The 55,616-nt window shown below is 39.0% G+C and overlaps 2 protein-coding genes across 4 annotated transcripts; both read left to right on the top strand.

The window, feature by feature from the left end:
* The first annotated feature begins 17,275 nt into the window (after positions 1–17,275).
* KLHL7 (kelch like family member 7) lies at positions 17,276–44,783 on the top strand. 3 transcript variants are annotated; one of them, XR_003259914.2, is made up of 12 exons: positions 17,276–17,690; positions 22,210–22,312; positions 23,224–23,317; positions 24,582–24,706; positions 26,610–26,785; positions 29,463–29,637; positions 31,163–31,305; positions 36,613–36,853; positions 39,753–39,954; positions 40,271–40,368; positions 42,043–42,715; positions 44,417–44,783. XR_003259914.2 is itself a non-coding variant. In XM_026105139.2 (11 exons), exons 1-11 carry the CDS (start codon positions 17,571–17,573, stop codon positions 42,324–42,326), a joined length of 1,761 nt encoding a protein of 586 aa, XP_025960924.1. In that variant the 5' UTR covers positions 17,276–17,570; the 3' UTR covers positions 42,327–44,783. The 3 variants fall into 3 exon arrangements, 1 of the variants encoding a protein (XP_025960924.1); XR_003259913.2 differs by having other exon boundaries at positions 43,294–44,783; XM_026105139.2 differs by having other exon boundaries at positions 42,043–44,783.
* A 252-nt stretch (positions 44,784–45,035) lies between these two features.
* On the top strand, positions 45,036–55,334 carry NUP42 (nucleoporin 42). Its single transcript, XM_026105140.2, has 7 exons — positions 45,036–45,224; positions 46,077–46,326; positions 47,628–47,722; positions 48,168–48,244; positions 51,226–51,312; positions 52,859–52,943; positions 53,074–55,334. The coding sequence occupies exons 1-7, from the start codon at positions 45,110–45,112 to the stop codon at positions 53,640–53,642; spliced, it is 1,278 nt and encodes a 425-aa protein (XP_025960925.1). The 5' UTR covers positions 45,036–45,109; the 3' UTR covers positions 53,643–55,334.
* The last annotated feature ends 282 nt before the right edge of the window (positions 55,335–55,616 follow it).

Below are 55,616 nucleotides of genomic sequence, written 5' to 3'. Positions count from 1 at the left end.
TGGGTCACACTCGTAAGCTTTGCCTTTTAATCACAAGACCTAGAAACGTATGCATGCACACATATAATGGAAGCTTGCCTTCTGATGTAATTCCATCAGCCCCAAAGCCAGGGCATAAGACCTAAGTCTACAAAGTGTGTGTTCTTCAGCTAGCCCATGTAAGAGGCCCGATGTCCTCTTTGGACACCCTGGCTCCAGGCCTGTCAGTAGATCCTTAGCACATATACAGTGGTTGGCTCCATGTGGAACTAGTGGAAGCTGCCTTCAAAAGCAGCATCAGGATGTCTAGACAGCAACAGTTTTTTCACCTGACCCTACCCTACTCTCAGCTGTAGCTCTTGTAGGATAAAAGAACCAGCAGTGATCTAAAGACCCCATATTTCATGCAGTTCCCCCTGGAAAAGCTAAGAGTTCAGCTATATTGCTAAGGTTCATAACCCTGAGGGAGGATGATGTTTATATTAGAGTGTGTAGGATAAGAAATTACAGGGTTAAGCTGCAACAAGGGAAACAGAAGGTAGGAGGTTCTGTTCTACCTGTACAAACAGTGAAGCACAGGAACAGATTACTGGAAGAGACTGTGGAATTACCATCAGTTCAGTTTTTAAGAACAGTTTAGGTATCCTTGACTCTGCTTTAAGACAGATACAGAGAGAATTGAGTGATATCTCTTCTTAAGTTAGCTTCTAGGCTGTGATCAGCCACACTTACTTTCTCCTCTCAAAGTAATGGGTTACAGACTGGATGTTTTAAGGTTTAAGTGAAACCCAAAGTGCTAAATTACAGTGTTATGAAATGCTTTTAGAATAACTATGAGAACACTGTTAATGGGTTTATATCCATTTATTCTAATAGATGTTTGTGGGGCTTTTCTGATATCTTTCTGTGATGGTTTCACTTATTCAAAACACTCAGACAGATGGGTGTCCTCACTCTATCATTATCCTCCCTTAGAATTACAGACCTTACTAATACAGTTGATTGCTTAGCTTTTCCAGGGGGAACTGCATGAAATATGGCATCTCTGGATCATTGCTGGTTCTTTCTCTATCAAGAGAATCAGCTGCTTTGTTTTGATGAAATATTTTGTTTTTCTGCAAGTAGAGATCCTCTCAACTTGGTCAAGGACAAAAGTCCAGCCAACTTTTTTTAAGAATATGAACAATGAAAAAAATCTTGCTAGTAAGACTTGCTTTCCTCTTGGTGTGGAGGGTCACAGATGTGGTCTAATCATTTGGCCATTTTCCCTAGAATTTATAATGTTGATCACAGAGACATGTTTCAGTCTCAATGACCACATTAAGGAGGAGAAGCAGACTCTTAAGTTAATCAGACCAGCTGCTTTCTTGCTATCTACTTTCCCAAAGCCTGACATTTTAAAAGAAAAAAACTTATTATCCATAGGGCTATTATCTAGAGAAAAAAGAACATTCAAATTATGGACTTATTATTTGATATAGTTGCACCCTGTTGATTTTTTAAGTCACTTACATTTCAGCTCAGCCGTTTTCTTCCTTCACATGGCTCAGCTTGTGCTCTATTCTATCTGATCACATCCCACCATAATACCACTTTGCCATAAGAACATAGGTGTAGCACTAACTGAATATGTCATACATAGCTACTATATATCACAGATTTAATATTTAATTTCAGTCAAAATTGTTGAGACTTCCAAGGGGGGAAAAGACTTCTGTTTTTTTTTTTTTCCCAAGCAAAACTTCATGATCTTAAACACCATTGTCTGAGAAATTCAGATTAGCATTTAACAATAATGTAGATACTTCATTTTTCAAATTCTTTTGTAGGCAAGTACATTCCAGCCTTGCACTCTTTGTGCATGGGAAAACTGCCAGGGACTGACTTGTCCCTTGCCTGGCTCTGGGGATTTGTATTCCATTTGACTGATTAAAATTATACCTATTAATATTATAGGGCTGTGGATTTACTCACCACTAAATAACTCTTGTAAGACACACTGCTCTCTCAAACAGCTGTGAATCCTAAAACTGACAAGAGGACCAGCAGGTCAGGTGCTGACAGGTGTGGAGAAATTCATTATTGGTAAAAATGAAGTAGGAGGGTTTTGTTTTTCCTTTGGAGAAACTACTTTTAAATGGGACTTGAAAAAAAGCGTAACAGAAAGCAGGTGATGGTTTTGACAAAAGGGGCCACACGAATGAAGGTATATAGCTGAACAAAACAAGCAGTTGCCAAACTGAGCATTGCACATGCACGTCTGCATGTCCATATCTGTATTTATGGACACCTTCACAGTGCAGAAACACTACTGCCATTAACCGCAGCTCTGTGGGCCCTGACTGCTGACTGGATCTTTTAATAGCCATCACGCTTTTCAGTGCATTGTATAAATGAAAGGCTCTCTATCAACACTAACCATGGAGAGAACTATCTTGTTTTGACAGCAACTAGGTCTACCATAACAAAGCTTTTCCCCCCACTTGGCACATGAGGTTTCCTCACAAGTATTCCCAGCAGTATTTTCCATTGTCATGATGACATCTACTGGAAGGGAGAGGGTTGAACACAGATTTCTCCGTCCATGTGTTAACACTTTTAACTTTGGCAGGGTTAGTGCAAACTCACATATTGAACACTACTGCTGTATCGAAATGTGTGGAAAGCAACACGATGATGCTATTATTCTAAATATTTTAATTCCAGCTTCCTCAAAAGACACATGATAAAAAAGGGATTAGAAGAAATGATTCAAACTTTAGCTACAATGCATAACTAAATCTATAGATTAATAGATCTTTTTAAATGGTTAGATGAAAAAATAAACAAACTTATTAAGTATATCTTTTCCATAAGTAAAATACAAATAAGCACTAACTTCAGAAATACACATGTTATTATGGCACTTTAAAGATATGTAACTGAAACATGGGTTTTGCTAAAACAAATGAGATATTAGAAACTGGTTATGCAAAACAGCATAATTTTTAAATGAAATATATGCAGTGCTTTACATGTTCAGTTTTTAATTTTTTCTACAATAAAATACTATATGTTTACTATATTTTTAAATGAAAAAATGGTATCTGTTCTTGCTAAATTTTCACTTGCTATTTGCAAATGCAAATACATCTTCATATTAGCTGAAAATAAGAATCAAGCGTTAATGTTTTCTGAAGCATCTTTTGCTGGAAATTAGTGTCTGCAATTTTTTCAAATAAAGCCAGAGTAGCCAACAACTCAAGATGCTTTCTCAAAATAAAATTTTGAAGGAAAGTGCATTTTCCTTTAAACCCATTCATCACTGCTAGTCTATGCTGCATCTTGGCAACCTCCTCCCAGCCTGAGGAGGTCCGCTGACTGCACGGGGGATGACATGTGCCAAGTCTATCTATTGTCCTCTTGTTCACTCTATTCAGTCCCTTTTCAATGGAGAGGAGCAAAGAATTATGTTGGGGCAAATGACATACAGTAGCAAGGGATATCTGCATGCTCAGTCCGTGTCTGGGATGGAGAGGGTGCATTTAGATTCTGGCTGTTGCAACTAAGTATGTTTACAGAATAGTTTCCTGGGAAAGAAGTACACACGCTGGGCCAGATTCTGCCACCAAGCAAGACAAAAACAGTCCTGGTCAAATAAACTTGCAGTCTAACACTGCACAAATCCTGGCTCACAGGAAAACCTAAAATAAGATTTTAATTTAACAAAAGAAGGTTGTTTGTCTCCTGGGGTCTCCCTTTCCTTCTGCTGTAGCAATAGAAATAATAACAGGTGGCTGCGGATAAGTGGATGGTCTGAAATTAGTGAATTCTTCAGAGAAATCACAATATACAAGGTCAGGAAATTTTTCCATATGGAGGAAACACACTGGAACAAGACAGAGATAAGGATAGAAGAGGTACGTAAAGGAATTGTTACAGTAGTCATCGGTGATGAGAAAAAAGGTGGTGGAAAACAAGAGGAGAAGAAATGAGATAGCTGAGGCAGGCTAGAGTGGGTATTAGCGGGGCTTCAAAGGCAATGCCCTGGATTTTAAACTTGGCAACAGGCAAAGAGGACACACAAGGATTCAAAGTGCAATGGAAGATAATGTACAACAAACTGGAAAGAAGCAAAGTATGTGGCTGGTAGTCCAATGAAGAAGAGCAACATGTATTATGTGTGTTGAGCAGTTGCTCAGTCTATAAATGCATAGGAAGTCTGGAATGGCTTTTTCAAACTTCCCGTGCGTGCTTGTCCTGGATTTCAAGTTATCTACAAATCAGAGAAGCACTGGCAAAATAATGTGGCAGCAGATGGCTGCTAAAAGCAGCTATCCACTGCCCAAAGTATTAGGGCTGGCAGCCTAGAAATGTGTTGTCAGTGCTTGGCAGCTTAGAAAGGTGCTGAAAGGTACTAGTCACACAGCTGAAAGAGCACCTCTCCCCCAGTAAATAGTCTACCTCCATTTAAGAAAAAAAAGATGCTTTAAAAGGATTTTACAGAAGACTTCTTTGAACAACTCCACTTAACCAATAATTAAATCATGCTTTTAAGAAACACTAATGCCTTTTCTTTGCAGGACAGCCCCAAACTAGCTGGAGTATTAGTTGCAAGAACTACTAGTACATGCAGGGCAAGTATTTAGAACCTCCTTTCATAAAATACTACCCTTAGGAGGAGTCTGTGCCTCAAAAAGGAGGAGGAGATGGTAAAAGGTAAAGTCACAGATATGGAGTAAGAAGAAGATACAGAGAGAAGCACATGCTCCAATTCTTTGAAATGGGGAAAAGGTGCCTATTAACATTGCTATACTTGAAAATATCTCTGACTTCTGTCTGAGCACATCTCTTCCCACATCTCAAGCCTCTAACTATCACTCTTTTTTTGCAATGAAATATTACATTGCTTCTGCTTTTAGACAGGGCCCTATCTGCACTTTCCAAATAATTGATTATGATTCCCTTAGTTCTTCATACATAACTTCGTATTCTATATTTCTATTTTCTCTAGTGACAGTAGTGGCAATAAATAGCCAGCTTAAAACCTGCTATCTTTTACTTGCATATGAAAGCCTTTTAGATAAAGCATATCTTTAAAACAGTGAAGAGATGTACACTGTCTACACATATAATTGTTAGGCTTACCATCCTCTTGATCAAGGAAGGCTGGATTTATTTAAATTTTGTTTGCAATCTTTCTCCTTCTGTTTCTGTCAGCTCGCCTTCACAGGGAGGTTCTGACAGGTGATCCTCCTGTGTCTTCTCAAAGGGCTTATAACTGTTTCGACTTCTTTTGATCTTCAAGGTCACAGACTGAAGTTTGCTTCTCCTTGGAGACTGCATGCAGTGTCCCTGAATCTGCTAGTTTCACCCATTATCTTTTTAAATGGGCGCTTGGCTGTTCTTATGTGGGAACCAATTACATGTTCTTTGTTTGCACTTCCCACAGCTTCAGACTAAGCTAGACGAAGATGGGACACTCTGCGAATTCAGCCTGTACATAAAATATTTTCCCTCAGTGATGCAGACATATATCTTTCATCGAATTGTTGCATCTCAGTGCTAAGAATTTCATTACCTCTCTTCATTTTTGTCAGTTACCCATTGTAAGTATTCCAAACCACTGTCATTCATACTGCTGAGAATCAAGATCAGACTAAACTTTATTGTGACTGCACAAAAAACATCATCAATAGACCCTGATTGCTTATGTTGTATTGTTCGCATGCCAGCTTTAGAAAGTCAGCCTTAGTAATCCATAAATACTTCATTGTATAACTTAAATGAAGATTAGAACTGTGAAAATTCTTATACTATCAATTTCTTACATATACAAATGTCAGTACAGAAACTCCTATTGACTAAATTAAAAGAAGAAATACTTTTTTTTCCCTGAAAGATCCTGTTTACTTATCTACCATTTCAACACAGTGAATGCAAACTCCTTAGACAGACACAACTTAAATGGGAAGAACTGGAGTTCATCTCCCATGTAGCAGCCCTGATTAGTGAATAGGATCCGGACAATCTGACCTAATGCAGACATAGCCTATCAGAAAAAAAATCTTGTGCCAAAAGTTAAACAACTTGCTCCACTGTACTTCAGACATGGCAGCACTGTTCTGGAAGCTGGTGCAGAAGCCACTGGAGATAAGCAGCCCCTTCTCCATTCCCATTTACAGCCTCCTTTCTTCTCAGGAGAATAGAAGATATAACTCCTTGCAATCAACGGTGACTGTTCTTAAGCTTGAACTTCTGCAGTGCTGTTTTCTGCTTAACTTAGATCTGTGTAACTTAAGGTCTAAGTCAGTGGAACCAATTTTTAGGTACTTTGAGAGATCAAGCCAGAGTGGACCGCATCTTGCAAGACAGGTTATTTTGAGCAGCCCTTTGAACACTATAGTGGGGCTTCTTGCCAGCCATCTAGGGCCTGTACCTGTCTGGCACACTCCACAGTCCCTGTATTCTGGGATATTGTCCTTCTTGGGCCTGTCTCCTGTGATTCCCATGTGAGATGCAAAACTTTATTTCACCATTTACAATCTCATACATTTCCATGATGTAGTTAGTTCATCCAGGCAGACTCTAATCTGCTTCATAAGACGAATAGCTGCGAGAATCATTTACATGGCACTGAAGTAGCACAGCTACTTGAAAATACACACTAATGCTACATGGGACAGAGAAAAATACATCCATCTAAAGAAAACCTCAGGAAAAAATTAGGTGGACAAAACATAATTGTTCCACTAAAATTCATCCAAAACCCACCAGGAGTTGGACTCGCTGCATTACTAAGTGGTTACATCTCTGTCGACGTCAGTGGATTTGCAGCTGCTCACAATAACATGAATTTGGCCTTGGATCTAAGAGTCCTGTTGTTTGTAGGAGGGGGATACAGAAGGGTTGTTTGGTTTAGATAAAAGTGGGTCAGCAATCGTGTCATAGCCCCACTCACTGCCTAGTGGAAACTGGTAACTCCCCTACTATATCTGAGTTGTATGCATATTATTGTGGAGATATCTACATGTTACCACTACTGAGGAAGTGAGATATTGTAGGTCAGTGCGTAACAGGCACACTCTGGCCTTTACATATTCACAAAGATCTTGATTAATTTGTTGGAATTACACATTACTTTCTAAAGTGATAATAATATGTGCACTTGAAAGAGCAATGATACTGTTCCCAGCATCCTTGCCACGCTAAGGCTAGCTATCAGGTGTTAGCTACTATGAGTAAATACATAATGTTGCCATGAAACTGAAAAGCCTAGATTTTGTATCAGGTTTCTGGATCAGGTGGAAGAGTGCACAGCACATAGCATGAGGAAAGGCTGCTCCTGGCAACATGTACTCACTCAGCGTTGCCTGGGCTTGGAGCCAGACAGTCTATAACCCTATCCTATAAATCTATACCCTATAAGTCTATCTTATAACCTTCTATCTAGTGTATCTCATAACCCTCTCTCTGCCACCCCCTCTGCTAGCCCTGCCAGGGATCAGCTGCTCATGTGCCAAAGATCCAGAGTCGAACTCTGATACTGCCCAGCCGCACAACCTTGGCTCAGACTTCTGAGGAGACCGCTGGGTTGTGACATAAAGCTGTGAGAAAGTCTGAAGGGAACAGAGCCAGGCAAGATAGAGAAAGGTAAAATTACAGAGGTAAGATTGTTGAATGGGGATAGTTAAGAGCTCTAAAAGGATCCATGAGGAAAAACGCTGACAAGGGAAGGCATAAAACCCTAAAGGCAGGGAATCAGGGAGCTACCACTGTCACTGGGGGACTCAGTGAAAGAGGACAACTCAACAACCCTGAGGGTCTGTTCCAGGAAGCAGCCAGGCCAACCCATCTCATCTTGACTGATGCCTGCCAGGCTGGCTTCGGGTGCCTTTCTGCAGGAGGTGCGCATACAAGCACTAGTAGCTTGTTAAATCCTAGCTATCTTTTATGTGCATTAGCCAATAAATAATTGCTTTATACTTACAGGCTGTGTTTGTCCTAACTATAGAGTCTCTGCACATGGCTAAATGCCCAAACACAGTGAACCTAAGAGGGTCAGTTACAATCTACTGCAGAGCAGCTTCCTTCTGAAACTGTTAATCGTTCTTTTTTTCAAATCCAGCCTCTTCCTACCCACAAAATAAATATTTGGTCAAATGAGCATGACAAATACATCAGCGTCATTCCAAGATGACTCCTCAAAACCAGTTACTCTCAGCACACTGCATTAGTAACGACAAGGATCATTACTCCTTCAGCAGTCATTTGGAGTCCAGGCTCCCCGGCTCTGAAGGTCTCCCACCTCTGTGGTGTAAAAAACCTCCAAAAAGCTCAGCCCAGTGGGTTGCTGTGGGGAGAGGAGTTAGAGGGGCTAGGTATTTTTTCATTTTCTTCAACTAAATGGAAAAATGACTCAACTTGTCTATATAGTCCCTTCCCTTTGCTAACTAACCAGTACTTTTTAAGTTCCCTTCTAAGCCACAGATAGCAGGTAAAGTTGGGCATATCACTCACTTTTGTGCAAGCTCCATACTGAGCTTGCACTCATACTGAGCACTACATACTTGCTATCCCAGGGATGAAGGGAGCAATAGGAACTTATTCTAGCAGGCAGGATGGACAGCAGCAACACCAGGAAAGCATTATAGCCCAATCGGCCCATTCTCCATCCTCATGGGGTTTCACACATCAGGTCATGCAAAACAATTTTGCTCCTCCAAAAGGAACTCTACCATTTGCTTACAACTTGTGGGCCATTCCATCACATACCTGCAACACACAGGCTCTGACATATATTCACCCTTACTCAAACTTTTTTGTTTCATATTACCTCTCAGAGTAGGACAGCTAAAAACTGCCAAGGGACTGAGAAACACGGCCAGCGTTAAGGGCATGTATGAATGAAAATATGTGAAAACCTATTCTACAATAGTTTTTTGCATGATACAAAAAGGGACATAGAAAAAAACATTCCACACATAAGTATGTGAATACTACTATCTTACCCACCAAAATCCATAGTGAATTCTCCATCTGCCTTCAGGTTCCCATTAGAGTTAATCCTGAAAAAGTATATTTTACATTCAAACAATACGTGTTTAACAAGAAGCAAAAGTTTTATTAGACTTAAATGATCACAGGCTTATGCTTTTTTTCTTACTTGACATAATCCAGAACAAACCATGACTGAAATGGCATTTTAATCTTCATGTGATGATAGTCTCAGTTTCAGCATCAACAATTCAGCATTAATTCTTGTTATAAAAAAAAACAGATTGCTTCTAAGGCCACTGGGCAATTATGCAAGTAACACAATACTGTTTATAATTAGATATTTTAGCTGGATATACATGACTTAGTTCCAAAGGAGGTGCCTCAACTGCACATCTCTTGAGGATGACTCATACATTGTTTCCTTGAAAGCATCCCATTCCAGGCAGCATTTGAAATGGAAAAATGTGATTGTTTTTAAGAAGTATATATAGAAGTATCATCACATTGTATAAGTGGAATTTAAAGCTTGTGAGTTCCTTTAAATGATGATAGAATCCAACATTAATATGAAGACAGTTCTGCTATTTCATAGTGTGCTGGTACAAAAGTTTTTGAACTGTGTCCACATAAGCATTTTCCCCTGATGTGGGCAATCCTTCCTTCTCCTTGATGTTGGTCTTTAAATGAGAAGCAACTCATTGGCTTATTCAAGTAGAGGGGATTCAGGGATATACCTTATTTACCTTGGAAAATGAGTAAAAAGTTGTGAATTGGAATTGTTCATACCAACTTTTAAAATCCAACATTTGTGAGCCCTTATTGGTAGCTGAAAGGGCATAAACTATGTGCAACTGCTATTGTTACACTCCTTTTCTGTACCTTAGTTTAACTTTGAGTAAAGTTCACAGAGACAAAGTTAATTCAGATAAACTCACTCCTTGGCTCCATTGCTCCTGTGGCCTTAAAATACTTAAATTTAAAGGCGCTAAGGTACAAATTCACATGGAAAGTATTTACATTCGAAGAGTTCAAATACAACTTTTTACTGGAGAATCAGGTAAAGTTTATGATTTTGCTGAAGATAAACCTATGAACTGTTGCAACCTTAGTTATGGAGGGATGGACATGCTTTCTTACACAAAAAAGCAGTTTTACCTATTGATTGGACTACTGCACAAACAGTTTTACTACTCCCTAATTCTGTTTCCAGTTCTGATGCTAACATACTGTGAACTTAAACAAGTCCAGACACTTATTTACATAATGTCTGAATTCTCCTGCTTATAAAGAGGATTTATTAACACTGAGAGCCATCCCCAATAGGAGCTATTTAGACACAGCTGATCCTTCTTCTAGGTTTCTTACAGGAAAAGACTCATTCCAAAGAGGGGAAGACAGCATTTGGAGGCTGTAGCTACTTGAAGCAAGGGCAGAATGTGCTGGAAAACAACAGGGCTCTCCTATTGTAAGTCAGTCATCATTTTAAGGTTATGGTATGTAAAACTCCCTGGAAAGAATGCATGTTAAAGTCGTTACCAAGTAGGCATCTACTAACCTTAAGCAATAAAATCCAGAAAGGTAATTTTTATTTTACAGTTCATTCCCCTGTGGACTTTCTTGTTTTATTATCCTATGGTTATGACATTGCTACAAAATCTCCCGCATTGGGGCAGCTTGCTTTTCTCTCTCTGGACAAGGAAGCTAGAGCTGGACTAGAGCTTTTGCTCTATCCTGAAGCCCAGCAGTACAGACTCCACTGGCCCAGCACCTGGCATGCTCCCACAGGTCATTTCCAAAGGACAGCAGACTGTGCTACCGGCACACGGCAAAGCCAGCCCCAAATCTCTATACTTCAGAGACCGCCTTGCTTTGTTTTGCTGCTCTGTGGATATGTTATTACAACTTTTACGATATAATTACTGAATTGGCTTGAAGACACTGACACAAATATTATTTTTTCCTTGAGGAAGGGGCAGAGAAGTGGATTGGATTAAAGTATTGCAGACAGCATAAATATTTATCATTCTTCAGACTAGAAAAGCCAGCTTAAAGAAAAAGTCTGGAATCAGTTCCAAACATTCACAAAAACTGAGCAGATATATTCTATCTACAGCAAATGTAAATGACGTAAGAACTTTGTGCAACACATCCTGTGGCAGAATTAACTTCATCCCACCCTCTGGCTGGGTTCAGCCAAACAGGGATCCAGAGAATCTTCTTCTTTCCTTCTTGTGTTGTTTATCTGTTCCCAAAAGGAGATTATTTTCAGAATATTTACATGCATTTGTCGCAGTTGCCTCTTTTGGCTGGCTCTGACAATAAATCATTCAAGAGTTAGCTAAAATGGGAGTGCAGACAGTGAAAAAGGACCACTGCCTGACAAAAGACACGTACCAACCTGGGCTGCGAGGACAAAGATGCACTCAGTCATTAACCCCCCATGTCCCAAAACTCACCAGTGAAGTACAGATGAGTTATATTTCAACAGCAGTATAATTAAGTAACATGAAATCCAACCAGGAAGAATGCAGGATGTACGTTTTCAAAACCAAGTACTGACTTGTATCAAATTTTGGGTATTCAAACTGCTGTCTAAAGTTGGGCACCCTAAAAACTGAGGAAAAAACTGCTCCTGGAGCAGCCCTGCTCTTCCTGCTCCTTGACACAAACTTGGTGCTTTGAGATAAGCATTACTGCTTGAATTAACACACAGTAAAAATTTATCAGAAAACAAAGCAGTTATATGGTCTGAAAAGGATCAATTCAGTTGAGATGTCACTTGCAAAATATTTTGTGGTCCAGGTTTTTCAAGAAAACCAAGGGACACCTGAATTTTTAATGCAAAACGGAAGCAAAAAATTAATTTCCTTACATCACAAACAAGCAAATAAAGTATAAATACATTTTAATCTCTCTTCCCTCTGACATTAAAGCTTTAATGCAACCTACGTATCTATCAGAACAGCAGATAATTTGGAATATTACTTGATGTTGCAAGCCACAGTTCAGAGAGTTTTAAGAGAATGACAGTTTCCCCTTCCATTAGCACTGAAGTCACAGGTCTAAATGATGACATGAGTAAAAAATAAAAAATTTTCATTCAGAAAAAGGAATGAGACTGTGCAAAAAGCACACCTGAAATCTAGAAACAAGCAACAAGAAAGCCTTAACTCAAGACAGTAAAACAACTATTCAAACCATGAAATCAGAAGGACTTCTAATAATCGGTATGGGAGGGAGTATCCTCACCCAACCCAAGGAAATCATTCAAACAGAAATCCCCTCACACTCTGGCACAGCTCAGAAGGAATCGCAAAGGGTGGGACAAAAGGTTCTTCTACAGAAAAGACAGCTGGCACCCAGTACAAACATGTTTCTAAGAAGACAGTTAAAAATTTACCAGTCAAAACCAGAATATTGATTTCAGGAAGTCTAATTTGTCCCTCTGCTCTTGAGAGTACAAGGGAGAATACACTACTTGATCTCCTTAATGGATGGAGTCAGATGTCCTGGCTAATGCGGTGATAAGCCCATTTTCTCCTTGAAGTTCATGGCTCCCTTGAGTATCACTGCTGCGATTTGTCCTGGCCCTCTTTCTGTTATAACAGAGTCAAACTTGTTGTATGTAGCTGTACAGGGAAAAAGGTCTGGGGAACATGAAGGGCAGCCTTGAGCTTTTTAAAAATCTGGGATGGGTTAAGATGAAAAGAAGTAAAAATATTACAGTTTGGAAAGTATTTTGCCACTTTGTTAGATAATATACACAAGACACATGCAGTCCATTTCAAAGAGTCAAACCTGCTGATAATCCCTTTCTCAATACTATCCCCAACTGAGCGTCTAGTTTCATCTTTGGTATCATACGTCCTTTAATCCAATGGTGTCTGATTTGAGTGCTTGTCATTGAACTTTTTGTTCTCTGCTGTGACACTTTGGTTCATATTTCTCTAATCCACATAGTATCAATTGATTACACATTTAAGGGGAGAAATGACTTGAAAAGCAGTGTTCCTTAAATATATGAACAGAGTCTCATCTGAGCAATCTTTCTTTCATACTGAACGTGCCAGCTCTTCTTCAGTCAATATACACTGAACAAAGCCTGTTACAATTCCCAAGAGTCACATTTTGTTGTTTCAGCCAGGTTGTCAGCTATATTCATGACAACAGCAACACCCATCACATCCATCAGTCATTCATGTCAGTGTAACTAGAGGGCACTCAACCTGCCACAAAAGCCATCCGAAGGCATTTGAATCTTTCATTATACTACTACCAAAAATAGAATCATAATACTTCTAAGCATCACAATAATATTAAATCTTTTCAACAAGATCACAGTGATTTTCAAAGGAGATGGCTTGATGCAGGAAAGAAGGATTTCTCTCTCTGCCTCCCAGTCTCACTAGGAGGAGAGAAGGGCTCCCTTGGGAGCCTTCATTTCATGGTGACAGCTGCACTGCAAGCTGGCCTGAGACATTCTTCATCTCCAGCACGACTCTCTGCTTCTCTCCCACTTTCCTCCTAGAATTCACAAAGTTCCTCAGCTTCCCTGTCTTCCCAAACATGTTCACTTTGCCTGCAAGAGGCAGAGGTACTGCTGGCTAGAGCAAGGGAAGGAAGGGAAGGAAGGGAGAGGCCTCGCGAGCAGTACTGCCTCATGTAAAGGAAGGGGTGGCATGGGAAAAGGGTGAATAGGTGCAGGTCCAAGAGCAGAAGACACAAATGTGGAATGACAGATACATCAATATTGTGGCACTTATTTCCAAAATGAGTCCATATCATTGTGATATAATTTGAAGTCACATACATTCAGATTGAGAACTTTTTCTTTTAGCCTTGTTTTGTGAATCGGAAAAAAAATAAAGCACAAGTGAACAGTTACTGTTTATAGACAGTATGTTACATGTTACTAATGCTAACATAACAAAAGGGGAATTAACCTGAACGTAATGCCAAAGGAACTGAAGAGCATTCATTCTGCCCATGGAAGCAAATACACTTCTGAGCAAAAAAAAAAAAATGCTATAAATATTCTGAGTTTAGGTTTCAATCCAGCAAGGAGCTTTACATGAGTAGTACTCTGGGTCCTTCTGAATCTGTACTGCAGAACTAGGCCTTGTTAATCTTCTAAATATCAGCTCAAAACATTATTACTTACCTTGGTGGAAACAGTTCCACCAGACTATGGATTAGAGATTATCAGATTAAGCAAACAATGTTCACTAAAACATTTTAGGCTATCCAGCTATGCTGCATAAATGAGTTTAGCGGTATGTGTTGATAGCTCAAAATGTAATCTGAGACATTTTTGAAACCACAGTGTGTACAATATTGTTTGTGCCAGATCAACTATTTCCCTGTCAAACTCACAAATAAAATGAGGAGTAATAAATGAGGAGGGATAAAATTGTCAATTTTAACCCTGGTTTGTGAATTGGAAGATAAGATAATATTAAACCATTAATGTTTGTGGAGTGCTTCAAGATTAACATTGTGTTTGGAAGAAACGCAGCACATTATGATGCTTTCGTTTGTATTATTTTATCAGTTTATGCTACAAATTGCTTATTTTGTTTAAATGATTTTAAATGAATTTCTCAGATTTCACAAGGAAATTTCACTTCTACTTTTTTCCAATCCTCAGCTCAAATTTCTGAATATTTTGTCCCTGATATTATATTATTTTCTGCCATCTCTCCAAGATTCTGATATCTTCCTTACACTGAAATCTAGGACCTCGATACATGGTTTTTTTTATCTCATTCTTTTTCTTCAGTTCTTCCTCTGCAGTTTTGCTTACACACAGCAGTGCACGTATCTACACACATGCACACAAACACACAGATGCTACCTGTTTTTCATCAAAAAAGGAATAGAGTTTTCATCACAAAAGGAATCGCATTTCAGCTAAAAGGACATTTAACCTTACAAGTATTTAAATCTAAACTAAATATAAAACTCTCTCTAAATGTAGCACTGACATATATGCAAAGTAAATTATAGCCAAGTCAAACCTTTTTCCTAGTTTGCTGCAAAGGAGAAAAGGCTGTGGTTATTTTCGTTTTAGACACTTTTGGAGTACTTAGAGATAGATAGTACATAGATAAATTGATAACCACTCTTATCTTACCCTGTTTGCACTACGCTGTCCCTGGGTTTGCCAGGGTTACTTCACCTAATGGTTAGAATGATTAGCATTAATACATAGAACTAGTCATTTTGTGATACACTAGATGTCCAAGGAGGTGCCTGTCACATCAACAGGCAGATAACATGATGTCCTTATCCAGATCAGGTTCAAACAAGGGGTCAACCATTCCCAAATATGGTGGGCGGTTTCAATGAGATTTCAGACTGAGGGTAATCCTGTGATCCAGGCAATCTTCATTCGCAGTAGTGAACAACATAACACAAGGCCAGGTTCTCTGGGGAAGTTTTTGCTACTTTTGGCAAAGTACTAGCTGAACAGCTTGTCAGGGAACAGCAAGCGCCAGCTGCTCCACAAGAGAGGGTGAGCCAGGAGCGGAGCCAGGAGCGGAGTGCGATAACAGGGCAGGCAGGGGCAGCGACCTCACCAACAAGGAGCCAGGGTGCAGAGGGGCAAGTCAGGGTCAGGATCAGGTCCAGAGGCAGTGATCAGGGTGCGACACAGTTGGGTGGTCACCTGGCAAGTCTGCAGGGACGAGGTAGGTCCAACGGCAAGCCAGGGAGCCCAGCCAGTGGGTGCGGGTCAGGGTCAGGAGGCTGGGTGCGGACATAGCTGCTACCCAGCTGCGACATAGCACAGGTAGAGGCCAGCGGTAAAGCCTCTCCTTAAAAGTAGTTCCCACAGGCCAGGAGAAACAGCCCTGGCTTTGCGGTGTCTTCATAACACCTCTTATCAGTGAAGGAGCTGACCTTGAACTCAGCGAGTTAAACTTCTTAACATGACGGACTAAGCTCCTGGAAGGGGAGTGCTCAGGGCTCTGACACAGCTATTTTCATGCATCCCAAACATAAAGCAGGCATCTTATGATTGCTTTTGACATGAAATTAAAACTCTAAAGGTAGAGTTTTTACATTATGAAATTCGAAATTGGCCAGATGCACAGTCCCAGTTTTCTCAGTTTCTCGCTATAACTACTAAGACCAGAGATAATAGGCTACTACCATTGCAAGAGAGGTGTAGCCTTTTCATTTCTCTTTTTACTATTATCTAATAAGATATAGAAAACGAAGTGATAGGTCTGTCAATGTGACTAGCCATATTTCAATGAAATAAAGGATAAATGTATTACAAGGACGTACTAATTCTTATTACTGCATGGCAGAACCACACAATATCACACAGTGCACAAAGTTCATCTTATTATTTACAAGGTAAGAGGTATCAAGACCAGAAGAACCAATTCCTTTAATTAACAAAAAAATAATAATTTTATTCCATGCACAAATGTCTTTCCCTTCAAGTCATGGTTTTTAGCTGTTTAAAAGAGTGGTATCTGTGGGATTAAACCTGGAAATACTGTACAAATGTGCAAAAAGATTAAGTTTTGCTTGTCATCACTCTGTCCACAAATCTGAGACAAAAGCAATAGACAGTTTGGCCAAAGTATTATTTTTGGAAGGCAAGACAGACATAATCACTAAGAGGGAAGCTATTACCTTTGCTTCACATACGTTTCCTTCCTCAGTCCAAATAAATCTGTGCTTCCTTCCTACCTTATCAAAGGGATACCAACCCAGAAGTCCTTAAGGCAAGAGTTGATAGGGGCCTCCATTTACTCATAAACACAGATGGTCAGCGACAACCCCTCCAATGCCTGAGCTGTCCCTTGAGCAATGCAGCTTCAAAATCCCTTAGATGAGGCAGGAATTGAGCCCAAATCACTGTCTTAAAATAAGCCAAACCCGAGCCTTCAGGTGGGAGGAGTGCACTCGACACCGGCAGAGGTTTGGGACTCCCACCCTGTCCTGCTTGCACTTCTGATGTCGCAGAGCCCTCGGCTCCTTCTGGGCAAAAAGAACACTGCTCATGGCATGAAGCGGCGCTTTCACAGGAAACACACCAAAAACTTTATTCATATTATCTGCACTGGAGGCTGGGGTTTTTTTTAGCTACCTAAGAATCAATTAGTCCGAGAGCCCTACAGTGTTTATAGACCCAAGTGCCGTAACAAAAAACAAGATCTGCCGGTCGGGAGCCCAGGCCTCAAGCACAGAGTCGCCCCCCCCCCGCCATGGCGGTGGCCGCCCCCCTCCCTCGCGGCGCGGGCCGTTGGCAGGGCCACTGCGCACGCGCGCCCCGGCACCGCTCGCCAGCGGACGAGCCCCGCCACGTGACGCGCCGAAGCCCCTCCGCTCTTTGTTTACCTCGCGCTGGGGCCGCGCGCCGGCCGATGGCGTCAGTGCGCGCCCCGCCCCGCCGCGCCCCGCCCCGCCCCGGGCGGGACGGCCGCTTCCGGCGCGGGCACCAGCGGACGCGGAGTGCGGCGGCGGCTGCTCGGCCTGTGGACGCTTGCGGCTCCCCGGGGGCGGCGGGAGCCGGCGGGGCGTGGTAGCTGGCCGGCCTGGGCCCGGCGCATGTGCCGCGGCGGGGGTGGCGCGGCCCTGGTGTCGGCGGCGGGAGCATGGCAGCCTCGGGGGCGGAGAAGAGCAGCAAGAAGAAAACGGAGAAGAAGCTCGCGGCGCGGGAGGAGGCGAAGCTGCTGGCGAGCTTCATGGGCGTCATGAACACCATGCGGAAGCAGGTACGGCCGGCCGGGGCCGCGGGGCCCCTCACCGCACCGCGAGCCCCCCGGGGGGAGACGGGTCTGCCCGGGGCCGGTCTCGGGCCCGAGGGCTTCCTGAGGGTAGGCGTCAGGCCCCGGCCGCTCCGCGGGACAGCCGTGCCGTGCCGGTGCTGGGCCGAGCACGGTAAATTCACGGGTGTAATAAGTTGGGGGTCCCGCCTCCAGTGTCTGTTGTCAGCACCGTCTTGTTAAAAGATCCTACATCCTCTGTGGAGGGGTTCTTCTTTTACTCCCCCCCCCCCCCATCTTCTGAGTCTGACTGTAACGAGTGATCCCACTTAACGCACTTGGGAGGAAGACACCATCAAAACAGATGTTTAGAGTCTGAATGCCTGCAGCAGGCTTAGGTCACCATAAAAGTAATTGCTGAAATACTTCCATGCAGTGGCATAACAAGCATAACAGGTTTAGATTTTACTTGCTGTGCTTTACTGCTGATGCTAAAGGCAGAAGGACACTGTGGACCTGCTTCCTTATCTAACATCTTGCCTCTATTAGGGCAGAAGTCAAGCTGCACTTTTTTGCTGAGCTTATCTGGTTAGGAATAGTATACACATAGCTATTTTCCAAGAAAAACCTGAGGGAAGTAAAAAGATAATGATGTTAAATTCTAACTCAGAAATGTTCTCTGATCAAACTGACTGTGTACCCTCCGCAAATATTATCAGTATAGTGAAATAGCAGCAGAAGGAGAGGGAGACCTGGAGCCATGTCTCAGTTTCACAGGTAGTATTTTGTTTCTTGCACTTCATGCTGAGTGCATCTGACTCTCTCACTAAGAAGCCAGCAGTTGTATAGGAGGGTGGGTAGGTGGAGCAGCCTCATTTTTAGAAATTCTGACCTTTTGGGCTGATCAGCTTCCTAGGTTAATAGTCCAATGATTATCAAAGGTGACTCTTCTGTTTACCAGTAGAGCAACAGTGGTAACCAAAACCATAATTATGCAAGTAGACTTCCATTGAACTGTCCAAACTGAAAGAAGTGCTGCAAGGTGGTTTTTCCTCTTTAAAAAGCTCAAATTTAAAGACGTTATACAAGAGCAGAATGGTCTTTGTAACTCCCTGGGCATAAAGAAATCTTTCTGCTCCTCGGAGAAACCGGTGCGATATGGAGCCGGAATCAAAACTGATGGTAGAACCAAATGTTCTAGAGCAGGTGGGGACTTCCTACATGACACTGTCATATGTTATGTCTTCTGCAGTTTATCTGCTCATCTCCCATTATTAATCTTGCCAAAGGCTTGGTCCAGGTTTTGTTAGTGTGCATGTTAGCAGTATGAGTCCTGGCCTAGCAAGTGGTATCAGAATGGCAATTCCACTTTTGTCCATCACATTGTCCTTGTTCTTCTCTCACTAATGTGCCATCGCTTTGTGTATGCAAGACATGCCCTCTAACTAAGCTCCTATGTATGGAAAACCAAATTGGTTTAAATTAAATGTTTGTGGTGATTTCTGATAACAGACTGCAAAGAGCTACACAGAGGCATAAGCCTATGATCCACTTCCTGTATGTGGGCTTCGTTTCTGTTTATTTGGGTAAACATACTCCAAGGTGTAGCTGAGTTCATAACTCAGCTATTCATAATCTAGCTCACGCTTCTGTCCTTGCTGACAAGGGGATGCTAGATCCAGTTATACTTTGAGCAGAGGAACGATGGCCCTCTTACAGATGCATGTATAGCCACTAGCACAAGGAAATTCCAGTTCTTGACTATGTCTCTGCTCCAATAACATGGCACCACATTATTGTTCTGTACTGTTGTTCTGACCTGGTCATTCGGTATAGCAGAGTGCCACCACCGATCTAGTTACCAGTGACACTAAACAGAGAGAGAGGATCAAACGTAACTGCTGCGAAATCTCTGTGTGCTTTTAGTTGTCTTGAAAGCTGGTACACCAGGGCAGCATCTGCTGCTTCAAATTTTGCCTGCCACTTGAGTTTCCTAGAAACTTCCAATCAAACCGCAGAGGGTAGCTGCAGCCCACCCACACTTAGTCTTCACCACTCCAGAAATTCTCACATGGTTCATGACACTCTTGATCCTCTCAGGAGTTGTTTATAGGAGAGGGCTAGCTATTGGTGGGAGGGAGAGGGGGAGATGATATAGGATAAAAATAGGAAGTCAGCTGGAGCCAGAGGAATATGTACTAGTTCAGCAGACTAGCTGTGCTGAAATTTAAGAGGATTTATAGACAGCTCTTTCTTCTTTTATGTTGATAAGTCAAGGACTGTTCTGTGGTTATAAAACCTAAGTGTGTTATGAGCTAAAACTTTTTCCTTTCATGGAAATATATAATGCTACATATGCACATTGGCTTTATCTGCCTTTGTTTAATCCATTGGGAAAATGGGCTGACAGTACAGGAAAATGGGTTGGAAGGTACAGCTAACTTTAAAGGGGCTGTGTAAACTGATCTAGAGGCAGCCTCCCTGCGTAGGGAATTTTAAAGTAAACTGTGGTTATACATGCACTTAATACTGGTGAGACATGTGAAATACTGCAGGCGAGTATACTTACTGTATAGAGAACTTCTTGCTCATCTCCATAATAAAATGGTACCTATCTTTGTGGATTTTGCTGAGCTATTTGACAGCACGTGCATAAGTACTTTTTGTGACCTTGTAGCTGGGTGGAGACCAGCCAGGAGTGGAGTAATTAAGGATAAAAATGGGACAGAGTTGCAAGGTGTCACTGGACCTGTTATTCAGAAGGTGAAGCACCCTAATGCAGACTTGCACTGGTGTGTGTCCTTTGGTTGATGCAACACAGGTCACTGGTTGGCTCACTGAAGCTACTGGCTGATAGAAGTGGGTCCTCCAAGAAAGAAGTACAGCAATTCTCAGAAAGAACAGTAGTTGAAATAGAGCAGTTACATCCAAAGTCTTCACAGGAGACAAAATGAAAAAGATGAGGATAAGGTCTGTTTTGGTTGACAAATATTTTTTTCCCCCACATTCAAAGAGATCTTAGAATGTCCTAGATACTTCATATACTGAGATGTGTGATTTCAAAAGGCAATAAACACATTTTAGAAACACAGCATGGAATACAGCAGCAGTTGCAAGTCTTAATGAAGTTCACCCACATAGTTTTGCAGTATCTTGTACTGCTAGTTTTCAACACTTGTATGGAACAAGATGTGCTAGGAATTTCATCTTTAAAAAATTCCCTTTAGCTTTTCTCACAGGGTCTTTGATTTTTTTTTTTTTTTTTTTTTGTTAATTCAATCTTAAATGATTTAAAGCCACGGATGTATAAAGAAGGTTGGTTTCCTTCCTCCTGCCACTCTGCACAATGTATATCTGTAACTCAAACAGTTTTTTTTTAAATATATGTTACTGTTGTGTATTTTGTCCAGCAAGTGCTTCTAATCAGTGTCCTTTCCTTTAAGGGCCTAAAAATTACTAAGTGAAAGTTTTTCTTTATTTAAAGGACTGTTGGCTATTGACTGTGTATCTGGAATGTCTACCTTGTGAGTTGTGCTTGGATAATATTGCCTACATGTGGAAAAAATTGTAACACTGTTCTGTTCAAGTGTTTTTCCTTCCCACAATAGAAATGCTCTTGTTCTGTGGTTAGTTTTGGGATTGGTTTTGGCAGGTGTTTCCAAAATAGTTCCACGAACTTAAGGTGATAGTAGAAAATGGAGTTCTGTGTTTAGGAAGCAGTGCTGCTCAGCTCTTCTTTCTCAATAAGAGGATTTCATAAGTAGCTGCAATATGGTGTGATTTTAGGTCAATCAGTGTGTTCTTAAAGGGATGCTGTTTTAAAATCTATTCAGACAATGTGTTTTTACCCCAATCCATTACTTTTGCCTAATGTCTCTCAACTTGTAAGCTCTGTCACTTTTCTTCCTCTTACTGCATGACTGCTCAAGTGTGAGAAACTGATTACATACAAATGGCAAACAAGTGACAAATGATTTTTTTTGTCTGAAAGCTAACTAGTTGCTAATTAGCTGTGAGCAGTCAAGCAGTCTATCTAGAAGTGATATTTTTAGGATACCTTTCTCTTTAAAATGTTCCATTGAATGCTTTGAATCTGTTCACCATTTTCATTCTGGTTGGATAATATGATAGTTGTGAGATATGCGGTTCCTGTGCATTTTACAAAAATCAGCAGCTGAGTAGGAACGAGAGCTCCTAATGTAAATGTAGCCCCTGTTAGACAATGCAGAGTCTAGGCTATAGGAGGTTGACAGAAATGCCACAATAAAAGCTTTAGTCAGAGGTCATAACTTATCAGTGACCAGTCTTAAGGTGCAAGTTCATAGGAAAACTGAGACTCACTAGTTCTCCAGGTTGCTGAGCTTACTTTTTTATTTTCTGATCTTTCTGTTACGTGATAAGCTCTTATGAGTTAATGTGGAGTAAGAAAGCAATGGATTTCTATAACCTGTTTTTGGAAAAATATTCTTTAAAGTGTTTCTGAAATGTTGATCTTTTTTTTTTTTTTTTTTTCCTCTCTCTAATTTAGAAAACTCTCTGTGATGTCATTCTTATGGTTCAGGAAAGAAAGATCCCAGCTCACCGTGTTGTGCTTGCTTCAGCCAGCCACTTCTTTAACTTGATGTTTACTAGTAAGTCTTTTCAAAATTGATTAACTCTTATAGGCTTTTATGTCCATGTCCTCTTAGACTTGCAGCTGACGAGCTGTTTATTCTATAAAAATAATTAGAGGGATATATATAAGTGAAGATTTCCTCCATTTGTATCTTTCTTGCATTCATCTCTGTTCACCCTTCCTTTCATTTTCTTTTTATCTCTCATGATTAAATCAGTGTGGTTACTACATATGCAGGCCCTTATCTTATTTGGGGCCCATACGCTGTATTAGTCAGTCTTCCTTCTCTAACCTGCTGTTTCGGAGTCTTTATTCTCGTGACGTAACTTATGCCTGCCTATTGCTTCCCACCATTAGGCACTTCCACATACAAAGCAGGTTTTCAGAAATGTAAATGCTCTTGATTTGTACTGTCTTTATAAATTCAGGTATGTAGGGTCTATGTAACAAATTATGGATGAGGCATGTGAAAGTAAAATTATTTTGCTAGAGTAAAATAGCTGTGTTTTCTGTTGGACAAAACGTAATTATCTGTGGGTGGCTTAACAGTGCTGTGACTGGGTGTGGAGAGGTCTGACCTGGCTGTATATTATCAGCTCGAATATGGAAATAGTTTTTGACAGTGCGATGTGAGCTTCCTGTCTTTGGTAATGCTAGCTTGGCAGTTTCTGCACTATAGCCAATAGCATCTCTGATGTTTTAAATATATTTTATAGCATAATTTTCATACTGCAAACTCCCCCACTAGTTATCCTGGTTGTCCCACTGCTTCCTGCCCTCCCTGACTCCTCTTAGTAATCCTGGGAAAACAGAAATTGGGTGTGTGCAGTTTTTAGGAGGTTTGGTCACTTTATTTTGTACTGTTTGCAAAATCTACAATAACTAGAGTGACTTACTGATGTAGTTTGTCTTTTACTCTGTTTTCAGCAAATATGCTTGAATCAAAGTCCTTTGAAGTGGAGCTAAAAGATGCAGAACCTGACATTATTGAACAGCTTGTGGAGTTTGCTTATACTGCAAGGTAGTTTGTTATTTAAAACTGCTTGACATTTTTGCTAGGAAGTTTGCCAATTGTAAATGATAAAATCTTAAAATAATGCTTTTGTAGTTCGCTGTTACAATACTTGACTTTAAAGAAAGTCTGATGTGACTAGACCTGTATCCTCCTCCTCTCTTTCCCTTTTATTTGAAAAGAGCTGCCCACACTGCTTAATTTAGTTAGTAGGGCTTCCTGTTGACTGAAGTGAGTGGTAGCTGTTTCAAGAAAGCAAATCCAAGCACTTTAGCCTTCTGACTACAGGGTTGGAGTTGAATGGTATTTCCCATTGCTCTGGAATTCAGGCCCTCATTGATATCAGCAGGGGTTTCTCTTTACGGCCATAGTAGTTAGCCCAGAGAAACAGTTCCAGGAGTTATACCTTCATCTCTGGACAAGCTAGGAGTTATACCTTCATCTCTGGACAGGCTAGGACTGTTCCCTGCGAACTGCATTTCCCTTCTATCAGAGGTTGCCCATGTGTTTAGTTGCCTGCAGTACTATTTAAAAACAGAGTGTTTATACAGAGCTTGTTCAGATGACTAGGGTTGTGGACAGGCCTTTGCAACAATCTCTCATGCCTGGTGGATGGCAGGCCCTTCATCTTTGTACTGATAGGATTAACTCTCCTTAGGAAGGCTTTCTCCTTTCTTTGACAGGAGTCTTGCTGTACGCTCCCCCTGCAGTGAGAGACAGCTTATGTCAGCACCCTGACTGCACTCTTGCCTCTGCTGGAGCCCAAATCCTGGTCTATGGACTCTGGACCTTCTATTGATGCGCTGCCAAATGCTTTTTTGCTTGTGCGCTTCAGGCAAATCAGCCAGATCGGTCTTGACGATGAGCTTAGATGGATCTTGCTGAGGCTAGTTTGGGAATAGGAGACTGTCAGAAAAGGTTCTGTGCCTTCTCTTTTGTGAAAATAGTTGATCATACAAGTCAAAGCAATAGTACTATACTCAGACTGTCTGCAAATGGCCTGTGTTTAAGGCTTAGTCTTTAGAATCTAGAACTGTTGATTCTCTGCCCTCCCTCAGTAAAATATCTAAAATTAAAGTGGTTTATAAATTAAAGCAACTTGGAAAGACCATGAAGGGAGACTACATCTTAAGTTTATGTGGAGAGAAGAATGCTTGAGGAAATAACAGGGAAATAAATTTGCCATTTATGTAAATTGGTTTAAGTGAGTTTTTTTGACTACAACAAAATAGGTAGTTTTAGTGATGCTAATTTTGCACCTTCTGTTTTGCAGAATTTCTGTTAACAGCAATAATGTGCAGTCTTTACTAGATGCAGCAAACCAGTATCAAATTGAACCTGTGAAAAAAATGTGTGTGGATTTTTTGAAAGAGCAAGTCGATGCTTCAAATTGTCTTGGTAAGAGAAATGCAGACTTCAAAAAAAAAAAAAAACCTTAAACTTGACTGTTCTTGAAAAATGGGTAGTCTCTTCTAAAAGACAGTAAGATTTTGATAAATGCAGACATATCAAAATCATTATACCATAAATGTGAATGGTTGTCACTTCCTACAAGCAAAACAGTCTGGCAGCTACCTTTACTAGTATCAGGGTCCACTGATTTGATTTTTTTTTGGGGGGGGGGGGGGGGGGAGAGGGGGGCTTATCCCAGCCTGGCAGCACTATCTTGGAGCTTCTTGCATGTTTGAGGTTCTTAGTTTAGTAAAGTGGAGCTTTCAGTTATTATCAGACTTGGAGATGGAATTTGGCACAGGTGTAATGTCTCCAAAACTAGCATGTCTTCTAAAAGTATGAACAGGATAAGTTTAGGTTACTTTTTGTTTTTAGTTGCACCTCCTTTGACTGGAATACTAGAAATCTACCCATATATGCTCTATAGCCTTAATGTGAACTCCGTGTTACAAAACAAGAGTAGACCTCGATGCTTATTGATGCTGTTCAAGATCTGGAGTACCTTGTCTTTAAACTCTGATTAAATAAATGCATGTAAAGAAGTTTTTGTTGACATTTACCATGTAATTCTTCTAGTGACAGCTTAATCAGATATGTTATAGATGTTTATAATATCAATAGGAATGTTTTGCAGAGTATCTGAATTATAGTGATTCAGCTGACACTTCATTGCAGTACAGCTGTGGCCCTGAGACACTGCTGGCAGGAAGACATTACCTCCTAAAGAAAGTGTCACTTATGCTTGCTTTGAGGCATATTCAAACCTCTTGTTAAATAGAAAATTAATTACACTCTAACACTTGCATACTCTGTAGGTAATTTATGCCAGAAAGGGGGATCAAGGTTAAATGAAGTTTTCCTCAAGATGTTGTTTACAAGTTGAAATCTGTTCTGGTTGCAGACTCATAGGCAAGCCCACAGTTTATTAAAAAAAAATATATATATATATATATATATATATATATTTGAAAGAATTCATGGCTTATTTTGAATATCTTGAAATTTTGTGAAGCTTTTCTGTTTTTCTTCTGCAAAGCAGGTTATATACTTGCATTTTTATCATTGTAGGTTGCGTTTTACTATTTAGGGCAGTTTGATCTAGTTGCAGACCCATGGGCTGCATTTTACTAGTGGTTTGCTTTCATCCCACCTGCCATCTCCTCCCTAGAAGGAGGAGGAGGACTGTAGTGAGCTGAGCAACAGTCACTGCTGAATAGCTCCATGCTGACTTTCTCCTGCTCATACCTAGTTACTAACGGAAAATTCAGAAACAATAGTTTTCAGTAGTGATTGTTATTTATACCCTTATACCAACTTGCAGCAGCATCAACTTGACTTTTTTGTGTTGGCCTGCAGCAGAGTTTGCTATCTACACAAAATCCTTGTTCACTATGGCTGTTGCAGGAACTGGGCTTGGCTGGTGACTACTGCTGCATGAGAAGCTTAGGGGAGGTCAATAAAACTTGGATCCAATCTTTCAAGCTGCTGTGGTTACTGTGTTGTTGTAGTATCGCTCAGACCTACTTAACGTACTGTTGTTGCCTGCTTCGTAATGGGGAAAGAAATAATGAGGAAATAGTACTGGACAAACAGTTAATATAGCAAGCCTTGACTCGAGTTTGTAGGGCTAGGATCAGAAGTTTGTGCTTGTCTTAGGTTGTCTTGACTTGCAGATGAGTTATAACAGCATGTCATAATAATAAAAACACACACAAAACATGGTTAGAAATATTAAATTGGGGTTATAAGCATCTCTGACATGGTATTTTTATTCTATTTGAATATATTAAAAGTAATTGCAGTTCAAGCTTTGCAAAGTGTTTTTTTCTAAATTTCTTTCCTTCATTAGGTATAAGTGTGTTAGCAGAATGCCTAGACTGTCCAGAACTGAAAGCCACTGCAGATGACTTTATCCATCAGCATTTTACTGAAGTTTACAAGACAGATGAGTTTCTTCAGCTTGATGTTAAGCGTGTGACACATCTTCTGAACCAAGATACATTGACTGTGAGGGCAGAAGACCAGGTGAGACTCCAGTTTCATAGTAAGAGGTCTGTCTCTTCTGTCAGTTAGGAACATTGAACTTCACCCCCACACACACCTTTTTAAAACAAAAGCTAGTTCAAAGTATCTCACTTCTGATGTTTCTACAGTGCACATGATGCACATAATACATATTAGTTGTAGAGTAAGAGGTGCATCCTAGCTTGGTTGAAACCCTACACTAAATATCTGCATTTCAGGCATGCGTATTATACGGGTTGTTTCAGCAAACCAGAAAGAAGTCATAAAGGGAATAAGCAAAACAGTTTCATTTATTCAGGTAGCTATAGGGCTTCTGATTCTGTAGTGCATGAGCTGAATTAAGTTTCATGTATAGCAGCTCCCCAACCAGGGTTCTTGCACTATCTGTGGAAGTGAGCTACTTCAAAGTGGTAAGCAAACTCTACCTTAACAGCTGTATGCCTTTTCCTGAGTATGGTCTTAGCCCATTTCAGAGCAAGGAGTTGCTGCTGCTGCTGGAAACATATGCATACACAAGCTAAGCGTGGGGAACTGTGGGACTGAGCAACAAGGTGGATAAAATAGTCAAGAAAGCTAGGTGTGTTGACAGTGATGGGTTGATGTAAGTCCTTATTTAGGGAGTGGCTACAAAAAAGTTTAGGTGTCTGAAAGGAGATGTCTCTTTCATTTAAGAGTTATAACCTGTGGTAGAAGTTACATTCCCAGCTGTCCCATTGGAAAGTCGGATTCAGCATGCCACAGATCTGAATGCCTGCTTGCCAGCTTGTTCTTCCTACCACGTGAAAACAGGTAGAATACAGGCGGTCCGCACTGCAGCGCAAAGAGGTGATTGTAAGATGGAGCTAGTTGCTGGATACTTCCTGAAGGTTCTCAGACAAATCTGTTGAAACCATACTGGAGTCTTGTCTTTCTAGCTCTGCTGTTCTTGTGCTTGAGTTTACCTTGGCTTGGGTGTGTCGTCATGAGTTGACTTACGCCTTTGAAGTGCAACAGAGGGATCTTGTAATCAAGTTCCTGTCAAGATGGTGTGTGTGTGCTTTGAAACAGGTGGCTGACTGAAGTTTAGCCAGATGCATAGGCTCCAAGATTAATGCATTTTCTTTGATGCATCTGTTGCAGTAAAAACCTTCCATGAAAATAAGGTTGCTGGAGGAGGGAGATAATATCAGGTGGCAAGAATATGATAGTTGTGACTAGCTGTTAAGTAAGAATGAGTTAAGTCATAGTGCAAAATTCTTGCCACGTGCTGGGAAGAGTTCAGACCACAGGATAAGATTCTCAAAACTAGAAAATTTTCATACTTTGTTAGCTTGCAGCCAAAACTATGCTTTCTAATTTAAGCTCTGTTGCTAAGGTAAATGACATGCTTCAATGCAGCAGCAGTGGTTTAAAAAATATTTGTGTAGGTAGAACAGCATGATTAAAAATCCTGTAGGTAAGTGGGAATGTAGAATTTGAAATTGCAGAAAATGGCTAGTGATACCCAAGAAACCTTATTTCTAAGCAGTACTGCTAGAAAGTTGACATATACTCCGTAATTTTTCTATTGGTGTAGAGCATATTTAAACTTAGTTTAAAAAAAAGTGATTTTAATTACTAGCTATCTTATTTTTCCTCTATGCTAATAATGTTCCTATTGATAAATGGATACAATGTTTCTGTCCCAGTCATTAATCTGCTGAATTTCCTTAGCTGATAGAATTTAGCCTTAAATCCTTTTTTTCTTTTTTTCTTTACTCTCCCTTACTTTGTGGCCATTTTGCAGGATTAAAGCTGAGGTCATTTAGCAGTCCTTCTCAATAACTTGCAATGTGGAAAAAAATTAAATGGCAGAATTAATCTCAGTTACTTGCAGCTGATCACTATGATGAATTTCAGCTACAAGGAGTAGGTACTGACTGTGTGATTACTTGTAAGACAGACAGTGCTGTCTCTGAAATGGTGGTATATTAGATAAGCTTTCTATGTGTGAATGCAGCACTGAGGTATCTTAGTAGATATGTAATACTGGACTTTCTCATCCATTTCCTCCTGACCCAGAGGAACATCAACAGAGGAGGCTTCTTCATTGCTTTCTTGTTCTGTTGCCTAACCCCCAGTAAAACCCACATCCTTTCCCTTAAATAGGAGATGGAGGGGAGACTCACTCAGTATGAATAAATTTATAATAATCTGCACATAAAAATTTTAAGATGCAACAGTAGCAATGCGTTTGGAACTCCATCACATGACCCGATAAGAGAAGCAGGTCATCAGCTTAGGAGACTATATAAAGCAGAAGCTGCTGCAACATTTCTGGTGAAGTATCACCTGTTTTTGACATTGAATCCAAAGCATGTTAGTCTTAACATGGTGTAGCAGTTACTCACATAAATATGAATTGCTGGATCAGCCTTTCTATTTGAAGAGGTAAAACAGCAATAGAAATTTTGATGAACAAGGTTTGTAGATGGGTTTTTACTCTGGTTGTGTAGTTGTTTTACTTAATGTCTGAGTATTGTCTTGGTTTTTTTGGAAGATGGCTGTGTTGACACTTCTAGTGAAATCCCCACATCCTGAAATATTAATATAGTTTAATTTCCAACAGGCAGAAGAAGAGTTTTGGAACATCAAGGTTTTGTTATCTGTCTTAGTGCGTGGTGATGTATCTTATCCTTTTCTTTCTCTCTTGCTTAAGGTTTACGACGCAGCAGTCAGATGGCTGAAGTATGATGAGCCGAATCGCCAGCCATACATGGTTGACATTCTTGCTAAAGTCCGATTTCCTCTCATATCAAAGAACTTCTTAAGTAAAACGGTTCAGGCTGAACCACTTATTCAGGATAACCCAGAATGCCTTAAAATGGTGATCAGTAAGTTGACTTCTAGTAGAAATCTTTGACGTTCTATATGATTTTAAAATACTGTGGAACTTAAATAATTTTTGAAAATTGCTTACTTCAAACTAATATGCCATGACAACGTTTTTACATTAAATTCATCTACGACTCTGTTGCCTCTAGGATGTTTCTTTTAGTTGGAGGCAGATTAGCAGCTTGTCATGTAAATGGCAGCCATTCTTATGTAATGTGATAAGGAGGAAAGAAAAGAAAGCTGCTGCTAGTAAATGATTTCAACTTCATGATAAGTAATGGAATAGAGTTTTTGTCATGAGTTGTTAGAATAATTGGAAGGGTTAGTGCATATTTGGGACAGGACAGTAACTTTAATATTGTTCAGATATGAATTAATAAGAAATGTTTTTTGTCAAAATTTTATATTATAAAGCTCCTCTATGTAACTAAAGAATGCTTAGTCTATGCGGCGCTATTTTCATCTCTAATATATACTGACAGTGGAGACTAGACAGCTGCATTCTGAAAGCGCTGAAAAAAAATCTCTTGGATGAGACTCATTTCTTTAAATGACAAAAGGGAACAAGCTTCCCTCCCCACCCCCCCCTTTTTTGACCATTCTTGAAATTTTACTGTATACAAAAGAAATGCCCGGATACTGATATTCTGGAAGAAAAAAAAACAAAATTTGTTCCAACAGCAGTCAACAGGTCAACTTTGTTTTAGGGTAGTTCTAAAAAGTGCATGCAACTGTTTTACTTCAGTCAATGAGTAAGATTCAAATTAATTTATATGTTGGTAAGTATCTGCTAACCTTCCCCATATCAGTCATACTTCTGGCATGACACAGGACTGGGTGCAGGGTTTAAGAAATAAATGTGTTTTGGGGTGTGTGTGTGTGTGTGTGTGTGTGTTGTGTTTGTGGGGTGGGGGGTTGTGACTTCTAATGTCACTAGTATTTTTGCATGCTTTGGAATGTTTCTTAGGAAAAATGATTACGTTTTCTTTCTTACAGTAATTGTAACTGTAGTATTTTGCATTGTCAAGATAAGAGCAAAAGTGAGGGGCTTTAATGAGATGCAATGTGCTAAAGATGCCTTCCAGATTAACCAGAAACTGCAAAAAGAAATGGTGACTCCTCATTGCATTCAAGTTCCTTTAAAATTTATATTTTCCTCTTTAGGCTTCCCAGTTCTGCCATTTTTCCTTTTTTCTTTGAGTGTCCTTACTTCTGCTAGTTTCAATCTGTCAACTTCAACTGTGTGGTAACATCTGCTAAATGGTGATAAATTAGTATGTAACGTTTAAGCAAGTCCATATTCATATCCTGTTTCCACACAGAGCAGGAATTTTGAAGTGGGGTGTAAATCTGGATGTATGCTCTCATTCTTGGGTGCATTTTAAAAAAAATGTTTCTAAGCTTTTTAAGCTGGGTAGTTGTAAAGTAGAAGCTTCATTCCCCTCTTTTCCCCATCCTTCCCTCTAAAACATTCCTTTCTCTGTATGAGCTACACTGGATCTAGAACAGTTGTTTTCCTGCTAGGTGGGATGCGATACCATCTACTTTCCCCAGAAGACAGAGAAGAGCTAGTGGAAGGTACACGGCCAAGAAGAAAAAAACATGATTATCGCATTGCTTTGTTTGGAGGCTCACAGCCCCAGTCCTGCAGATATTTTAATCCAAAGGTAATCGTTACCTCAGAATGCTTTAAGATTCACTGTTTGTAATCTGCATGTGTTTTATTTGCTGATTGATATTAACTAAGACTTAAAGATCTACAAAATGGTACAGGGAAGGATGTGTTTCATGCCTCTTGGGTATACAGTTAGGAGGGTGTAGTTAATTAGATGTCTTCAAATTTATGTACCTAGATATAATACTTCCTTTTGATTACAATGATCACGTGTTTGTTTAATGGCAGTATGAGATAGAGTTATGATAAATCCATTTGAGTCAATAATTGATTGGTGTGTGCATACCACAGCAGCATCAAGCGATCAGTTAGGAATATCTAAAAGTCTGTATACATGTGCATGCACATATGTATTTGGAGAATAACTCAAGGCAGCCTTTTTTTGACATAAGTTAAAATATTGGCTTGTATGATAGTGTAGGACCCTATCTTAGAATACAAAGATTTTAGTTTTTGTTTGTTTTGGTGTGTTTAGCATAAATGAGTAGTTGCTTCTAAATCCCAGTGGTTCATGTTTTCTTGATTCTTAAGAGTGTGTAAGGAAAGGAATTGGGAACAAAGTATTCTAGAATAAGTGGAAAAAAGTGTTTCTGCAATGAAAACCTTAGAGAAGCAATTTAGAGCAAGCAAGCTTAGCCTAGCCTGAAATTTATGTCCATTTTTCCTGAATAAAATTGAGCCCAAATATACAAGAAAGGAGTATATTTGGGCTATGCAGACTAGATTGTCTGGAAGCCTCACTGGCTTGTAGAAGGATTATCCATACTCCCTTTTACCAGATAAGCACATGCAAGAACACAGAAATAAGTTGCTACCTAAATATTAGTGGGCTCTGATAAGGTATGGAATTACTTACTTGTAATATTTTGTTGCAGAAATTCTGGTTGTTTTAAGTCAGCATATTAAATGCTTGTTACAATTTCAAACAGTTTTCTGTGTTATCTGTGTGAACTGTGCAATCAACGTGAGGCCATAAAATCCAACTCAGAATTAATGAGCCCGTAGGATAAGTTTTGGACTCATCTGGTATGAATCACAGTGCCTTATTCAAGACAGATTGAAGTTATCTTTCTCTGAGCACCATTTTAAGTCTGAAAAACATTACCAGCTTTGCTGTCTTAGTTTGAGACACTCTTAACTTGTATTTGTAATAGGAATTCCAAATTCCTTAAAAAAAAAAAAAAAAAAGACTCCCTGTACCTTCATACACATGCTCAAGTGAGACATACAAACATTGCTGTGATTGGTTGTGGTGGTGGAGAACAGAGCAGATAACTTTTTTTTCTTCCTCTGAAGTGGAACAGTAAGTTCTTTTGTTTTGAAAGGTAAGCTCTGAGTTGGAAGTCTTTGATTAGGGCGTTCATTCTCTTCAAACAGTTATTTGTTTTTGGCATTTTAGCAGGTTGTAATTCACCCAATATGCTCTGACCTTTCTTTTGTTATAACAAAATTAGGTCAAAGCGTTCTTTTCTCTTAATCTCCAGTTAGGTATGTTGGAACAAAGCTATTCTAAGACAGGATGGAAACTAGCTTTGAGAATTATTGCCCCAGCCATTAACTGGCAGTGGTATTATCTTAGCATAGAGTCCATGCAGTCTCTTTGCCAACCTAACTGACAAAAGGTTAGACTCCATGGTAAGTGCCTAATGTCAATGGTAGTCGGAACTCAAGAGATGAGGGGGTTGTTCCATCATTCATTATGAACTAATTTAAAATCCCTCAGTTATCACCATATATCCTTTTGAAGACTTAACCTTGTTTGGAAAAAATAATCTGGATGAACACAAAGTGGGGAGCAACAGGCAGAGATTTACAGCTCAAAGGAAAATGATATATGCAGTTAGATGGTCTCCAGTCAGACCTAAGCTATAATATTACAGTGGAATCTGCTCTGTGGCTGAAAAGGCATGTCTACATAAGTCCACATAAAACCTTATGGGATAAAATTAAGAAGAACTGATTTCAGAAGGAGTTTTGCAGAACTGACTGTTGATCAAGCTTTATGGCCTTGCATGTGGAATAATGGGAGGTGGGGGGGGGGTAGAAGGAAAAAAGTAAGTAATTGGAGATCTAGATCCTAATATCATGCCTTCCTTGAATATTTTGCTAGTTCAAAATACTGTATGCTTATACACTTCCTTTGTGTTATTAGCTAGCATGTCGTGTATTGTTGAATAGCTTTTATTTACTTTATGTCCAGCTCTAAGTTACTTAAAACTCCTTTTCAGGATGTTTTCCTAGAGTATCTGAGTTTGATCTTTATTAAACTGTAGCAGTAGCTCCTAAATACTACAAATCAGAGCCCCTGTGAGATTAGCATCCTGTGCATGTAAAATAAGAAGTATGGGTTTAAGGCTGCAGTTCTGCAGAGACTACATCACATGTTTAACTGACTTGAATTAGTTTCCTTAAAAGATAATAGGACTGTCACAGTGCATAAAATAAAGCTTGTGTATATACTTCTGCAGGATTTGGACCTTGCGAAAGAATGAACGTTTTGTTTTGTTACCTGCTGAACTGGCTGAATAGCAGCCTAGTCCTTCATTTTTGGTTTTAAATTATTAAATTTAATTCAGTTATTCTTATGCATCAGTTAAACAGCTCAAAGCAAACGTAGGCTATATTTCTTCTAAAAAAATATTTTCTCAGTGTTATGAGTGACATAATCTCAGGGTTCCCACAGAATAAAAGTAGTTCAAAATTTTTTCTACTTCTCACTGTGATTGCTTTGCACATAAAATCAGTCTCTGCTGTAATGCTGATTTTCATTTCCTCATTTGTCAAAAAAAATCAAATAAGAATGGATTGGATAGGCATTGTTATTTGTTGAGAAAGATAACATTATTTTAAGTCTATATTTGTTCTCCTTGTTGCATTGTAACTAATACTTCTATTCGTGCATTTACTTCAGCAAAAGAACAAAATGATGCAGCAGGACAGATGCAGACTGGTGCATAGAAGTCCTGTGGAGCACACTGGCACCATTTTGAATAGAGATGTTTGTTTTCATAATCATGCTAGAAAGTCCTCTTTGTGGTGGCAGGAAGCATTATTTTGGTGATTTTTCCACAGAACGCAGAAAGTAACTTTTTTTCTTTTCCAAGCTGGGAATAATTCCTCCCCCTTGATAGAAGTTTATGTATGACTTTATGGGGTTTTGAGGCAGCAATATGCTAACTCTTTTGAAATTGTTATGCTTTCTCTAGTGGCAAGAAATAGCTAGAAGTTTTACCTTTTTAAACAGTGCAAAATCCAGCAATGGCAAGTAAGACTGAACTCATGCCTGGCATTGCTTTCCCTTGATTATTAAGGGAACCAGCATGCCTTTTATGAGAAGATAAGGAGCTGTAGTCAATAAGGTATTAATGGCAAATTTTGTCCTTGTTAGGCATGTCTGCTCTTTTCCTTGACAAACTTGGAAAGGGGGCAACAAATGAAATTAAAGAAAAAGTTTTAAACTAAAGGAAGGTGTGTGTTGTTTTTTTTTTTTTTTTTTTTTTTTAACATGGTATATGATACAGAGTTCTTGCCACAGGGTATTGTGGCTTTCAGGAGTTCAGATAGCTTAACTAGGTGATTAATTAAATTCATGATAGAAAAAAACACTTTCAGGAGCTCCTAATTACAAAGATACGGTTTCTGGCTCTGGTGTCCTTGCATCACAAATTGTTGGAAACTGAGCTCAGCAGGGAACGTGTCACTATATACCTACCTTGTTCTTTCTTTCCTCCCTCAGCTCCCAAAAAATGAGACTTGCCACTGTCCAGGGCTCTGTGGATCTTGACTCTGGCCTAGAGCAACTGTTGTTCTTAAATGTGTTGAAGTATTGAAATCAATTCTGTGTGATGCAGAATAACAGTGAAGAGTATTACAAGAAAATGACCTAAATTGCCTCCTGCTGGAAGAGGAGGCTTCTGCTGAGCGCATTCAGGTTATGGGCGAGTCTATGGCTTTTCATATGTCGTAGAGGTACTAAAGAAACAGTAGCTATGAACTGGAGCTTACAACAGTAAGGGGAAACAACAGGATTTTTCATGAAACTGCCAGAAATTGAGCTGAAAACACAGTGATCTTACACAAAGCAGTAAGACATTTTCTTAAGGTTTATACAGCTAGTTATTTTGCCATGCTGTAGTATGGCTTTCCTTTCTAGGATGCCCCAGGACCTGTTTCTCACCATAAAGGGCCACATGCACCTGCCAGCTCTTCTTGATATGGGGGATGCTACAAGAAAAGATTGTAAGATGCTTTGGACTATAACATGCTCTGTCTCTCTTTTCTTTGAACCCCCACGCAGGAGTCGCTGTTTTTCCTCATTGACCAAAGTGTGTGGAGTATGTCCTTGCTAAGAAAATGTAATGATGTAACGTGTTGTGTGAACCATTCAATGAAGGTCATTCAGCAGCTTTAGCTAGACCGTTCTAAGGTGACACAAATAACATTTAAGGTCCTATACTTTCCTGTTCAGTATAGGAAACAAGCCATCCTCATGATGGCATGAAATATGTGAGATACAATTATTCAAGAAATGTTGCTTGTGCTGTATGCTGTCGTGGTCTACCATCAACTGCTGAGTATGTTCTTAAGGCTTTAGTTAGCATTACTGCCCATATATGACACTTACTGATTTTGCCAGTCCATGCAAAATCAGTTTCTAGGCAACATGACCGCCAGTATCTATGATGAAGCATTACGCTGTTTCTCATGCTCTCAACTGTGGATAGCTATAGATCATTTGTGTTTTGTTAAATTCTGTAAATAAGCTTCTAGTTGTCATGGTAATAAAATATGTATTACAGAGCTTTTTAACTGAGTTGCTTGTCAATTCGGATATTACCTGCTTCTCCTTTTTTTCATTGCCTTTGATTGCTTTTATTTCCTGTCTTTTTATCAGAAAGAATCTGTTATATGTCAGATGTCTTTTTACATTCCTATAAAAGAAAATGTTATTGTACTTTATTGATGACGTGCATTGTTTCTGACATGACAGCAGCAGGAGGTCAGTTTTGTTGGGAAAAAAAATCTGTTTTTCAGGAAAGCTGTACTGGGTGCATACGGGGAATGAGGAAATAGAAATTGATAATGTCATGGTTCATTTCAGCTAACTATGTCTGTGTCTAAGAATTTTTCAAGAGTACGCCTGAGGAGTGTTCTTCAATAAACAGTATTCATGTTTGTTTTGAAAAGGAAATGTAAAACTGACCATATCTAAATCTCTATGAAAAGCTCTGTTTGAAAACACTCACTGTACAGGTAAGTTATATAATCTATTAGACATTACCTGTTCTTTGTAATGCAGGATTACAGCTGGACAGACATCCGATGTCCCTTTGAAAAGCGCAGGGATGCAGCTTGTGTCTTCTGGGACAACGTAGTTTATATTTTGGGTGGTTCCCAGCTCTTCCCTATAAAGCGAATGGACTGCTACAATGTGGTGAAGGATAGCTGGTATTCCAAGCTAGGACCTCCAACACCTCGAGATAGCCTTGCAGCCTGTGCTGCTGAGGGCAAAATTTATACATCTGGTGGTTCAGAAGTGGGTAAGACACTAAAAATCTTTAAAACAAACAAAAAGCACAAACAAAGATACCTGGAAAGCTTTCTGGTTTTGCATGACTCTTTGTTGACAAGAAACTGCACACTGCCATCATGTTAGCCTAATGAATTAATTTTCCTGTGTGTAGGAATTTCTCCTCCCTGCAATCCAGTAATCTCTTTCTGTTGTGTTTTTTCTTTTTTAAAAGCAGTTTCATTGAATATAATCTTTACATTAACTAGAGCATACAATACATTGTGACTCTTGGGAGTAAACTGGGGACAAGAAAATATATTTCTGGGTTCCCACTCCGCTCTTAGTTTACCTCTATAAATCCCTAAAACTCTCACTGTATGGTTGAAAATCATCTGTGATGTAGGGCCAGAACAGCTTGCGTTCTTTGTGTTGGGCCTAATGAGCATAAGGAGAAAAAGCTTTTGATTCTGCTATATTGGTGGTGAAATCATACCTGGTTCTGTGAAGGAATTTGGCTCTGATCTTTGTCAGATGACAAAAGTTATCCTCCGTTAGTTTGCTGTTCTATTGGTTTGTCTCTATGGAGACATACTTCTTTCTTTAGGTGCTATTACTCCTCATACAGTCAAATTAAGACCATGGCCCGGGGGGGGGGGGGGTGTCCCTCCATACCCCCCCAACCCCTAGTGGCTTGACTCTGATCTGACTCACTCATACTACAGTGTTATGGCAACATTTTTTTCGTTTATTTTTGCCTAAATTAATCTGATATATTTTCAGCAAACTAAACAGTAGGAATATATGTATGCCATATCCATAAAAATTGCTGCTGTGGAAAAGCTTAAAGAAAGAGTTGTTCTGCCAAAACAACTAGAGCCGTGTGAGTACAGTTTTTAGTAGATCCTCTTGAGTTTTGCCTCACTGCAGAGGAAAGCAAGCAGAAAATAAAGAGTGGTCATTTTCAGTGATTAACATTGATAACAGTCACTTAATAGGAAGTCGTGACATTTAGATAACCTTATCTGACTTTGAAAATAGTTGGACACTGCTGTGGAAGTAGCAGATAGACACAGTTCATAACTGCCACCTAGTGTGGTGAAGGTGAAATAACACTTTTTCCCATTACTTGAAACTGAGGTTTTAACCAAGGATGTATTGAGAAGCTTGAAATATTAGAAGAGCTGTTAAGTCATTCCAATTTTCCACATGCCAGTTGATGAAGAAGTATGATCCAAACTTTGATTGTATAGACTTTTATTGCCTTTTTGTGTCTGATATACTGTAAGTAGTTAATGTATCAGTAGTGGAGAGTTCTCTCTTAAGCCTTTCCTCACTTGCACATATTCCCTTTTCTTTTCATAAATATCATTCAAGACAGAATAGTGAAAACTAAAATCAATAACTGAGTTTTTATTGCATTTTTTCCAGTGCATTTTTGAAATCCAGTGAACAGTGATCATTTATTGGGAAAAGCCTTTCTATCCCAGTTCTAGCACTTGAAGCAGGCAATTATGTGAAACTGTATTAATTGAAGAAAATGCTGCAGAGTGTTTAGCTGTAGAGAAGTCTAAAATGTTGCATGCTTTTGCATTGATTTACTAGTTTAGAAGACAAATCACTGCGTCAGTCCACTGTGGAAAATAGGGCTCCCCCTTGCTTCCTGCACTGGTGGGAATACAGTCTTATTTGGAATAGCTGGCAGAGTTTGTAAAGCTAAACCCACTAAATTCTTCTACTGTATCTAGGTTCAGGACAAATGTTTACTATTACACTGACAACATATTGAAAATGGAAGCTCTGTCTGTCTTTTCCCCCTCCTTTTTTTGTAAGACAGTACTACTGTATTTCTCACTGATGGTAATTTTTACAACTTTGAAGCAATAAGGATGTGTATTTGCCATCAAGGAAAGAATATGGCCCACTATGCTGTTCACCTTCATGATGTTTAGAATTGCATGGTGGAAAGAACAAATATGGTTTATAGAAGTCTACTCCTGTATTTTGGCCTGGAAATGCAGTACCATGAGTTTTGAGGGTTCAGATCTCTAGCTAGTAGTGAGGACACTGAGTGTTGCTCGTGTGACATGCTTAGTTTTAGAAGTAGAAAGCTGAAGAAAAAGAGGGTCAGGTGGAGGCACCTTTAACTGTTCTAGATGAATGTGTCTATTGAAACAATGGGGAGATGGATCCTGGTTCTTTTCTGTGAATAAATCTTTAAGCTTCCATCCATCTTCAGTGGAAAGATTGCTTTTGACTTCAGTAATAGCTTTTTTGGACCTTGGGGGAAGAGGGAGCAGACCTTGCACTTCTAGAAGAAAATAAAGTTTTGCCAGACATAAGGAAGAAAGTAGAATGGTAAAGGGTAGCTATTTTGTGGTTGCTAATATTTTGGAAGTATGTTATAACATAATCTAGCCATTTGATTCCAAATGCAACAAGTGTTTGGGAATTAAAATCAAGTCACATCATTTACAGGAAAAAGATTTATGGGAATCTGTACTAAGTTTACAATACTTTGGTTTAATCTTCACATCTGAAAATTTAATACATTTCAAGCACTGAGGGGCGGCATGAGATGAGAATTTTGTCAGTAATTTATACATATCCTTGTTGAGTTTTTTCTTCCCCTGAAAAGAATATCCGAATCACTTGTTTGTTTTGGTGCCCTGACAGCAGTTTTATAAATTTACTTGCATATTTTGGAAGACAACAAAAGAGTCAAGAAAAGAATTATAAATACATGCTTCCAGAGTATTCCCAAGTTTCAAGTTGATTAGCTCTGCTTTTAGAGGTTGGAAAGCAGCTTTCCATTGTCAACTAGCAAGTTAGAGCATCAATTTGATATTACTGTTAGACTTTTCTTTGTTAAGCCAATTGTTTAAAAAAAAAAAATTAATGCCACTTTGGTGGGTTTCTTATTTTTTAAGGAAATTCTGCACTGTATTTGTTTGAATGCTACGATACGAGAACAGAAAGCTGGCACACAAAACCCAGCATGCTGACTCAACGGTGCAGTCATGGAATGGTAGAGGCAAATGGCCTCATTTATGTATGTGGAGGAAGCTTGGGAAACAATGTTTCTGGAAGAGTCTTAAATTCCTGTGAAGTTTATGATCCAGCTACAGAAACGTAAGTATCAATTCCAATACCTGTCACTGTGGTTTTGCTCACTCTTTAAATACCTGAAGTATACAATTCTTCCCATTCATCTATACAATAGGGGATTTTCCTGAGTTAAGCAGTAACAAATAGGATATTTGTAGTTTTACTTAAAAGTCTGCTTTTCTTAAGCAGCTTTCTTCCATATTTCACTGTCCTAATTCTAGGATGAGCTTAACTATTTTATGTTTATTTTCTAAGAACTAAATTGTGGGGTTTCCTGTGGCATTTTGTGTGTTCTGGAGATTTTTGTTTTTGTTTTATTTTTGTTTTTTTTTCCTCCTAGGTGGACTGAGCTTTGTCCAATGATTGAAGCCAGGAAGAATCATGGACTGGTGTTTGTAAAAGACAAAATATTTGCTGTGGGTGGACAAAATGGCTTAGGTACTCTTAATTCTATTAGTTTTGTAGCTGGTCTCCCAAGGTTTCTTGGGGGGCTTTTTGCTTTTGCTAAAAATTAATTCTAGTCTATTCAGCTGAAACATTCTGAGCAGTACCATAAAACATGTTCTACTGGTGTCCCTGTATTGTTGCCTGCCTTCTTTCACCTCCCTGCTTCCTTCTCTCTTGATTATTTTCCAAGCTCTTTTATTACTGATAGCCCTGTTAAATTCAGAAATGTATCCATGCTGCAACCCAGTTCTGCAATAGTTTAATATAGGCAAACCAGTCATCTGAAAAAAGCTAACTTTGTTAGTCCTTCATTATACATGTTGAGATACTGTTCCTCAGAGAGACAGATAAAGGTGTAATCACTATTTTGAGAAATTCAGTCTGAAGACTTGTATCTAATAGGCTATGGTTATTTTTAAATGGTGAAACGGTGAACTTCTCTGACTGCCCTAGATATGAAATATGACTTATTGTGTGCCCATGGGCAAGTCACTTAATAATCTGCCTGTCTACTTGTCTGTTAGCTTAGAATAATGATAGTTTATTTCCTAGGAGAGTTGAATTTGAAAGTTAATTACATAGTATTTCTGAAGTGCTTTTGAAAATGAAAAATACTCAGCTTTAATAATCATTATTTATGATAGTATTAATCTAAAATGAGATATTCTAGTTCTTTTAGTATATAGCTTGCAATTTAATTAACTACTAGAACTATTCCAACATGATTGATTCCCAATGCAAAGATATCGGTAGATGCAACTCTTGTGCAGACAGTTTATCAGCTAGTCAGCGCTGCCTTTTTGCAAAATTCTAGAGTACTGGCTGAATGCTCATTTTAAGAAGTGTGTATTATTGATCCAATCAGTTAAACTATTAGTTTGCTGTTTTTCATATTCTCTGGCTTGATTGACTAATTGTTCTTACTGTATAATGGGAAAAAGTTACATTTGGGATAAAATATTCATATGTCTTAATATCATAGAGGTTTCTTGATCTTTGAGGTCTAATAATTCAGGAATGGAAGTAAAAACTGTGTCTCAGAGTCACTATTGGTAAATGGGAATAACTGGGTATTGCAGATATTGTGGAGTGTAGCTATTAGCTTGTTACCTAAAGAACCAAGTCTTACACAGTCCCAGTATCTACTTTTCCCTAATAATTCCTGAGTCCATTGGCCAGTTTCTGTCAAAGAGACTTAGGCCTCTGTGATGCTAAATTCCTTGAAGTTTAATGGAGAGAAACATTCTCTATTAGTAAATGACTCATTTACTTAAAGGTACTGGTGAGTGACATGTCTAGAATAAAATCCCCTCAGTGCATAATGCCCCTTAGACATTATTAGTTCCTCTGTTCATGAAACATGTTAGATCAAAGATTGTATTATATGAAATTTAAAACAATACATCTTACTTTCAGTCTCCTCTTTCTCTCTGCTCTGTTTCTGTATTTTAGAAAGGTAAGCAGCTAATTTAGAAACCTGTGGTACTTCCCTCCTCCCCCCCCCCCCCCCAAGCCAAGGAAATATTTTAGCTTGCTTTTACTGTTACGATTTGTTTTAATCTAAACCTTTAAAATCATGACCAATTTTTACAAAGCATTTGTATGCTCAAGTTCAGCCTAGAGTGTGTAATATAATAAGCAGTTATCTATTTCATTGCTTTGTAGGTGGCCTTGATAATGTAGAATATTATGATATCAAGATGAATGAATGGAAGATGGTATCTCCAATGCCATGGAAGGGTGTAACAGTGAAGTGTGCTGCTGTGGGATCTATAGTCTATGTCCTGGCTGGTTTTCAGGGCGTTGGTCGATTAGGGCACATTCTCGAATATAATACTGAAACAGACAAGTGGATAGCCAACTCCAAAGTTCGCGCTTTCCCAGTGACAAGTTGTTTAATATGTGTTGTTGACACTTGTGGCGCAAATGAAGAAACGTTAGAGACCTGAAGACCTGTAAGACACCCTGAGACGTTCTTCAAGGACTTGGGGAAAGATGGCCATGGTGCTTTGCTTCCATGTTTTATTGAATCTTGTTAAACTGAGTAATAGGAAAAACTGAGATGCAGTCTTTGAATTTGTATATACAGCATATTGTATAACATGGATTTTGTCATGCCCATCTTACTGTCTGTTTTAAGAGATGGGGATGTGTTTTGAGAATCCACTTACCTAGCTGAGAACATATGACATCTTCCTTTGAAAAGACTGTGTGGCCTTGTCAAAAGTAGACCCAATCCAATTATTTAGAAGAATTCAAAGCATTTGATGAAGATAAAGATTTCTGGCTGAATGATACTTTCCAGAGCTCAATTACAAAGATTCTTCCTTTAATGAAGGTGAGTAAATACAGCCTGGGTCATGAGAAATACAAGCAAACTTTTCTTGTTTACACATACCTGTAAAAATCTTACTAGAATGCAATGAAGATTTTGCTCAGGAAAGACCAAGGACGACAGCAGTATAATGGATTAAGATTCCCATGGAGAAGGGGGATAGATTATACAGCTCCTTCCTTATGATAGCTGCCCTATTTCGGTGACTTTCTTCCATCACTTGCATGACTGCATATCAATTTTGAAGTCAGACAGGCTATATATATATGTGTGTGTGTGTGTATGTATGTGTGTGTGTATGTGTGTATGTATATATATATATGTATGTGTGTATATATATATATATATGTATGTATGTATGTGTATATATATATAAAATAAATTAGCAAAACACTTTCCCAATGACTTCTTTGGCATTTTGGGGAGCTTTCACAAAAAGACACCTGAGCTGTCACAGAACTAAACTTTCTTCTTTGATTATGTTGAGGTGGGGGGTGGTGGTGGTGGAGGAGGTCCACAGTAATTGTGCACTATGTTAGCAAGTTGGAAACTTGGGATTCATTTTTACTATATCTTCCCAGGCAACCAGACTGTACATACTGTGGATGCCAAACCATTAGCAAAGATGGGAATAGGTTTGGGAAAGCAAAGTCAATACAACAAATGTATTGATTTTCTTCTTGAAAATGACTGTTTTTAAAATGAAATGAACAAAGTCATTAAAGATATTTTATAGAAGTCTTCTAAAGTTGCACATGGTTATTAATCTCTGGTTTATAAGCATACAGTACTATAAATGTTTCTAGACAGTCAACATGGTACTAAATGTGATCACAATCTTTCTTCCAGCATAGAAGTTCAGGCTTGTCAGGCTATCAGTATCAATACTGTGTACATCTTCCTACTTTTCAAAAAAGTTATACAAATTGATACATGTGAGTCTGTTCTGCTCCCTGCTAGGTCATAAATGTCTTCATCCTAACTTTGTCACCTTTTTCTGACTTGCTAATTCCTTCAGATCTGTTTCTATGAGACTATCAAGTTAACTTAAAAAGTTGGTGCTTGCCTATCTGTATCTCGTGCATCACTGGTGGTGTGGATTTTTATTCTGTTTCATTTCTGAAGATGCTCCAAGTTCTCAAATGGTATAATTCCAGTTTAAAGTCAGTCCTGCTTTGTAGACTATTTTATCTCACACTAACAACTCTGCATGTATGGTAAACTAGTAGATGCATTCATGGGTTTCATAGTGTTTCATGCAACTTGGCTCTATATTCAGTAGTAAGTGAATGCTGTAAAACACTCCCCCCCCCTTGCCTTTCCCTTTTTTTTTTTTTTTTTTCCCCCCTACTGATTGAGCCATAAAACAAATTTGTCACTGGTATTTTGAATATTTGTGTTCTAAGATACTGCAAAAACTGGACTGAATTCTGCACTTTTCAGGTTGTACAGCCTGTTTGGGTTTTTTTTTTTTTTTTTTTTTTTTTTTTTTTGTATCTGCTTTTAAAATTGTGAAGCACCTTTTTCTAAATTTCTTTTCAAGAGGTTAGTAATTTGCTTAAGCTACTGAAAAATTTATAAGTGGAAAGACTGAAAGGATTTGAGAGAACTAGACTGTCACGGAACACACATCTAACACCTTCACGTGGGTATTTTCTTTGAACTACTGTACACTACTTATTTCAGTCTGCACTTTCTTAACAGGGTAGGCTCCTCAGTACCTGCAGCTCCAACTTTGCACAAAGTGATGATGCTCTTGCTTATGTACACCTGGTAATGATAACTGTTGGATTTTTTTATTAGAGTTTTATCATGCTGTGGGTCCCAGGTCATAGACTTGGCTCAAGATTCAATTACTGAGGCAGTATTTGAAAATTGTCCAGAATGCAATACTTTGTTTCTTAGATCATTTTGTGTATCGAAGATGTGTATTGATAAAACTAATGAAGTGACAACTTGGCTCAGTATAAGAAACACTTTTTTGAAGCTTATGGTGGAAGTGAAGCAAAATACCTCAGTGAGGCTTGTGACTCAGTACACTTTGATCAATAAATGATTTTTTTCTTCGGTAGCCCTGGCAGCATGTTTAATGGCTTAACCAACAAACCCTTTCGCCTTGAGTCTTAAAACCTCCCCTAGCAAGCAAGGCGGCCGCGCAGCACTGCTCAGCGCCTTAACTCCCCTCTCGGTGCCGCGGGGCCCTCAGGGCCGCTTCGCTCCGGAAACGACGGTTGGGCCGAGGGCGGGGCGCCGCGGGGGCGGGTCAAGCTGCGGCGCGCGCCGCTGAGGGGTGGGGGCGGGGCACCGCCTCCGCGCCTCACTGGCGCCTGGTGTCTTGTGTTGCGCCTGCCCGCGACGTCACTGCCGCGCGCGCGGGCGGTTGGGGCGGCGGCCGCCATGGCCATCTGTCAGTTCTTCCTGCAGGGCCGCTGCCGCTTCGGCGACAGGTGCTGGAACGAGCATCCCCGCGGCGGCGGCGGGCGCTCCGGGCCCCCTGCGCCGCCCTCCCAAGGTACCTGCCGGGCCGGCGTCCTGGGGGCCGAGCCCCCTCAGGCTTGTCCGTGGCGGGGAGCGGGGCCGGGGCCGCCGGGGCAGGCGCGCGGCCGCGGCGAGCGCCGGGGGCGGAACAGCGGCGCTGGCACCGACTCCTGTGTCTCCTGCCTCGGCTCTCGCGTCGGGCTGGGGGCGGTGGGCTCTGAGGAAGGCAGCGTTAAACATGCCGAGTACGCGGGGAGAACACGAGAGTAATTCCTGACCGTTGTTTGTAAGAGCAGTAGGCAAGTTTCGGGCACCCGCAACTGTAGCTTTTAAGGTTGTTTTGATTCTAGTTTGATTTGGTTCTTTGGAAGCTTTTGCAAGTGACGCGATGAGAAATGCTGTTGGACGGATAGATGCGGTTATGGCAAGACGGTAACACAACTGCAGTTGCTCATGTGCTGAAGGAGGCTCTGAATTTGCCTGTAACATGCACAAATGAAATAAAGGTTTTAAATTCGGAGGTCTTTTCATGCAACAGAGGTACTGCCATAGCCCTGTTAGCAGGAGCTCCTAGTGTAAATGTACCGTCTGTTAAATTTTATTTTTTCTCGTGGGCTAGTTACTTTGTGGAACAACATAAGCAAAACTGAAACAAACTCTTTTCTGCAATACTCCCAGCAAGTTTTTTTTGTTGTTGACATAGTGCTGTGTGTGATGAGGAGTGCATGTTTCAGTCCGATTTCAAAGCTACCCGAATTAACTCACTCTCTTCAGGTTTTCTTTTTAAACTTGTTACTGACACTATGAAAGTAGTTAACTTACAGCTGTTGATGTTGTGAATATTGTTTAATATCTTAAACGATTTAATACTATTTTTTATTGGAAGGTGCCACTAGAGGAGGAGGAGGCTGGAGTGCAAGTAACCAGAGATACACTAATGTTATCCAACCCTCCACCTTTAAGTCCAGTACATGGGGTGGCAGCAAAGATCATGGAAGAGGATTTTTTGGATCGTCTGACTTCGGATCATTGGGCAGTGGCAGTAGGAATGCAGACTTTTCACAGAACAGATTCTCTGCATTAATGACCAGTCAAAATACTGATGATGGCTACAAAGATGAAGAGGAGAAACTTCTGTAAGTTACAGTCTTGTCTCATTGACTGACTAATTGAAAGCATCTAGAATGAGCATTTTAAAAGCTTACTGGCTTACCAAAGATAACGTAGAGGAGGCGATCGTGAAGAGGAAAGCTGAAACATATAGGGAAAAACATTAAAAAAAAAAGCCTGCCTCATTTAGTTCTCTGAGTTACGATGGCGTGGGAAGAAAGAGGTCCTTGTCTGGAACAAGAAAAGCTGCGTTGGGTGGCTAGATAGCTATGATAGTAGTAAGGCATTATGGTATTAAAGTTGTGTGTAGGAGGATAAGGAAGGAGAAATTAAGATTTCAGTACTTGAAATTAAAGGGTCAGGGCCCCTGAATCAGCATTTCAACCATTTTAAATAAGTTCTTGAGAAAAATGAACTATTTGGCTTAGTTTTCCTGACCCGTAAGGTAAAAAATTATTTCATCAACAGCAAAACTATTGAAACCTGCTTTCACATGCATGTATGTCAGAGTTAGTTTAAGATGACTGGCAGGTTCAGGGCAGTTACAGGGCAGGTGATGAGAAGTAAGCAAGCAGTGTGATTTCCTAAAGAAACAGGTTTGTGGAAGCCAGGAGAATGAGCAGCCCTACCCCCCTCCATTTTTTTAAGAGTACATTGATAAAGTACTTAACTGAATAGCTTTTCAACTGTGAATGTATATCATGTTAACAAACATCTGAAATAGTAACAAAAATATTATCAAAATATTTTTAACAAAAGTGATAGCATAAATATATTTATGCTTCTCTGCTATAGTTTTTCCCTTCTAACTGTTTACATTTGATTTTATTTCTGTTGATGTAGCTTCTATTTCTCTGCTTCTACCATGTCTGGATTTTTTTGTTCTTGATTCTTTTTGAAAAACTTACGTGGAACACTTTTCTTCTTTTTATTTTTTATGCATATTCATTCATGTTTGTAAAATTTTCTAGTACTGAGAAGGTTTCAAAATTGTATTGTGATCTGTAGCTTCAGGGAAAATCTGTGACAGCATATGCCATTCAGGCATTTAAAAATACTATTTGTTGGGGGTTTTTTAAGATCTGATTTAATTTACTTTGCAGTCAGATGATAAACATTTTGAAGGGACATTTATGTATCTTGCAGAATAAATGCATTTTTCACAAAGAACCAAGTACTTACATTGTTCATTCTGAATAGCGTTACCCTTCATTAATTTTCATGGTTTCAGGTATTTGAATCTGACCTTGGATTCAAATGAGGCAATGGCTTTTTGCGTTTCCTTTTGACCATACAATTTCTATTCCTTGTTTTTCTTGGTTTCTAGTGAAGGCATAGTGAAAGACATGGAAATTTGGGAATCTTCAGGACAATGGATGTTTTCATCTTACTCACCTATGAAAGAAAAGTCTAACATCTCAGGTAAAAATGTTTTTAGTATTGCCACACTCTGCTATTAGTTAGAACGTTTCTGTTGGGTGTAGGGCTAACTTTGTTTTAGAAATCAGAAGAATTCTAGGCACTTGTCTGAAAACATCAGCAATGCAAAATAATCTTTATCTGAGACAGACTGCAAACTTGCAGCTTGTTCCACATAAGCAGTATCTCATATTTGTCCATGCTGTTACACCTATATGGAACTGTTTGCAAGCTGATCACTTGCCTTATGATGTGACAGGAAGGAATACTGGATTATGAGAAATTCATTTTGGACATTCACATCTTTGAAGTTCTGAGTTCTTTTTGTGTCTCCAAGTATAACTGACTTATTACAACTGATGTATTAAGGTTCATTTCTTTGTAACCTTACGGAGGGCCGTTGGAAGTACCTTCTCTTCAAGGTTTTTGATTATACCTCTCCTTTCAGGTTTTCCAGATTTCTCACCAGAAGAGTTGCATCTGGAGTATTATAACTGCAGAGCAAACAATAATATTCAGAACTACGTAAGCATTTTAAAAATACTGAATCTTTTACCTGAACATTTCAATATAGGACTGGTTAATATTTTTCATGTGGCAACTCTGGCTCATTTGATTACCTTACCAAATTCTAGGAGATGATCAAAATGCCAAAATATTTTTAAGTTGCTGTGTACCAAATAGAAAAAAAAATAGCTGCCAGTCAGAATGCTCTACTATAATTTTCTGCTCCTCTCTGAGATCAAAGGCTGAAACTGTCAGATCTGGGTTTCTAAAACTGAATCCCTAAATAAGTTGATGCTTCAGTTCCCATGAAAAGTGGTGAGAATAGACTTTTAGCTAATCTCAGTTAAATGTATGGTCTTCATAAATCTAGACATTCATGTTATTATTCTGGCTCCTGATCTTGTGAATTACTTGTGGAAGTCATTTGGATCTTGGCTCAGAACTTTAATGCTTTTCATGCTGTTAGTTTGATTCTTGGTATAACTGGATATTATATTGCTTTAAGGATAACACTGGGGGAGGTTTATTTTATTTATTTATTTTTTTTACATACCCTTACTAGAGGGAATTAGTGATGAAAATAGCTTTCACTTCTAAAGAAATGTGTGTATATATATATATATATTTATAGAAAAGGAGTAACATTTTTATATTTAAATATAAATAATTTTTTTTGCTCCCTTTTAGTCCTATCAATATCAACAAAACTAGCATAGTTTAATGGTATGGCAGGAAAGGAGTTAAGCTAGACACCATGAAATTAAATGCAATATGATAAAGTAGCGATAGTATGAGTAAATGCAGTCACTATGCTGACCACCACTGCTAAAAGCAGACTTTCTTACAGTACAGATTTCTTGGAGTGAGAAGGAGGGGACAGCTAAATGAATCATTTTTAGAATCTCTCCACAGTGTTGCATTCTTTAGGAAAAGTAATTACTAAGCTTATAGTAGGTTTTGCAAATTGACCATGCTGCAGAGCAGTGGTTTGGCTGGTGAAAATGACAAAATCAAAACAGATGTGTATTTTAGCTAATTCTGTAAGTTTTAGATCATGTCTGCCAAATAACTCCATGCTGGACACCAAGGTTACACTGCTGAACAGGCTGACAGCCCTGTCACAAACATGCGGTGTAGAACAGACGGTCTTCCTGTTAGGAAACTTCCTTTGTTCTTTCAAAGATGCAGTCTTCACTAGCTGTATTGACTGATGCTTGAAACAAGTTGTAACAGCAAAGTAATTTGTTCTATGGATTCTGGCAGATTTCAAACCAAAAATTTAGTCTAGTAATAGGTTAGACAAGCCGATGATTCCATTTGAAGTAGCTTTTAGTTATTTCTTCAGTCCTGAATTTCATAAGACAGAAGTAAATCTCAGTTTTGTATCCATCTCTGTTACCATGTCTTGAAAGTACAAACTAATTCAAGCTACATTGCACTCTTTCCTCTTCCCTTGGTTCTGTACTACAGAAGGAATTGCTGTTGTCGCTACTGTTGTTTCATGTGTTCATAATCACCAGAATTACATTTTTTTGAGACAGAAGAAAAGTTGGAGACAACAGAAACACTATTAATAGAACAGTCTGAAGCAAGTCAGCGACAAAGCTGAATTGCCAGACTGTATCTTTTCTTCTATCCAAAAATGAAAAATTCTATCATAATTTTTTGGTTAGAGATTGATTGATTATTTAATCCAAATTTTGAAGCAATTATTCAAAATACATCTCCTTAATTTGGTAAATATTTTACTGTAAAATGTTTTTTGAGCAGTCACTTTTTTCAACTTGGCAAGCATATTATGCTAACATCTGCTCTTCATATAGGGTTGATACTTTTTTAAAAAAAACTTCAGTTAGAGAAATGAACTGAAAAGAGTAAACAATACACTACTACCGGCTGTTAGAAAGGATTTATGGCATCACTGAATACTTGAATTCATGAAAGTTTCAGTGTATAGATGGTAACTATATGATACAAAATATATAAGTGCAACATATCTTATCCAAAGCATGTGTTTCTATTCATAAGTTGGGTCAAAATCTAAATTCTTCAGTCTGTTGTATAAGAGCTGATATCAAACAGCATGACCTTCCAGCATGTAACTGGAAACAAAAGAGTTATTGATGTTTGCAGTGTAAGACCCTTTTGAAAGATTAAGAAATCTAGTTACAAAAAGATGAAGCATTCCAGTCTTCCAGGCATTTGGCACGTCAGATGTTTTCCTTACTTTGTCAGTTTTTGAGAATTTCAGTTAGGCTAGACTTAAAATAAGGTTTCCATTATCATAAATATATGAAATTCACGTTTTAAAGTACTGAAAAATCAGTTATTTAATGACTTTCCAGTCTCCCATCTAATACTTTAATCACAGTTATCAAGACACAGGTACTATTTATTGCTGTATATGTTCTGTGGAGTAGTCTATTGCATCGCATTGGAGGGAATGATTTAAATTACTTTTTTTCAAAACTAAATATTTTGGTGTCATACTGTTTAAATTGTTCTCTATTACTATGTTTTGAAAGTGGGTATTTTTTCTGAAAATGTGAGAGAAACTAAGGAAAGTCATAGGATTTCAACCTGAGTGAGTGCATAACTGGAAAGGCCAGAAATAAAACAAGGACTGAAGAGTTTATTCTTATATACTTAGAGCCTGAAATTCCCCATTAATATTTTTTTTCAAGCACCTAATTCAGATAGTGATAAAGCTTATATTTAGAAAGCTCCAGGACAAGTTTTTTTTACACTTTCTGTTATGTAAAGTAATAACATTGATTTAAGAGCATTTGTAAAAGAATTGAAGGAATCCTGGGTTAATAACAAAAATTTCAGATCCTCAGCCTGAAATTTCCTTAAAGCAAAAATCTTGTCTCTCTAGCTTAATGAAGATTTCTTTTCTAATTCTAGAAATCTATTTTAGTTTATTTGCTAGATCACTCTAGTTCCATTTTTAAGCCTTTGCCAATAATAAGAGCATGCTTGTCTGTCCTCCTTTTCAGATAAATTCTGTCCAACAGTTAGTGAAACAATGGAAAAATAGACTGCTTGAGTTAAAAACTTTAAATGTATCAACAAGAGCAGCACTGGTAAGTGTTACTCAAAGGTAAAATGTTTCTGATGTCGGTTTTTCTTAATCTTGGAAGAATGTTTCCCTTGGATTCATGTTTTGTTGCAAATGTGCTACAAATGCCTCTTTTATAAAGAGTGTTAATGAAATGATTTCTGAGATGTGATACTTGTAATATGCCACCTTGATCTTAATGTGGAGATCTTAAAAGTTCCGCAGACACTTCAGGCACTGTCAAAGGATTTAGGTACACTTTTACTAACTTTATAGAAATAAATGATCAGTATTGCTTTGAAAATCTCAGGATTTTATTTAACAACCAAATATACATGATACTTTTAGGGCATCCTTGTTTGCATCTAACTAGCTGAGACCTGAAAATGTTTGATTCCTAGATGCAATGGCAATTTTAGTGGGATACATGAACTGTTCTGAAAATATCTACTGTGATGGGTTATCTTCTGGCACTACCGCCATGGAGAACAGTGGGCATGAAAGTGGCTGACTGCCAGCATGAAGACCTCTTGATAGTAATCTCAAAACACACCTGGGAACATTATAGAAATCAGAATGGGTGGAAGGAGGAATTACATAAGAGCATGATGCGTGCAGTTTGAAAACCACCCCATCTCTACCTCTGTATAGTTTTTTAGGTGACAGAACTGTATAGTTTTTTAGGTGACAGAAATGTGACTGAATACTTTAGCAGTACCTGAGTCAGATGAACATGGAAGTCTATGAACAGAGTTTTGGGTCTTATATCCATCTTTCTCTGAAATCAAGAAATCAGTGTATTGTATGCAAGTTGTATTATAAAACTCTCTCTTCTAAGGAAGGTAGTGAATCAGGATGGATTCACCACGTTAGCAAGGCAGCAGCTGGATCCCGGGTAGGGAAACTTTATCATTGCAAGCCACATGGAAGTAGCAGTAGCTTAAGGTTGGGACCTGGTTATGTACATGTATATTAAGATGCACATCTCTAGTCCAGTGTTGGCTTTGAAGCATAATCAGCAGATGACACAGAATTGTCCTGCAGGCCATCTTAATATAAATAGGATCACTTAGAGCATTTGCGTAATGCCAGAAGGAGAAATTGTAATATAGCTGAGAGAGGAAGTGTGTTTAGATAAAATTTGAAGACCTGAAGGGTACATGTTCCTGGGAAGGCATACAAATATTTTCTGAATTTAGATGTTTCAGAAAGACAATGCCCAAGAACAGTTAGAAGCCACTATTAAATAATCAGGGAGACAGAATAAATTGATTTAAGGGGAGTTCTTTGTGAAGTGCATTCAAGATTAAGTAATATGATCATCAGTATGTTTGGTGCTGAAGGTGAAGAAGTGGGATTTGCACAGAAGACTAGGCGAGAGAAAAGAATAAGCCAAAGCCATGACATAAGTAGAATCATAAAATATAGATTAAAATAGTTAAGAGATAAGAAACAGAGCTCTAAGAGGTATTCAGGTCATAATGAAAATATTTTTGTTTCAAATATTTATTGAAAGACATTTTCCTGCTTTAGAATCTTAGTTTTCATTTATGTATTTGGATTTTTTTAAGCTATCTGAGTTGAAGAATGCGGTCAGACAACCATTGCCTTCATTTGGATTTGGAGGACAGCAAACATCAAGCTTTGGGTTGTCAAGTGAGTTTCTGCATTAAGAACCAACAATTAAATGTTGTTTTTTGAGGTCTTTTTTTTGTTTTTTTTTCTTCATGTTTTAGTATTGCAGGTGTGCTCTTTCTAAAAGTTTTTGTAAATTTTATAATTGCAGGCTTTCCTGTGAACAGCAGCAGTAACAGTGCTAGCAATTTCTCCTTTAAAACAACTTCCAGTCTTGTCAGTGCATCATCTGGAAACACCTGTGCTTTTGGGAGCTCTTCTGCTGGCCGTGATCCTCCTGCGTTTGGTGTGACATCGTCCCCTAGCCTACCCCGTTCTGTTGGTTTTGGCGGTCAGTCAGCTCCATCTGCAGCCTCCTTCTCATTTAAAACTTCTGAAACAACTAGCGTTTTTGGAACTTCTGGGTTTTCAGGGTTTGGCAATTCTTCTGCTGTGAACTCTTCAAGCGCCACCCCACTTACAGCCTTCGGAGCTTTTAATGCAGCAGTAGCGGCTTCTCCTTCACGTTCAAGCAGTACTTTATTTGGACAGACTACCAGTGCTCCTGGACATAATGTAACATCAGCACCTTCTGCAGTCACAAACAATATTACATCAGAAAAGTTATTTACACCGAAGATGGAACTATCAGCTGAAGAGTTGAAACAATTTGAAGCAAAAAAGTTCACAATGGGAAAGATTCCCCTCAAGCCACCACCACTAGAACTTTTAAATGTTTAAGATTCGTATATTTATTCTGAAATTAGGAAATATTTTTACATTTTTTTGTAATTGTTCTATGACACCTTAAATACACAATTTGGGGGTTAAGTAATGAACTAAAATGCTTCCTTGTGAGTTAAATTTTCATTTCCTAAGTTTTCTGTGGTAATAAATACAGAGATAAAAATATTTCAACATTGTATTTAACTATTTCTTGTTTGTTTCAGAATGGACCTTTTAAATCCAAGAAATGCACTATTGAAAATAAAATATATAGTAAAAGTTCCCTTTTTATACTCTGTACTGTGAAATTATGGGCAAAAAGAATCTGGAAACAAGAGCCTTTTATCAGAGGTAGGAACACTTTCGTTATGTATTCACAGCCTACTGATCTAGAAGGAAATGGATACAATGTAAAACTGCTTGGTTTTGGACCACCTTACCTTATGTCTCTTACTAAGTAGTTTCATGCAGCCTTTGACAAGGGTGTCAGCAGACACAGCAGACTGTTGTGTGGTCTGCACCTAGTTATGTGCTTCTGCGACCCTGGAATCAGTTACCTTTCCCAGTTGATACAGTTCAGCTTTTGTTTGCTCTGCTTCAGGCTATGATGCATACATTAATATAATACAGTTGGGGGGGGGCAGTCTTAAAAGCATTCACCTAGCAAGAAACTTGCAGTTTCCTGTTTTGACACCTATTAGTTAAGTAGTTTTGCAATTAATTGCTTACGAAGTTTTACAACATTTATGTGAATTGATACAGTTTTGTTGTCTGGTTCTCAAATCTGATGGCTGTGTATGTTAGCAATAGCTTTGCTGAATTAATGATATTAAGGTATATATTTTGCCAAGATGCTATAAGCAGCAATCAGAAATTTTCCAGAATGAGGTACTGGACTCAGTGTGATGAGAACATTTATTCTTGACCAGGCCCTCCCGTTGATGGTTTTAAATTACTGAACCTCACATTTTAAGAGGAAAGCAAAAGCTTACTCCAGGGTATACATAAATAGGTTGACTCTTTTTTTTGACTAGTTGAAGATAACATTTCAGTTCTTGCTATGGACCTGTGGTCATACCTAAAACCGAACCGTAAATGTGCTTCCTAACAAAGGTCTATCATGTACTGGAAGATGGCTTGCTTAAATAGTGCAAATGAATTTAACATTCAGGATGTAAACTCAAGATGACAGACAATGGGCAGGCATGCTGCAGGCTTAATAGAAACTCAGATGCCTTACATCATGTGCTCAACATATATTCACCAGAAACTCATGTATATTATCTTATAACGCTGGGTTGCTTGTAGGGATTTTTCTGGTGGTTGTTTTGTAGATGAAATAAGACATCTGTTTTTTGTTACTGTTACTGACCCGGTACAGGCTTTGTGTAACCCGCAAAAGAAATACTGATACACAGGCATGGAGTTCTGTTTAAGTCTTTTGAAATGTGTTTTCCCAACTGGGGACTCTGGAGTACTACTGAGACTTGTACAAATTAAGACATGTACATGCTTAGGGCTCACTTAGCTCTGAATTGTTTATGCCAATTACTCAAATTCCAACACAGAGAAACTGAGGAACGTAGCAAAATACGTTATGCCACTGTAGTTCTAGAAAACCCATGTCTTGACAGCAGTTGTTAAACTCAGTTTTGTAAAATCTTACTATTTAAAGCAATAAAAAGTGTTCATGGCTTGTCAAATGAATTTCATTAGTGCCTGAACTTATTCTTTACATAGTATACTCATTCTTGTATTTCATTTATGAAGACTGAGCTATTCTCAAACCTAATTGCTTCAGAAAGCTACGAGTTTAAAAAAAAAGTTCCAGTAAACTTTTTTTTTAAATTAAAGCAGCATTCTAGCATGGCAAGCTTATATTCTGGGGTAATGGTATAAAATGAGGTCCTTCTTAACCTTGAAGATCCCATTGCACGTTTTTAGAAGACTGGATGAGTGTCTTACATTTAAGGTAGTAATAATTTTGAA

The sequence above is a fragment of the Dromaius novaehollandiae genome, chromosome 2 (genome assembly GCF_036370855.1).
Source record: "Dromaius novaehollandiae isolate bDroNov1 chromosome 2, bDroNov1.hap1, whole genome shotgun sequence".
In the NCBI taxonomy this organism is placed as follows: domain Eukaryota; kingdom Metazoa; phylum Chordata; class Aves; order Casuariiformes; family Dromaiidae; genus Dromaius; species Dromaius novaehollandiae.
The sequence above is the reverse complement of the archived record's forward strand: the minus strand, read 5'-3'. Positions and strand labels throughout refer to the sequence as shown.

Bases quoted from the DNA above. Each gene is read 5' to 3' on its own strand.
- KLHL7 (XM_026105139.2), top strand. From the start codon at position 17,571: ATGGCAGCCTCGGGGGCGGAGAAGAGCAGCAAGAAGAAAACGGAGAAG. The intron at 31,306-36,612 runs GTAATCGTTACC...TTTGTAATGCAG, and splicing joins GCAGATATTTTAATCCAAAG to GATTACAGCTGGACAGACAT. The intron at 40,369-42,042 runs GTACTCTTAATT...ATTGCTTTGTAG, and splicing joins GGGTGGACAAAATGGCTTAG to GTGGCCTTGATAATGTAGAA.
- NUP42 (XM_026105140.2), top strand. From the start codon at position 45,110: ATGGCCATCTGTCAGTTCTTCCTGCAGGGCCGCTGCCGCTTCGGCGAC. The intron at 46,327-47,627 runs GTAAGTTACAGT...CTTGGTTTCTAG, and splicing joins GATGAAGAGGAGAAACTTCT to TGAAGGCATAGTGAAAGACA. The intron at 47,723-48,167 runs GTAAAAATGTTT...CTCTCCTTTCAG, and splicing joins AGAAAAGTCTAACATCTCAG to GTTTTCCAGATTTCTCACCA.